The sequence below is a fragment of the Papio anubis genome, chromosome 9, assembly GCF_008728515.1.
Source record: "Papio anubis isolate 15944 chromosome 9, Panubis1.0, whole genome shotgun sequence".
NCBI classification, from domain to species: domain Eukaryota; kingdom Metazoa; phylum Chordata; class Mammalia; order Primates; family Cercopithecidae; genus Papio; species Papio anubis.
In genome coordinates, this window is record NC_044984.1 from 120,491,355 (window position 1) to 120,563,443 (window position 72,089).

At 41.6% G+C, this 72,089-nt stretch overlaps 1 long non-coding RNA gene across 1 annotated transcript; it reads right to left on the reverse strand.

Moving 5' to 3' along the window:
* Positions 1–25,065: 25,065 nt before the first annotated feature.
* Positions 25,066–28,095, reverse strand: LOC108581247. The gene is made up of 2 exons (XR_002515912.1): positions 27,079–28,095; positions 25,066–25,897 (listed from the first exon to the last, which is right to left on the reverse strand). It is a non-coding gene; the product is annotated as an uncharacterized LOC108581247 (long non-coding RNA).
* Positions 28,096–72,089: the final 43,994 nt, after the last annotated feature.

Below are 72,089 nucleotides of genomic sequence, written 5' to 3' on the forward strand. Positions count from 1 at the left end.
ATTTCACTTGGAATCTACTGATAAGCAATGCAAAAAAAAATTATTTTGGGCTTTGCTTTGTGAATTCTTGGGCTTGCTGTGATGTCACTTATTCTATGAGATCCGCCACCTGCCCAGCTCTCCAATTAATCCTGGGTCCTCAGAGCACAGATTGGAAGTAACAGGCAGAGAGGACCTTTAATCTGCTTTAGAAAACTGTCCCTGATATCTCAACCATGTCCTAGTTAAATGGGCTTGAAAATGAGAAGAAACACCTCACTGATGTGGCTGGGTGCACCGAATGAGGTATAGGGGTAATCTCAGAGAGTCGGGGCTCCTCCCAGATATCCTCATCCCATCTGTCCAGATCATATATTTTTCTCACAGCCCCATCACCTTTAGAAGTTGTTGAAATGGGGTTAAGAATGGTGGTAGAGAACGAAGCTGCCACATTCTGCCTTGTGCACGATTACAGGAGATGCTGCAACTTTTCATGTAGGGTTCTACTTGGCTCCTGTTCCGAAGTTACCAGTTCACACTCATGCACCACCTGCTCTCAGATGACAATACTGGGCCATGTCTGTGTCTGTACTTTGTAGTTTAAGCTACAAGAGAGACCTGGAATGCTAATACCTTGATAATTAGATACTACGTTTTTCAAAGTTTAACCACTGAGGGCTCATGATTTGAGTTCTATAAGGGAGCAAATCAAGACTCTCAAATTCTCATCCCAAGATGGGATTTCCTCTGTGTACCACCATACACAGCTCCTTCCTTCCTTCCTTCCTTCCTTCCTTCCTTCCTTCCTTCCTTCCTTCCTTCCTTCCTTCCTTCCTTCCCTCCCTCCTTTCCTTCTCTCTTTTCTTTCTTTCTCTTTCTTTCTTTCTTTCTTTCTTTCTTTCTTTCTTTCTTTCTTTCTTTCTTTCTTTCTTTCTTTCTTTCTTTCTTTCTTCTTTTCTTTTCTTTCTTTCCTCTTTCTTTTCTTTCTTTCTCTTTCTTTCTTCTTTCCTTTTTCTTTCTCTTTCTTCTTTTGTTCTTTCTTTCTCTGTTCTTTCTTTCTTTTTTCTCTCTTTCCTTCTTTCTTTCTTTTTCTCTCTTTCCTTCTTTCTTATCTTTTTTTTCTTTCTTGTTTTTGTTTTTAACTTTTGCTACAAGTCTGTCATTTGCATTTTTCCCTTCCGTCAAGGTACTTATTATTTAGGGGTTTCAGTAGTAGTGACCATTAATTATTTCAATTCTAACCACAAAAAAAGGAATATATTAAAAGGATATGGAGCAACTTCTGTGTGGGGTGTGATAGAGAAGATTCCTCTCACTAAAACACCCTGGACGTTGTAAATTAAGCAAAGAAGGAAAAACTCAGAAATGTGGCGAGAAGAAGGCAGACCAGCTAGGGATGGAGAGATCCAGGAACAGCACGTGGTAGTTTCCTGGGTTTCTCTTTGCCTTACATATTCTACGTTCTCACCAGTGGAATGTGAATTGATGTGACGCATGCCAGTTTAGCAACTTCTTTCAGAAAGGCTTTGCCTTCTCTGTCTTCTCTCCTTCCCTGTGTATGGCAATGTGCAGGCGACAATGAGATCCAAAGTGATTGGAGCCACAAGATGCAGGTAGCCTGGGCTGCAGATTTGCTGCCTGGAGGAAGTCACCTGACAATCAGAAGCATTTGCCTTGGTTACATGGATGAGAAACAAACTTCTGTTTGGTTCAGGCACTGAAATTTGGAGATATATTTATTCTTGCAATAAAGCACTACTTTAAGAATACAAAAATAATAGTGAGGGATGATTGATTTGCTACATATCATAATGTATATTTCCATAAATTTATAGCAATTAAAACAGTATTATGCCAATATGGATCTTGATAGACTGGTCAATATCACAGAATTCAGCAGATTCACATACTCATAAATTTAGCACACAATTAAGACAATATTCAAATCAGTGGGAAATGGGGTGTGAATAGACTGATGACAGTTCAATAAATGATGCTTTGCTATTTCAGGAAAAAATAATTTAGGTTCCTACCCCACGCCTTAGAAAAATAAACTCCTGATGAAATGCAGAGCTAAGCACAAGGCGACTGCAAAAATATTTTTAAGAATTATATAACACTATATATTAGATATGAGGAAGAATATTCCTACTTAGTAATTAATGAGGTATAAAAGTTATTACTAAATATTTTCATAAATTTGAATATTAAAAATTCAAATGAATCAATAAAGTTAAAATAATGGTGGTTAATTAGGAATTATATCTATAATATACTTACCAGATATGATTAACATTCAGATATCTAAAGAACTATTGTATTTCAGAAATAACAATATAGACAACTCAAAGAAAAATGGTCAGAGTATTTGAACATAAAAAAAGAAATGAAAATGTCAAAGAAACATAAAAAACTCTTCTCACTCACAGAAATCCTTAGAGAAACTCATTTTAAAAAATTGAAATATATGGAGCACGATTAGCAAAACAATAAATTTAGTCATATTCAGGTTTGGAGTAGTCATATTGTTGAAAGACTGATTCTATTGTATAATTTTGTTCAATATACTCAGTTCTTCTTTAATAGATCTTCTGTGTGAGCCTTTTGCCCACATATTGATAATTGCTAAACAAGTATGAAGGTAAATTTTATTTTTAAAAAGTTCACAAAAACAATGTTTGCATGATTACAAGTTTCCTGGGAGATCTCACACAGCAATGATGTTTGTTAAACAGTAATTAAATACTATATCATCTATCTGAAATACTACCTTTTAAAAATATTTTTTTGAAAATAAAAATAGGAAACAAAGTAAATTATCATTTACGTATAACAAAAAACATGCAATTCTAGCTCTATTCCCTGACCCAGGGGTTCATGTATTACTCCTTTTATAAAACGTGTTCACAGATTATAAAGAAAACACAAATAACTTAGAAGATAAACTATAAGAACAGCTGCCGCAATAAAAGTCTTGAAATTCTGAAACGCCAGAGGCTAAAGTTTATTACACAATTCACGATTGATTTAGCTGGTGTGAGTTACTGAATACTCCAAGATTTCATTTCAAGGCTCAAGTATTTGCCCAGCCACCTGGGACAGAGTATATGGAAAAGTTTGTAGAAGTTAAAAAACAAAAAAGAGTTCAGAGTTTTTGTCACTCACGCTGTCTCCATCTGTGTCTTTTCCTGCCTGTCTTTTATTCACCTCTCCTAGTTTTTAAGGATATGTTTACATGGTGGCTCCTGCTTCCCACCAAACCACTGCAATAGCAGATTCAGGCTGGGAACCTCCAGCAGAAAGGGACTTCTCAGTGTAACTGCCCCCAGAGAGGCCGCTGGAGTTTCCTCTGAGCCAGTGCCTTACTCCACCTGGAGAGAGAGGGAGAGATGACCAGGAGGCTTTGTTCTCTCAACTGCAGGCTTCATAGGAACCCAGGCTTGTTGCGCTTATAGTAGGGCTTTCGTGCCTTTCTTCCATTCTCTTTTTGGAGGGGCGATCGTACTGGTGAGTGGCGAAGGACGAGGGGAACATCAGCTCATCAGCGAATGAGTTTTTCTGAGCACATTAAAATCGGTTCAGATCTTTTGCTAATACTGTTTGTTCTTTCTCCTAATGTTATACATCGTAATAAATGTTGTGGACAAATCTTTTTGTTTCTTTGTGGTATTTCTAATTTTGGAGCTTGCTTTTGCTGTCTGTAGTATTGTTAATGAGGTGGGCACAATCTAAAGGCTCTAGAAGCTCAGCTTCCCAGGTCCTTCCTTCCTTCCTTCCTTCCTTCCTTCCTTCTTTCCTTCCTTTCTTCCTCCCTTCCTTCCTTCTTTCCTTCCTTCCTTCCTTCTTCCCTCCCTCCCTCTCTCTCTCCCTCCCTCCCTCTTCCCTTCTTCCCTTCTCTCTCTCTCTCTTTCTCTCTTTCTTCTTTCTTCTTTCTTTCTCTCTTGTCCAGGCTGGAGTTCAGTGGCGTGATCTCCACTCACTGCAACCTCCTCCTCCTGGGTTCAAGCGATTTTCCTGCCTCAGCCTCCCTAGTAGCTGGGATTACAGGCTCCTGCCACCACACCCAGCTAATTTTGTATTTTTGGTAGAGACAGGGTTTCCCCATATTGGCCAGGCTGGTCTCGAATTCCTGACTTCAGGTGATCTGCCAGCCTCGGCCTCCCAAAGTGCTGGGATTACAGACGTGAGCCACCGCACGCAGCCCCAGGTGGTGTGTTTCTAAGGGAGACTTGACTGTGTAATCCACAAGGTTGGAAAGGGACCAGGAGAATAGTTTGTTTTTGGGTAGTGGATGTGTCAAACACGTACCCAGGAGGCTCTTCCTGGGCCCCCTCAGCTAGGAAGATCTGCTTTCAGGCATACTTATACAAAGGGTTGTATAGCTTCTAGGCTGGGATCTGTCTTCGAGGAGGCAGTGCCACAAGTCATGATGTGTTTGTGGTATGAAATAAATGGCTAGACTAACATTAAAAGGCAAAAAATGTAGCGGGCATGGTGGCTGACACTTGTAATCCCAGCATTTCAGGAGGCCAAGGCAGGAGGATTTCTTGAGCCCAGGAGTTAGAGATCAGCCTGGGCAACATAGTGAGACCCTGTCTCTACAAAAACCAATTTGAAACATTAGCCAGGCATGGTGGTGTGTCCCTGCAGTCCCAGCTACTTGGGAGGCTAAGGCAGAAGCATCACTTGAGCCCAGCAGATTGAGGCTGCAGTAAGCTATGATTGTGTTACTGTAGTCCAGCATGGGTGACAAAGCAGAACCTTACCCCGCCCCCCAAAAAAAGAATGGGATAGGATGGAATAGAATAACTCAGAGAATTAGAATACCTTACTGCCTTATTACAGGAATGAAGACAAATTTAGATTTTTGAACTGTTACTTGAATTATTTGTGTGTACTTGTATAACATAAGATGCATTTCTTACTCTGAATTCTAGTCAAAAGCACGGTGGCTCACACCTGTAATCCCAGCACTTTGGGAGGCCAAGGCGAGTGGATCACCAGGTCAGGAGTTCGAGACCAGCCTGGCCAACATGGTGAAACCCCATCTCTACTAAAAATACAAAAATTAGCCGGGTGTGGTGGCCAGTGCGTATCTCGGGAGGTTGAGGCAGGGGAATCACTTGAACCCAGGAGGTGGAGGTTGCAGGGAGCCAATATTTCACCTCTGCATTCCAGCCTGGGTGACAGAGCAAGACTCCATCTTGGAAAAAAAAATTCACTTTTCTAAAGCTTATTCCATATATAGGCAATATTTATACTAAAAAAGAGAAAAGCCACTAATTGGGTAATGTTAATTTCTCTTTAGTATAGATCCATGGGGCTTAACATTAATATAATAATAATAGCCAATATTCTAGGGTGACTCACTTCTTTCTCAGGATTTCTAATAGGCCTTACAGGTATACCGGAAACTTCTCTGAGGTCCCATGAGTTTGTGGGTCCCAGGACCAGCTTGTCCTGGACGCAGTGAGCCTGTAGCTTGCACCTGCCATGCTCCATGAGCTTAGGCTTTTTCCCTTTCTTCCACCCCTCTGTGAATCACTAAAGTGAGTGTGTGTGTACTACCCAAGTCTGTGCGCAGACCTCTGTAACTCTCAGCACAGGTCCATTCTAAATACTTTGTTTTATCTATAATAGATAAAATTAGAATCACCAAAAAGCAATAATAAATGTAAAATAATTGTTAAAATTGGTAAGACCTTATATCTAACAAAATATTATGTAGTCACTAGATTTTTTTTCCTTTCCCTTTTTTTTTGTTTGTTTGTTTATTTTTTGAGATGGAGTCTTGCTCTTGTCGGCCAGGCTAGAGTGCAGTGGCACGATCTCGGCTCACTGCAACCTCCGCCTCCCAGGTTCAAGGGATTCTCCTGTCTCAGCCTCCTGAGTAGCTGGGACTACAGGTGCCCGCCATTACACCCAGCTAATTTTTTTTTTTTGTATTTTTAGTAGAGACGGGGTTTTGCCACGTTGGGCAGGCTAGTCTCAAACTTCTGACTTCATGATCTGCCTGCCCCAGCCTCCCAGAGTGCTGGGATTACAGGTGTGAGCCACTGTGCCCGGCCACTAAAATTTTTAATTCACTAATTTACTTGTTCCACAAATATATCTTGAACATGAAATATGTGTCCTCACCTTGGCTAGAATGACTATAGTGAGAAAGGCATATATTCTAACTTCTGATGCTTCTGGTGCAGTGGACGGTCGATAATAAACAGAAGAACAGGTGAAATGAATATGAGAGCCCTTATAGGGCTATAGTGAAAATAATCAGACAGAGAACAGGAAAGACAAGACAAGCCTATTGTTCTCGGGGTGCTCAGAGATGGGCTCGTCTAGAAGGCAGTGAGTGTCTTTCGTCTGAGACTTAAAGGATGAGAAAATCCAGCCAAGAATAGAGCAGTAAAAAGGACAAGGGAATAACGAAAGAGCCCAGAACCTAGAGCCCACTGGAAAGTTCAAGGAACCAGTAGTCAGTGTGGCTTGTATGTGCTGGTGGGAAAAGGCATGAAAGTGTCTGAAGTGGAGGCACAGCTTAGGCCACGCTAGACCTGCTGGGGAGAAAATGCTACAATGTTTACCAGCATAGAAAAAGGTCCTAAAATGCTTTCTATAGATTTAATGCATTTAATCTTCACAACAACCTCATGAAGGAGGCACTGCTATTGTGCCCGGTACAGACGGGGAAATGGAGGTTCTCGGAGTAAGAAACGTGCCTAACCGAGCGATAACCCGGCACTATACGTGGTAGAATCAAAAGCGTGTTCACACAAAACTTGTACACAAATGTTTATAGCAGCACTATTCACAATAGCCAAAAAGTGCAGACAACCACATGGCCTGGGTAATCATCCACACAATGCGATATTATTTAGCCATATAAAGGAATAAGATTCTGATATATGCTAGAATATGAATGATTTGAAAACATCACACTAAGTGAAAAAAGTCAGAATGATATTGTACGATTCCACTTATATGTAAACTTCAGAATAACCACGTCCGTACAGACAGAAAGGAGGTTAGTGCTTGCAGGGGCTCGGGGGACAGCAGACATGAGAGTTACTGCTACTGGGTACGGGGTTTCTTCCGAGAGTTAGGAAAATGATCTGGAATTAGTGGTGATGATTTTATAACTCTGTGCATATAACAAAAACCATTGCATTGTATATTTCAAGGGGGAGAGCTTTATGACACATGAATTATATCTCAATAAAGTCATTACTCAGAAACGGAAGAAATGTGTTCAAAGTCACAGAGGCAGTGACAGTTCTTGGATTTGGAGCTGGCAATCAGGCTGCGGTTTGTGCTCATTTTTTACTGTGCTGTGCACCGTCTGTTCCTTCTGATAACTGGAGAGAGGCATGATTTTTACCCGACGAAGAAAAATAATCCCCTGCTCTGCAGATGAAAACTTCTGTGATGCATGGATGTTTTTAAAATTAATTTTAATCAGTGCAGCGAGTTGGAGATTCGTGGAAGATAGTGTTTGTGCTGTCTTCACGGAGCATTATCATTAATAAGCTGATTTTATGGTTTTTTTTTTTACATGAACACAGGCGTGATAAATTCCTAGTTAGAAATTATGTAAGACTGGATTAAAATGTCCACATATCAAAACTCATATGTGTATGTTATCATATGCCTACACATAATGCATGCTTAGTGGCTGATGGTCTTGGAGACACATCCCATGTATTTGGCATAGAATGTTCAAATATATTTGGCAAAGAAGAGTGGCCCGTAGGTTGCACCTGCATGAATAAGGGCCATCGAGTCAGAGGAACCTGAAACCATTTCCTGGGTCTTCCACTGACAAGTCTTTGATGTTAGACAAATTAACTCTCCAGAGCCTCAGTTTCCTTATGGGTAAAACTGATATATTAGTAGTATCTAGTTTATTCAACTGCTCAAAATGTAATGTCTTAAAATGATCATTTGTTGTCTCCCTTGGTTCTGTGGGCTGTCTGGGCTCAGCCACCCAGATTCTTCAGATACTTCCTATGTGATTGCAGATGTTTCTTTTCTTTTTCTTTTTCTTCTTCTTCTTTTTTTTTTTTTTTTTTTTTGAGATGGAGTCTTGCTCTGTCACCCAGGCTGGAGTACAGTGGCATGATCTCGGCTCACTGCAAACTCCGCCTCCCGGGTTCACGCCTTTCTCCTGTCTCAGCCTCCCGAGTAGCTAGGACTACAGTCACCGCCACCATGCCCAGCTAATTTTTTATATTTTTAGTAGAGACGGGATTTCACTGTGTTAGCTAGGATGTTCTCAATCTCCTGACCTCGTGATCTGCCCGCCTCGGCCTCCCAAAGTGCTGGGATTACAGGCGTGAACCACTGTGCCCAGCAGAGATGGAGTCTTACTCTGTCACCCAAGCTGGAGTGCAGTGGCATGGTCGCAGCTCACTGCAACCTCAGTTGCAGATATTTCTTATCTGATGGTGGCTAAGGCTGCCTTCTTCTGAAGGCTGGGCTGGGTTGATGTCCACTGTGGTTCACAGACATGGCAGTTAATGCTGACCCTTGCTCCTACACATGTTTGTTCCCTAGTTCTAGTTTATAAACGTTTGGGTTTGGGGCAGATTAACTTCTCGTAGCCTCAGTTTCTTCATTAGTAAATGAGTAGTAAAAGTTAATAAATAGAATAGTTAAGAGCAGCCACCTTGCAGGGTTGTTGCAAATGTTAAACACAATGATCCACAGGTTGTACATGCCTGAACATCCTAAGCCCTTAATAAAGTTAGCTGTTGTTATTTTTTATTATGCTGACAACGAGATAATACAATCAAAATACCTCTTGCTGTGCCTTACATGGAGAAGGTGTTTAACAGGTTGTAATTATGAGATAGAGCCTTTTGCATGTGTCATATAAGATTGTCACATGTGGTTTGGTGAAGACGGATCATAGGTCCTAATGTCCTTGCTCCTTTGTTTTCCTAAGGGAAAGTTAACAGAGAAGGCTTACTTAGCTGAGAAGTGACTATGGGCTGGAATTTTACTGAAGATGAAGTAATTCTGTTATTGTACCGAAATTCATCTGTTCAAGATGAAAGGCATGGCAGATTTACCCTTATGTGCACAATCTCTGACCTTGAGATATCTTTCCTAAAAGCTGCAGGTGCTTTTTCTTCTGGAAACATTTAAATGTGTCCCCTTTATATCAATAATAGGTGTGTTAATGGAGGTGGTCAGGTCAGGCAGGGGACAGGCTGGGTGACATGTGTTCTGGCCTTCTCAAATGGCTGCCACTCTATAAAAACACAGTGTAATTTGTTAAATGTCAAGTAGATTAATATGTCAGACCTGGGAACATTTGCCTTGTAGCATTGTAGCATTTAGATAATTGAATACTGTAATAGCTCAGCATCTTGCTTCAAGTTAAAATATCGGGATTTATATGATTCTTAGCCACAAAAGCATTTTTCAACAGCTTAAAAAATCTTCCTAATAACTAGAAGATCTTGTCTTGGTCCTTACTCTGTCCAAGAATTTTTGAAGCAGACCAGCTCCTGGTAACAGAGGTATTTAGCCAGAATAATATGCACATTATCAGGCAAAGATGAATAGCTATTTAATGGAGCTCGAAATGACTTCAATCTATAAAGCTCAGTGTGGGTCAGAAGCTTTACCTGGCTGACCCTGTAGGTGCTGAATCCTGCAGCCTGACTTTGGAGAAGTCTCAGGGGCTGGGACCTGAAACTAGGAAAGATCTCTCCACCCCATGTAGCATGTTCTTTAATTTTTCCTTTGCAATGCGGATTGCTGATATAATTAAATAAATTTATACAATTAATTGTTTTTCAGAAATTGCAATCTAAATATAATATTAGTTGGAAAAGTGAATGAAGTGAAAGAAGCAGTCAGTTAGGGATGGTAGTGAACTGAAAGGCGTGCAGTCCAACTAAAAAGAAAGGCTGGCGCTCACTTGCTCTTAGTTTAGTGTTGCTATAAAGGAATGCCTGAGGCTGGGTAGTTTATAAAGGATAAAAAGGTTTATTTGGCCTACAATTCTGATGACTGGAAAGTTAAAGCTTGGGCATTTGCATCTGGAAAGGGCCTCAGGCTGCTTCTCTTCATGGGTGAAGTTGAAGGGGAGCTGGTGTGTGCAGAGACCACATGACAAAAGAGAGAAACTGAGGAAGGCAGACTCTCCTGGAAAGTAAGAGAGTGAGAACTCACTCACCCCCACCCAGGAAGAACATTCATCTATTCGTGAGGGATATGTCCTGTATTAGTCCGTTCTCACACTGCTGATGAAGACATACCCAAGACTGGGTAATTTATAAAGAAAAAGATGTTTAATGGACTCACAGTTCCACGTGGCTAGGGAGGCCTCACTATCATGGCGGAAGGCAAAAGTCACATCTTACGTGGTGGCAGACAAGACAGAATGAGAGCCAAGTGAAAGGGGTTCCCCTTTGTAAAACCATCAGATGGCGTGAGACTTATTCACTACACAAGAACAGTATGGGAGAAACCACCTCCATGGTTATCTCCCACCAGGCCCCTCCCACAACATGTGGGAATTATGGGAGCTACAATTCAAGATGAGATTTGGGTGGGGACACAGTCAAACCATATCATGCTCCCAGGACCTAAACACCAACAGGCTCCATCTCCAACCCTGGGGATCAAATTTCAACATGAAGTTGGGGGGGGTTGTGGGGGGAACATCTAAACCAGAGCACTTGCAGTCAGCTGTTTTCATGCAGTAATATAGGCCCAATGTGAATTAATCTGTGCTTCAAAAGGAAGAAGGAAACACTATTTTTACATGCAATATTCTGATATTTAAATGTTGATGATGAATTCGATTTTTTAAAAGTACACACTGTTCTAGGGAGACATAGATTTGGCTCTGCACTGCCACTTTGCGGAAAATAAATATCTGACCTAATATTTGTCTCTAAGGTTGACATTGGGTTGAAATGGAAAAGACCCTTCCCTTGTGGCCCACTGTGTCTCCAGACACTAGCCCAATATACATGTATTAAACAAATGAATTTGACTAATTAAACACCACCATGCAAATAGTTGGCATCCTTGGGTAAACAATGATATTTATTCTAGGGAAGAAATGTGAGAGATGCTATTTATTTCTAGCCATGAATTGCTTACATTTATTTCCAAGCTATTTTGGGTTTGTTTATGATTTCTTATTATGAAACAAAAGGAGACAAGTACATATAGGTTGCAGGTGCAGAATCATTACAGGAAGGATAACTCAGCTTTCAAAAACCACACAAGAGGAGAATGCACCATTACAGAGTTCATTGTCAATCTTTGCAACTTCAAGGTTAGAAAAAAAAGGATTGACTTATTTTCTTTTCCATTAACTAAGACATTTACTAAGTAGCCTTTTAGAAAACCTTTAACTTTTGCCCCCAGGATGAGTGCAGCATGAATTGAAATCTGCACAAAAATAATGTTGGACAAACCACAAGAATGTCATTAATATCATTAGTCTCTAACCCTCTGTAAATGTCAGTGCTTTATCTCCATTAGACATCACTTATCCTTTGGAAAATGAGATCAAAGGAAGTGTGAGGAAACACACAAAAGCCCAGAAATAGGGGTGCAAGAATTAATGCATTAATTATGAGTTCCTGAGAGGTTCTGCTGAAAGAAACACTGGGATTTTCTGCTCTCTCTCTCTCTCCTTGGCTACCTGTATTATCTCTCTATTCCCTGCACAAACATGTCTGCACACCTATCAATGCAATGGTATTGCTGTTGCCTAGTGAGTTCCTATAAATGCATTTGTTTGTATCCTTGTGAATCTTGTTCCTGCAGAGACAGTGTGTGGCAGCCTGTTCATTCCAGCACTTTCTGTAACATCTGCTGACACAATTGCCTTTTTCTACATATAACTGGATATTGTGGCATCTCCCCACTCTGTCATTCTTATCACCACACTGCTGTGGTTGAGCTCAGGTTTCCATTCCTGAACTTTGTCTCTGTGGGTTTGATCCTATGTGACTTGAAACTTAAGTGGGTGGTGGCTGACCACAGAGATTAAACCAGGGAACTGGCTTCTCTCTCCTTTCAACCTTCAGGAACACCCAGGTCCTGATGTGGCAGTCTCACCAATGCACCTTAACCTAGCAGTTTCTCGTTGTCTGAACTAGTATCCTGGGTTCTGTGTCCCACATCCAAGAAAATTAAGGAACTCGGACACAAACTTGGGGTTGGAGCAAAAGTTTAATACGTGAAAGAAGAAAGCTCTCTGTAGTGGAGAGGGGAGTGCAAGTGGATTGCCAGGTTGCAGATGAATTCAAAAGCTCTTTTTTTTTTTTTTTTTTTTGAGATGGAGTCTCACTCTGTCACCTAGACTGGAGTGCAATGGCACAATCTCAGCTCACTGCAACTTTCGTCTCCCGAGTTCAAGTGATTTTCTTGCCTCAGCCTCCCAGGTAGCTGGGATTACAGGCACGTGCCACCACGCCCAGCTAATTTTTGTATTTTTAGTAGAGACGGGGTTTCACCATATTGGTCAGGCTGGTCTCGAACTCCTGACCTCAGGTGATCTGTCTGCCTCGGTCTCCCGAAGTGCTGGAATTACAGGCATGAGCCACTGCACCCGGCCTCAAAAGCTTTTTGCAAGAAACTGCTCTCCTCCCTGTAATTGTTTGGGTAACTTTTCTTATCACTAAAGTTGTCTGTGCAAATCCTCTTCTCTTATGCGGCTGTGGGTACGTCTCTAGGCAAGCACAAAGCACAGCTTCTCTTGTTTGTATAACTGTGGGTTTGTTTTAGGTAAGCCTCCTCCTCCCTGTGCAAGTTCCCATCGTGTATATGCCTGAGAAGGGGAGGAACCTTTTTCCTGGGAGCTCACTAATTACACAAAGAACAAAGAGATTATGTGCTAGACCTCGTTTGCTTATCTGTCCGGGTGCAGCCTGAGTTTTTTCCCAGGTTTTATTTCTGCCTGTTGCTGTGATTATTCAGGCAGACTGCTTCCACAGTCTGACTTTTTCCCGAATGATTTTTCTTTTCCTTCTCCCTCACTGATACCTGACTGTGCATTGCTGGCTCTGTAGCCTTGGGCTGGCTTCCCTGAGCTCCCATGTCCTCACAAACAACAGGGATTATCACATCCACCTTGTAACGTGTTTGGGGATGTAAAGACAGACGACCTGGCAGGGTGCTTACATGTGCAATTGTTCAAAAAACATTTGCCAGTTGCCCATGTGTAAGGTAGGGGGAAAGGTGAGATACAATTTTTTTCTAATTTGCTCAATTGAGAAACACCTTCATGATTTTTTTTGTCATTTATGTACTACCTCATCACACTGACTTGCTTTTTTGTTTGTTTCCTCAAAAAACGTATTTTAAGCCCAGTGCGGTGGCTCATGCCTGTAATCCCAGCACTTTGGGAGGCTGAGGCGGGTGGATCATGAGGTCAGGAGATGGAGACCATCCTGGATAACATGGTGACACCCCGTCTCCACTAAAAATACAAAAATTAGCCAGGCGTGGTGAAGTGTGTCTGTATTCCTGCTACTTAAGAGGCTGAGGCAGGAGAATCACTTGAACCCGGGAGATGGAGGTTGCAGTGAGCCAAGATCGGCCACTGCACTCCAACCTGGGCGACAGAGCAAGACTCCATCTCAAAAAAAAGAAGAAGAAGAAAAGAAAAACATATTTTAAAAGGAAGTTTGCTATCATTACTGAACATGGAAAATCACCCCCAATTTCCAAATTTACAAAATGCAGATGTGATTAAAAATAAAATGTGGTTAAATTTAAAATAGAAAAAACAATGCAATACGTTTTTAGAGAAGTGCATATCTGAAAACAATTTCTTCAAGGAAAATGGAACTATTGACAATCCCTGGGAGACACCACCAGAGGCTCCTGGTGAGTGGGGGAGTTCCTGAGTGCCCTGGGTGCGGAGTCTACAGGTCTGAGACAGAACAGCCCTGCTCAGGTCAGAGGACAGCTGTGATGAGTGAGCGAGGTGGCCATCCTGCCTTGCCCTGGACCTCGTGTAATATTTTGCTGCGTTTTGAGGATAAGGACAAGTGGTAGTCTGATGTGGATTAGGACATAGGTTTCCTGTGGCTCCCAGAAAAGGGGACACACAGAATTGTAGTCCCTGCCCAGCTGTAGCCAACACCCAGGTCATCTGTCACCAGGCCCAGGTGAGAGAGCAGGTCTGTGCAGGCCTCACCACCCCTTCCTGTTGACTCCACCTTCAAGGATCCTCTGGGAAGTGTGTTCTTTTTTGTTGTTGTTGTTGAGACGGAGTCTCGCTCTGTCGCCCAGGCTGGAGTGCAGTGGCCGGATCTCAGCTCACTGCAAGCTCCACCTCCCGGGTTTACGCCATTCTCCTGCCTCAGCCTCCGGAGTAGCTGGGACTACAGGCGCCCGCCACCTCGCCCGGCTAGTTTTTTGTATTTTTTAGTAGAGACGGGGTTTCACCGTGTTAGCCAGGATGGTCTCGATCTCCTGACCTCGTGATCCGCCCGTCTCGGCCTCCCAGAGTGCTGGGATTACAGGCTTGAGCCACCGCGCCCGGCCGGGAAGTGTGTTCTTAACCGTCCTCCAATCCTGGTCTCTCCCTGTACCGTGGGGAGGAGGCTGTGAGAACATCAAGGTAACTGGACAACCCTTTGCACACCCCCCGGGGCAGAGTGCCTGGCAACAGGACTTCCCAAAACAGTTAGGAGGCCCCACGAAGCCGCGCTGACACTTTGGGGGCTTCCGCGTAGCGCAGGGTGGGGCCAGTGGGCAGGACCCTCGCCCCACAGGCTCCTCCCAGACAGAGCGCGATGCTCAGGGGAGGGGTGCACTTTCCTGGTGTTTGCCTATTAGCAGGAACCATCAGCGGACAAGACACCCCCGTTTCCCGGACTCCTAGGGGCAGAGCCCAGTGAGAGGGGGAGGCACCACCTCTTCACCTCTTTGCTGGACTTTGCCTCGTTCGGGGCGTGTAGGTCCGGGCCTCTTTGCCCCACAGGGCTCTAAGGAGGAGAACGGGCACACTTCTTTGTGACGTTACTAGACATGGGCGTAGCCAACGGAGAGCCCTCTGCCACGGTGAGAAGGGGAGGGGCCCCACGCCCGCCCCTTGTGACGTTTTTCTGCAAACTGACCAGGGGTGCTCACTAGGCTCTCCGGGGCAAGCGTCGGGAGGGATGAGCACCGTCTCTGTGGGGCATTTGCTCTGCTGGGCGGGGCTGGTTGTCCTCCTGAGACCTCCAGTTCACAGGCTCCAGGCTGCAGCTCCTGTAGGAGGGGTTTGTTGGGGGGACCTTCTCTTTGCAACTTTTGCCCAGGGCTGGGCAGGACTGGCTGTCAGGCTCTGCCCAGGCGGGTCCCCATCACTTTGCTGGCTTTCTCTTGATGCCGCTGGGGTCAGGGGCCAGGGTTGGACCCCACAATCTTGGGCTACAGGAAGTGCTGGTTAGGAAAGGGTGGAGCCTGCCCGCTTTACTGGGGGGCTTAGCGCTGAGCTTGGTGGCTGGACAAGGTCCCACCCCTCAGCCCCCTTGGGATCAGTGTCTGGTGAGGTGGCGGGGGGCACCACCGCCTTCTATTCTTTGCCCAATTCTGGGAAAGGCTGGTTGACTGGGCTCAGCCCCCTAGGCCCCTTGGTGGAGGACTGAGTAGGGGAGGAGACTGAGTAGCCCAGCTGCTCCTGTGAGGAAGTAGCGCTCCTTAACTGTTAGAGGAGTGACTGCAGTTAGAAGAGGTCAGTCTGAAGTGCTTCCCTCCTCGCAGTCGGCTGTCTGCTGAGAACAACCTTTTCTTGGAGCTTTTTGTCTTTGGGCTCTTTGGTGGTCCTAGGCAGGAGGACCAGGGTGTTTAGGATGCAAAAGGAAACAGCATCCTCCTTCTTCCCTGGAATTCTGAGGTCCCCAGCCGCAGCACCTTCTAATCTCCACATTGCAGAGCCTTCTGCGGGTTTCTTTCTGTTTTATGTCCAGAAAGTTTTGTTCTTACTAGTGGAAGAAGAGGAAGAGAGTGAGCTTTTATTTTCTACACCTTAACTGGAAGCCTGGTTGAGATGAGAAGCTTCTTAACGATACCCAGCTGACAGGGGAAAAGAAGGCCGCTCAGCCTGGCTAAGTAACGTGCTCAAAGTCCCTCCAGTGATGATGGACTGGGATTCCATACCACCACTATCCAGTGTGAAAACCCAGCCCTTTAAAATGCATTGTGTTGTTTTGCTGCTTAATGTTTAAGGGAGTGTGTTTTGTCCACATCTAGAATCAAATTAAAATCAAAGTAGAAGGGATGCTTACAATTTGGGGAGGATTAATATTTTGAAGATAACATATCTGTCTTACCTCTAAGTTCTATGGGGAAAGGCAACCTTCATCTCATACGTTTGCAGGGTTTTTATTCAGAAAAACACCTTTGTGTATCTTGGTTGAAAAAGATACAAACTTTTGGGCACAGTCTACATTGAGTAAGTCACTGTGATGAGCTGAATTGCAACCTGCTCCGCCAATGTATATATTGAAGCCCTAATTCCCCAGTACTTTAGAGTGTGAATGTATTTGGAGATAGGGTCTTTAAAGAGGTAATTAAGGTACAATGAGGTTGTTAGGGTGAACCCTTATCCAGTACGACTGGTATCCTTGTAAGAGGAGATGAGGACACAGACATGCAGAGAGGAAAGACCATCGGAAACGCAGGGAGAAGACACCATCTGCAAACCAGGATGAGGGGTCTCAGAAGAAATCAACCCTGCCAACACCTGAGCTTACACTTCCAGCCTCCAGAACTCTGAGACAATAAATTTCTGTTGTTTTACCCAGTCTGTGGTCATTTTTAAATGGCAGCCCTAGCAAACTAAAACAGACATCTTTTTAAATAAGTAGGGAGAAAAGCCAGAGAATGGGACGGTGCTGTCAAGAGGACATGGAGAAGAAAACTCTTCAACCAAGGAGGACCTAGAAACATGGAGGTGGACCTGGATGTGCCGCTATTTATGATGGCACTAGAGCCACTGGCTTCTCTCTTGCTCGCTCTAGCTGTCTTTCCTTAAGCTCTGGGAAAGTGGTATTAAGCTCTCAATTTCCAGGGCCCTCATTCTATATTTTGCCCCAAAGTGGTCACTAAATCCAGTTTGGTCAGCATTAGGTAAGTAGCTCTTTTTGTGACTGAGTGGGGAGGAGTGATGTCCGGTAAACATCAAGGCATAATGGGCAGAGCCACAGGAAACAGGACATGGCATGGAGCGAGCCATGGCTGGTCCAGAGCAGGTGCAGGTGGTGTGGTGGGGAGGTGTGTGTGTGCAGTGCTCAGCTTGCCACTGCGAAAGCTCTTCACTTGAGCTACCATGTGCAGACATTGAAGAAAGGAGAGCTGAAAGACATAGGGAGCATCTGGCTTATACTTATGAACTTATAATTCCATAGAATTTTTATTTTACTTTTAAACCAACACCCCTCCCCTTTCCAAGAACCACTCTTGGTTATCAGTGTGCTGGTTGTTAATATGAACCTTCTTCCAATAACTGCATGTAATTAAAAATAATGATCCATTTCTTCATGGCTACTCTGTGTTAAAATGTTAACAAATTTCCCACCAAAATTTATTCCCCTCCTACTTTTCCTGAAAGAGAGAAATTTCACATATTTTGGAACCTACAAAGGCTTTTCTTTTTTGGCATCTGGAATTTAGTCTTCCGTTGGCAAAATCATCTTAGTTATTCTAGGACTATCGCGTCTTAAATTCTAGCCATGGAGATCAGCTTACACAGTGCTTCCCAGATTGTCGTGGTCCTATCACTAGTGTCGTGTAAAGTCATTTTGTATGGGAAAACTTTGGTGGTGACTCATTTATTTTAAATGTTTTAAAATTATTTTCAATACATCAAAATTATGATTTCATAAATTGCAGTTTAGGATGAAGCTAAGTTTAAGAATCAATAAATTGAATAAAAAAATTAAATAAAAACAGTACAGGTGTAAAGAGCAAATACAATTTTAAAATAAGAGACTTACTTCTCCCTGTTGAAAATAAGAAAAATAAAGAAAGAGATACTTCCTTCCTTTTGTTGGAGCACTTAAGAGATTTCCTAATTGTAATTGTTTTTCTCTATCTCTTTGAAATGTATGTAAATCTCTTTAAAAGTTAAAGAAGTCTTTTCCACCTTTATGACAAAAAATGTCTTTTCTTATGAACCTGGGACTCATCCTTTTGGAATATAGTTTTCAAGGAAGATGGCTACCCTCTTTCCCAGCTTCTGTGAAAAGGTAGGAACCTAACTTGCATAATCTCCTTACTCTAAGTTGCAAAATCATCTCCTGTCATAAAGATAGAAAACGTGTATTTTTTTCTGTATAAAGCCAATTAGGTAACACAGATGGTAACCTCAATTACTCGGTGAATTTAGAATAAACTATGTGTGACAAATGGTGCTGTTAGGTCTTTTACTTCAGAACTAGTTATTATTTATCTTGAGAACATGTGTAACGAGTTGTATTGCTTTGACTATATAAAAGGGTGAGATTTCTTTCTGTCTTTGCAATATCTTAGCAGATTGCCTGTGATATGTATCACATTCTGGTTTAACACGTATTCAGTAATAAAATAATAAAACTGCATTTTCTTTCTTCTACTATCTTTATGGAGAGGTTTTCTGGGTTGACCAGATATTTTGTTTTTAAATGTACTTTCCCAACACTGGTGATACACACCTATCAAAAACTGCATATGCAGGTGAGATGTAGATTATCAATGGCTGGGAAACACTGAGCTAGAGAAAGACAAAATACTCCAGCGAGACTCCTAAGCATTTGGGTGTCTGTTTGTTTTACTGGGTTGCCTCTGGCCTATTGGTCTATTTGTCAAAAAGTGACTGTCAGCATTTCCTCAAATGTTCTGAAACAATTAGATTTTTTTCCGCAATAAGAGCTAAGGAAAGGGGGAAAATATTGGCATTGGTCCATTGTCTCTCTCTCTTTTTTTCTTTTGAGATGGAGTCTCACTCTGTGACCAAGGCTGGAATGCAGTGACGTCATCTTCGCCCACTGCAACCTCTGCCTCCCAGGTTCAAGTGATTCTCCTGCCTCCACCTCCCATGTAGCTGGGATTGCAGTTGTGTACTGCCACGCCTGGCTAATTTTTGTATTTTCAGTAGAGATGGGGTTTCACCATCTTGGCCAGGTTGGCCTTGAACTGGCTGGCCTCAAACTCCTGACCTCAGGTGATCCACCCACCTCAGCCTCCCGAAGTGCTGGGATTACAGGCGTGAGCCACCACACCCGGCTGATTCATTGTTTCTTTTCATAGATTCTGAAATCCGAGGGCGGTTGAGGGTAAACAGGTGTACATCCTTTCATCAACCTTTTTTGGAAAACAGACACTAACATAGAACTAGTGATGGGAGTGTTGTATCTTTGGCTTCCCAGAGATCTCAGAGAAGCGCTAACCACTTTTATGTCAGAAAGATTGATGTGTGCTTACCCAAGGGGCCAGGGAACATTTAGAAGTATCTTACAAAAGGCTTTCCACTGCTCCCAGGCTGCATGATGCATTTACATCACAACCTAATGCCTCTGGGGGAGTTCTAGCAATGAACCTACTGTTTGCCTTATAGTGGTTGCTCTCCTCACAGTTAAGTCCTAGGTGAGGTAACTTTGGATTGAATGGTGAGGAGAGCAACCACTAGGTGATTGATTAGGTACATCTCAGCAGATCTTTTTCATAGGTTTGCCAGGAAACAAGTCCTTTTCATTAGAGCAATCATCTTATTCAAGAAACAGCAATGATGAGTAGTCATCTAGAGGTGATGGAGATGAGAAGGATAATGCTAGTCATCATTAGTTATGAAAGAAACAATGCCTGCAGTCCAATACACAGACTAAATCTAGACCCAATTTTTCTTCCTGTAAAAAGGGATGTCATATCTAAAGGTCAAGATCAATTGTGAGGAAATGTGTGAAGGCACTTAGACAAACTGAATTAAGGTAGGCTATTGATCCATAAACTCAGCTTTTTCTGTGGTTTTTTTTTTTTTTTTCTGAGTAGACATTTACATTTAGATTCGCTTGACAATTGGTATAAAACCTGTTCTCTTTATAAAGTTTACCCTCCTTTTAACCCCACCGATTCTTCAGTAACTTTTAACATTTCAACCTTTAAGAATGAGGCAAAACCCCAAATAAGTCAACACTAGAGCTTATTAGCTGTTTCAATATTTTAATGATGAAAGAGTAATAAATACTGTTAAATAAATGGCTTGGTTATACATAGGTTTCATTTGCATTCTCCATATTGGTACTTTCCTAACAGGCAAAACTGAGTTATGTGTTCTACACTTTGAAAATAGACAACATTGTCCATGACTAGGAACTAAATGTTTAAAGCACAGGAATTGCTGATAATTCAGAAGTTTATATCTTTTCTAAAATGAACTTACACTCATATTTTATAATCAACTTTTCCTGACCTGGCCAAAATAATTTGGCTGTATTTTCAACATCTCAGAGATAACAAAGAAGGGGTTAAAATACTTGTAGATTTATTAATACTAAGTCATTATCATATACAAAAAGGCAACTCCCAGAAGAAATAAAAATCATTAATAAGCCCATGAAAAATCACTTATCATTGACCAAAAAAATCAATGAAACTAAATAAAAGAATAATGAAAAAAGCTTTTTACTTTAAGTCATGGCAGTTTAGGTAATTTTGGGATGATTCTCAGAGAACTCTCCCATTAAGGACAACAAAAAATAACAAATGCAAATAGCAGCCAATGGTTTATTAATAAAGGATTCCCAGGTTAGTATCCAGGGTTGTACAGAGATCCAGGGAAGGAATCCTGGACTTTGAGGCCCCTCTTCCCTGCAGGCCAATTCCAGAGGAATTAGCTGGAATGCTGAGGTCTGAGAGGTACATTGAACATCTGGTGTGACTAGGGAGAAAAGGAATGGTATTTAGGGAGTGGCTGGATGGGGGATTGATGGACTGACACTGTATTTTGGGATTCCCCAGGATAACACCTCAGGGGTAAATGTGAGCCACAAATAGGTAGTCCCTCACAAAGACCTCATCCCAGTTTGAAATCACCCCAACTGCAGAAATACGATAGAGTTCATATTAGCTTGCAGGTGCCCATGGGTGACTTACAGCATTACATACAATTTCTCTCTGGAAGAAAAAAAATTCATCCTAGCATTTCAAACAATTTTGAAGAAACGTCGTCCCCCACAAATAAAAATTAAATAGGTTTGTGAACAAACCAAAACACTATAGATGAAAACCAGCAAACACCAACACATGATAGAAACATATAGATTAAATCCACAAGGCCTCTGCATATCGTAATTGCTACCCACAGGCTTCAAGACAACTATACATTTATGTTACGTAAAATAAAAGATGAGACTGAAAATTACAGCAGAGGAATGGAAACTATTTAAAAAGCACCTAATACTATAAAAGTTTTAGAAGTAAAAACAAACAAACAAAAGGCAAAATGTAACTTAGTGGATTAATTTAAGGACAAATTAATTATTGAAGAGAAAATTAGTGGACAAGAAGATGCATCAGGGAAAAAAGTCTAGAGTAAACACCAAGAGGCAACAGGATTAAAAAGAAAGGAGGTTAAAATAAGAACTACAGAGGATACAGTTAGAAGTTCTAACATTTACAAATTTATATTTTTAAAAGCACAGAAGCAATAAAATGAGTCAGAAGCAATATTTGAGGAGCTAATGGCTGAGGACCTTCCAAAATTGATTAAAGACATCAAGAAAACCAAGGAATTCCTATGAACTCAAGAAAAACTATTTTTATAAAGGATCCACAGCCAAGTCCATTACAGTAAAAGTACTAAAATTCAGAAACAATTAAAAGATTTCAAAAGAAGCCAAAGAAAAAGACAGATTACCTTCATAGGAACAACAAATAGACTGACATCTGACTTTTCAACATAAACAATGGAAGACAGTAAACAGTGAGATGATATCTTTACATGGCTGAAAAAAATGTCAATCAAGAACTCTGTAACCAGTGAAAAATATCCTTAAAAATTTTGAAATAAACATATTTTAGACAAATAACAGATAAAAAATTTATCACAGAACCACAGTAATGAAAAGTCTACTGAAGACAGAAATAAAAATGATCCCAGATTTTAGGTTAGAGGTGCAAGAAACAACAAAGAGTAGAAAGGGTAAAAATGTGGGTCTACATTTCAATGAATAATGACCATGTAAAACAAAAATGAAAATGGCTTGTGGGATTTAAATACATGTAGAATTAAAATACAAGACATAAACAACATTTATGTCAGGAGGTGAGTACATGGAGATAAACTGTTCTAAGACCCTTTTATGGTCCTAGAAGATATGAAAATTATCAAAACATATTCAACTTCCATAAATCAAACATGCTTTTTAATGTCTTGGGTAACAATTAAAAATATAGCAATAGAATGTAGAAGGGAATATTAAAAGTAATGGAGTTAATATGGGAAACAGAATAATAAAAATTTTGCACTATAAAAGAAGGATAAAAAAGAAATGAAACAAAACAGACTAGACAGATACAAAGCACATAATAAAATGGCAGTATAAGTTTATATTGGCAAACATATAACCTGTGAACAGACTAAACTGTTCAATTTAAAGATATTGATTTTCACTGTGAGTTAAAGAGAAAAACAAACTAAATGCTGTTTATAAAAATCCATAAAAATGGGAGTGGCCTTTGGGAGATTTTATGGTGCTACTAATACTCGCCACCATTTTGTTACATAGGTAAACTGTGAATATCACTTTGTGATAATTTAATGGACAACACATTTTTGTTCATACACATTTTTTGCATGTTTATTCTATATCAAAGTATTTTAAGAAAAAATTCTATATAATGTTAAATTCTAAAATTGTCAATGATTTAAAAAATGGAAAAATGTGCTAAAAATGTGCAAATAATTGTGTCTCTTACACTGAACCACTTGTTCTATATATTTTCCCAGTGTTTCTGGAGTATATTTGATCATATATATTTTCAAAATAAACGTTAACATTTATATATCCTTTGAATTAACAATTATTTCTCAGGACTATAATAAAGGATGTGAGTAATGATATTAGGTTGGAAATTATCAAGAACATTGTATATTTTAGAGAATAATTAGAATAAAATACAATAGGAGATTAGTTAAGCACATTGTGACCTTAGCACATATTGGAATATTAGTTATTAAAACTACATTGAAAAGTAATTTTAAAAACGTAAGAATTTTTCAAAATATACCATTAAATGAAAAAATAATCTATAATAATAACAGCAAAAGGAAAGACTAGCACGGTCTTTATGGTGTGTCAAGCAGTGTTCTCAGCATTTAATATTAACATTCTAGTCTCCACAACAGTTACATGAAGCAGGTACTGTCATCCGCACTGAACAGGTGATGACACGTGAAGTATGGAGAGGATGAGCAACCTGCCCAAATTTGCAAAACTTTCAGGTGGCACACTGCTGCCTCTCTGTAAATGAGCATATGCAATAGGGGCCAATCCCAGTTTCATCAACTATTATTTTTTTCTAGATAGATAGTATCAAATAAAAACAGATCTAAACTTAGGTAAAAAGACAGTTTACTGAAAATGATGATTTAAATAAGAACCAGCCGGATGAGGGAGAAATGCATATTGCAATAGGGAGGATCTTCCCATATGAGATTTGCAGGCATCTCAAAGGCCAGGCAGAAAGGGGACTTTTCTTTTAAAGGGAGGAGAAAACAAGGCTAGAAAGAAAAGGCTTGGCAGAAAGAGCGCTTTTCTTTTAGAGCAGCGGTTCCCCAACCTTTTTGGCACCAGGGACTGGTTTTGCAGAAGACAGGTTTTCCACTGACCAGGGTTGGGGAATGTTTTGGGGATGATTTAAGTGCATTACATATGTTATGCACTTTGATTCTATTATTACATTGTAATATAGAATAAACTAATTATACAACTCACCATAATGTAGAATCAGTGGGAGCCCTGCATTTGCTTTCCTGCAACTAGACAGTCCTATCTCGGGGTGATGGAGACAGTGACAGATCATCTGGCATTAGATTCTCATAAGGAGCGCAAAACCCAGATCCCTCGCATGTACACTTCACAGTAGAGTTTGCACTACTGTGAGAATCTAATGCTGCTGATGATCTGATAGAAGGCGGAGCTCAGGTGGCAATGTGAGCGATGGGAAGAGGCTATAAATACAGATGCAGCTTCCCTCACTTACCTGATAGTCACCTCCTGCTTTGCGACCTGGTTCCTAATAGGCCATGGATGGCCAAGAAGTTGGGCACCCTTGTTTTAGAGGGAGGAGTAAACAAGGCTAGAAAGAATTAGGTGTCATGGAGTGGGATGAGTCAGTGGATTGATTGGATGATTGATTAGGAATTACTTTTTTCCTGAGGTCAACTGAGATTCAGGAGGGGTTATTAGAAGCATTCTGAGTTCTAATGCTTAAAGGTGAGCCAAAATTTGTGACCCTGGGGAAGGAGAGAAACCTGACTAAATTTTGATCGAGTCAAATTCATGGAATTTTTATCCAGACTGGTTGGTGGGGTCACCGATTTGGCTAATCATTTACCAGACAATGAATGGGAATTTGGAGGATCTGTGTCTGCCCTTGTCATGGGAATAAAAGAGGGTCATTTGTAAATTATATCTAAGTCATATGGGGAATGGCAGTTCTTTGCAGTAAACTCTAGGAGTCGGGGGCAGGGGGAATGGTTTGACCATTGCTGTTTTCTGAGAACATTTCCAATGTCCATGCAGTAAGACACATATGTACATGAGATTGCAGACCATGATAGGCAAAAAAGAAAATTGTAACATTAATTGCAAGTAGTCATTTGGGGTGATGGAATTACAGATTATTTTTCCGTTTCTTTCTTTTTTGTGCATGTATAGTTCTATCTGTGTGTATCTATCTATCTGTCTGTCTATCTATCTATCTATCTATCTATCTATCCATCCATCCATCCATCCTATCTATCTTCTATTCTCTCTCTTTCTCTCTCTCTGTCTGTCTCTCTCTCTCTCTTTACCATCAGCCTGTTTTAGGCTATTATATTATCAAATGAGAAAACAAATGTAATTAGGAACACAATGATCAGCACATAATAAGTAGGCAAATGTTATTTCTGGCATCATCATGTCCATAAAACTAAAATAATGTGAAAAAGTCTTTTTTTTCCAAAGAAAAAAAGAGGAAAATCAGTATTCTATAGACCCTCCTGCCAGAATTTCCTCTTATGAGAAAAGCAAAGCCCAGACCCTGAGTACTCCCTCTCTATCCTGATGACTGTGAAATCATTTGCAATAAATCTTCTCTTGGACATTAGGCGCATGTCTGGGGAAAGGCAGTGGAAGACAGGAACATATTCCCATGACTATTGTCATGACTTGACTAGGAAAGGTTCTTTACACTGGCAGGTGCAGGCTTGTCTCTGACAGAGCCCTGGTATTTTCTTCCATCCTGAGACCCTCGGGGAAGCCTTGGCTGTGTCATGGCACCACCTGGCCACCTGTGGATCTTTTCATTATGCTTTGGAGATTGGTGCCAGTGATCTTTCTGTTCTGGCTGGCATTCCTGGAAGTATTTCAAGGGCTGGTTTTAGGAGCCCACATTCTGAAATGCCTGTCTCAGGGTTTTGTTTTCTTTCATTTTGTTCTAAATATTAGAAGGAAAATATTTCAAAGGTTGCTTGGATTTGCAGTCCTCACGAGGGAGATGAGTCTGATAACTCAGTACTTTGTTCAGAAGTCCAGGAATGTGAGTTCTAGGGAAAGTCTTGATACATATTAAGGAAGCTAACGAGAATTTTGTTCTTGGTCATATCACTTCAAGCTGATGTTGCGCAGCTGGCCACTTGGGACAGTGTCTCTACTTGGGCTTGAGTGAGTTCATAGCACAACTGGAAATGATGATCCAGGAGCTATCCCTGAAACCAAATGGGAAGTAAGAAAAGAATATGAGCCTGGACTTTGGAGCCAGTCAAATAATCCTGAGTTTATTCAAGTTAAATAATATCTCTGTACCTCAGTTTCCTTATCTGTAAAATTGGTTTATTAATCTGCACCTACCACATGGGGCTCTGGTAAAGATTAAATGAATTATGACATGCTAAACGTTAGGATAGTCTACTGCCTGTAGTAAGTTCTTATTATGTGACGGTCACTACTAAACCTAAGCATGTGAACAAATGGCCCCCAGTCAAGTAATTTTAAACAGTGTTATTTGTTGTACAATATCACATGTATCTCATATGTATACCTGAAAATTCCAGAGTGGTCACTGGTGCCTGTTTTCCTTTAGTATTTTTGTCTGTTTTTAACCCCACCCCAGACTCCTGAGCATTCATGCAGACTAAAGGTCGCTTTTAAAACATAACAAATGTGAGAGATATCTTCCTGTTTTTATTTTTTAAATGGGAGAGTCTTTGGTGGTATAGCAAAGTATTTTATCATTCCTACTAATTTGAAAATGAGGTTGTATAACCCACTCTGATTGTATCTAAATAATTGCTGCTCCTGCCCCATTTCAGTGTCTGGAAAAGAGATAATTGGGTGCTGCACACTAAGAGCATGTTAACGAGGGCAGATTCGATGTAGCAAGAGGGGTTCTTTTACTAGACTAATTGAAAATATCAGTTGGTGATTGGAGGACATTGGCTCGTGACTTTGGGTAAGCACTTCTCACAATTAATAGTGACTAATGAAAACTAAATAGTACAATAAATCCTACCACTGATAGTCTAAGGGGAAAAGTCATTGGCCCGAACAACCCTCATATAAGAACTTGGAAGCAGCACCAATAACAATTTTATAGGTGGGAACAGTAAAGCGTAAGGGTTAAAGCTTTATGGTGTAGCCAGACTGCCTCAGGTCATATATCAACTTTGTCATTTATGAGCTGCGTGACCTTGGGCAGATTACTTAATCTCATTGGGCTTCGTGTCCCTCATGTATACACGATGGTTTATAACAACAGCACCAAGTTCATATGACCAAGCATATGTTGCCTATGAATATTGTTAGGGAAGGTGTATCAGTCAGAAGGGCAGAAAACAAGTAGCACATTCAAAGACAGTAACTGGAATGAGTGAATATAGGGAATACTCACATAGGTGTGGACAAAATGAAGGGAACCAGTGAGAGGGGGCACAACACACGGGACCTTCTCCAGTGAAGCTCTCTTCACATGCAGGCTGGAAGGGCAGAAGTGGGCGAGATTGTCACACCCCGTGAGAGTGGTGGCCGTGAGAGAATGGCTACCCAGTGGTACTGTGCGCCTCCCCAGAACAACAGACATCACCAAACCATGACCAGCAGGGAGGGAGTAAGCAAAATAAATTCCCTGATCTCTCTGTGCTCTTGTCCTCCACAATTCTGCTGGCGTCTCCATTGACTAAACCTCATCAGAAGTCGAGAGAAAGGGAAGCCAGGTGATGCTGTACAAAGAAGTCAGTCTGCAGAGCACAGAGGAGGGCGGGGAAGGGTGAAAAGTGAATCTGGAGGGGGAGGTAGGAACTATCTAACCCAGAGGACAATTGTCTTCATGAATTCAGCTATAATGGGCACGCAATCAACACAAATAAATAGAGGAAATGTTGCCAATATAGTTGCACACTCTTTTCTAAGTGTTTCTCAATGGATGAAAATAGCTTGTACCATCCCTTCCTTGCTTCATAGGGGACCATTTCCTACAGTTCAGCTAAAAGCAGAAACGTTGACAATTCTATCAAGAACAACATGCGCAGAAGCACAAACAGCAGCTAGTATTTCTGTAATGCTTTATCATTTACAAATGCTGTAGTCCATTAAATCACAATTGAACCTCATCATAACAATGTTTTAGTTAGATATTTAGAAACATTTATACATGAAGAAATGGAAGCCTGGAGAGCTTACTTGGCTAACTAGAGGACATTATGTTAAGCAGAATAAGCCAGAAACAGTAAAGCTAAATACAGCATGTTCTCACTCATATGTGGTAGCTAAAATAAAAGTTTATTTCAAAGAGGTAAGAAGTAGAACAGAGAAGAGCAGAGACTGGAAAGACTAGGTGAAGCGAGGGATAGGGAGAGATTCATTAAAGGATACAAAATTACCCAGATAAGATTATTATACATTATATGTATTGAACATCACTATGTATCCCATGAATATGTACAGTTATGATGTGTCAATTAAAAAATAACATAAAAATTTCAAAAAGAAATAAAATAATGTTAGATCCAATTTTAAAAAAGACTACCGTGTATTTTTTTTAAATGAGGTAACATTCATGTAACGTAAAATTAACTATATTAAAGTAAACAATTCAGTGGCATTAAGCAGATTCACAATATAGTACAACCACGTTGTAAATCTACACCCTTCCCAGTCTTAATTCCTGACGGTTTTAAGATACTGTGAGGTATTGTCTCATAACAAATCTTGTCATCACGGTCTTCATATATTCTGTTTACTCCCAAAACATCATAATGAGATATAAGTTTTAAAGTAATCAAGCAACTTGAATATCTTGCTGAAATAAAATTGTTGGCTGAAAAATTCTAGAAGTGTTTATGAGAGAAAAGTGAACATACATTAATTTCTTTTTTTTTTTTTTTTGAGACGGAGTCTTGCTCTGTCACCCAGGCTGGAGTGCAGTGGCATGATCTCAGCTCACTGCAACCTCTGCCACCTGGGTTCAAGCGATTCTCCTGCCTCAGCTTCCCAAGTGGCTGGGATTACAGGCACGTGCCACCATGCCCGGCTAATTTTTGTATTTTTGGTAGAGACGGGGTTTCAGCATCTTGGCCAGGCTGGTCTTGAACTTCTTACCTCGTGATCCACCCGTATTGGCCTCCCAAAGTGTTGGGATTACAGGTATGAGCCACCGTGCCCGGCCTGATTTCTAATTTATACATCCCTACATCCAATTCATTTCCTCAGAATTGCCTTTAACGTGAAACCAAGGTAGGTGAGAAGAAACCTTTGCAGAAGTTCAACGAAAAAAGCCATATGTGTTCTCTCTTATATTCTCATATGCTTCCTCTCCTAAAATTGAGGAAAAGGGTAATCTTTCTCTGTGCCCATGTACTTTGTTTTATATTAGTTTTTGTTGCTAAAAATCACTTCCACTTCTGAGAAAATGGCTTCAGAATTTATACATTTCTCGCCTTTCTTAAAATTGAATATCAATTACTTTCTCTTAAAAGGTTTCAGAATCTATTAATGGGAAGCAGTCATCAACCTTTCATGGAATACTGTCATCCCTTAAATGCAGCTTTCGGTTTTACGAGTTTTAATGAAAATGATCACGTAATCCATAACTTATCTCTACTATAAAATGCTGTAGACCAATAGTAAAATTACATATTAGCATAAAATTGATATTCAGATAAGAGACATTGGATGAATCCTTGGCCAAAATGAAGATTGTGTGACTCCGCTCATTGTTTCCAAATCCACAACCATTTTGGGCTTAATTAACTCCTTACACAAGTTCTTTAGTGAGTGACTGACCTATTGATTAAGCAGTTGAATGAAGAGAATGCCAATAGCCTAATTTATTTATCTTAAGTAACAGGATACATCCATGACTCATAAATGTACAAACAAAGGACTTGCTTGTACAAAAAAAGGACTCAGAAGATGTAGTTCTGGGGTTAATGATTTATTTTCATCTATATCAACATTGTTGATAATGTAAGATGTTCTTAACAATGGGTCATGGACAAATGAACAAATAAAAGAGGACCTTTTATACTGGAAGGATGTGTATAACTTATGTAATTAGATAAGTTAGCCAAAAATGGTTGCAGATTTGGATACAGACAACTTATCAGGATAATAATGAAAAGAGCAAGAAATATGCACTGGCTACAGTTTAAAATTTTTAATCAGATGTGGTATCTTTCACTTCACTCTAAAATAGGGCTCAGAATTGTGGTTCAAAGACCACAAACCTGAATGTCTGAAGACGATAAAACAATGCTGACTTTACCCTCACAAATTGTTTTCATAAGACATTGATGGTGTTCACTCAGTGAATAGTTACTGAATACCCGTAGTGTGTCAGGAACTATAAAACAGGTTATTTAGGATGCGATGATGAACCACTCACTGAGAGTGATCTCGGAAACACAAAATGAAAATTAAGCAAAGGAAATCCAAGTTAGAGAACGATGCAGGTTACAGAGCTGAAGATGATGTAAACTTGGCAAAGCAATGCTCAGGGTTATTGTGTCTCAGGTCTGGGGTCAGACAAACCTGGTCTTGAATCCCAGAGCACCTGTCTGGTAATAACTCCTTAGTTATTTCATCAAAAAAATGGGTGCTCAAGTTTCTCTCTATGTATTCGCAATTGTCTATATCTCTTTTTAGTTCTCAGTATTGCTTCATATATATTTCAGGCTACATCATTAGATGCTTTCACATTTAGAATTGGCAAGCTCCTACTCCACATTTTTTGCCTTCTTAGCACCTTGAGAGTGCTTTGAACTTTGATCTGCTTTTTAGCAGCTTTCTGTTCAGATGCACAGCACTCTCTCCTGTGCGGTTGAAGAACCTGGCAATGTTTTGAGAACAAAGTTGGAGGGTAGTGTTTACTTCTCAGTACCTCCTTGCTCTTCAGGATTATGGCCCCTCAAGTGTTGGCTTCCTTGGCAGCTGTGAACCCAATATTTGTCTTTCCATCCATGCGGAATTCCTAAAAGCCCTGCTGGATTCTTATGATATTTAATTCAAAACACTCTGGAAACACATGCCTCATAAACCCAAAAGCAACTTGGCAGATGCGTCGCCAAGCGGGGATGCCAGAAGAACAAGTGTGATCGCTAATTTCGGGCAACCTGAAACAGCATCAGAATTCTAGATCTATCTCATTGCATCAATCTAATAGGTTTTGTTAAAAAGCCATCTCTTTCTCTCATTCTTGAGCCTTCATGCCATGTTCTACCATAAATTGAGAAGATGGGAAATATGTTATCTAGATAGTAAAAACCCAGGTCAGATAGACAGTGTTCTAGTGTGTGACTGAAAATTTTCCATTTAGTACCGTAAATGATGAAGTTTAGGTGAACAAAGGGGCTTGGGAATGTTTACCCTGCACAGAATTAGGGGAGAGAGTAAAAAACAGAAATAGGAAAGAATTTACTCCAATCATTCCCTATTATCTGCTTTTAAATAATTTCAAATTACCAACGCACTGCTCTCCACTGCTGAATTATGATTTCTCTGTATGCACCCGCCTCTTTCTGTCACTAAATTATCTTTTTATTAATTGTCAGGGAAGTGTTGACTTTTGTTTAACTCACCTCTTCCAGAATGCCCATGCTGCACAGAAACTCACCAAGAGAGGGGCATTTGCAAGACAAGGACCACCATCACGTCTCCCGGTATCATGTATTGTTCTGAGATATTTGGGGAGATAAATGGTTTTTAAAATACCGTTTGTCATGTGTAAGGGTGCGAATGACTCTGGGATATTAGACAAAAAAACCTGACTACGTTTGAGAAAGGACTCAAGTGCTTCTTCCAGTGGGAATGGCTTTATTTATTTATTTTCAGACACAGTCTCCCTCAAAATTAGTAGATTTCTGTGACTCATTCACTGTGCCTCAGGTTCCTATCTACACGACGAAGATAATAGTAATACCTATTGCCTAGGATTGTTGGAAGTATTTAATGAGATAGTGCATGCAAAGCTCAGTGCTTGGCACACTCCTGACTGGCCTTTCTCTTTCGTGATCGTGTCAAGGTAAGAACAGCTTCAGAAATTTTGCACTTCTCATTCCCTCTGCTTGGAATTCTCCTCTTTTAGTCTTTGCACAGCTATTTCCAAGTTTTATGATTGTAACAGCACTTACAAGCATCTAAACTATTGTTTATGTATTAGTTTTCTTGTCTTCTCTCACTAGAATGCACCTGCCTGAGGGTGGGGACCGTATCTGTTTTGTTCACCTCAACAATCCCAGTATCTGCAAGAGTGCTGACACATAGGAGCTTCTCAAAAACAATTTGTGAATGAGTGAGTGAGCAAGTAAATGAATAATTATTTTTATGAGGGTGGAGAATCTTTGTAGTCATGACGGTTCCAACAAGAGTGAAAATGAGAAAATTATATCAAATAGCATTTTTCAGAGTAATTTGTCTTCCTCTCCCACACACCTCTTGAGAGAGTCTCCTTCTAGTCTACATTCTTTGACTGTTTTTTAGATAGGGTCTCACTCTGAAGCCCAGGCTGAGTGTGTGATGTGATCACAACTCACTGCAGCCTTGATCTCCTGGACTCAAGCAATCCTCCCACTTCAGCCCCCTGAGTAGCTAGGACTACTGGTGTGTGCCACTATGCCAGGCTAATTTTTTAAAATTTGTTTTGTAAAGACACAGTCTTTCTATGTTGCCCAGGCCAGCCTTGAACTCCTAGACTTAAGCAATCCTCCCTCCTCGGCCTCCCAAGCTGTTGGGATTAGAGGCATGAGGCACTGGACCCAGCCTCTCCTACATTTGTGAAGTTTTGGCTAGTCTCCACTTTTTATATTAGTCCATATGACATTGTCAAATCTTTTTATTAGATTAATAAACTATATTTTTAGCGCACTTTTAAGTTCACAGAAAAAAATAAATGGGAAGTACAGAGAATTCTCATCTACCCCCTGTACCCACACATATGCAACCACCACAATTTCAACATCCCTCACCAGAGTGGGACATTTGATACAATCAGTTAACCTACATCAACACATCATTATCAGCCAAAGTCCAAGGTTTTGTTTTGTTTTTTCCACTAAGTGTTCACCCTGGCTCCCTAAGGGGGAGTTCATCAATTAAATTATCTTTACCTGGTTCTGGACTTATATGATCAACTGTGAGAAGGGATAGGAGAGAACGCCTCAGTGGAAAACTAAGAAGGGGCTCTCATTCATGTGACTGGACTTCATGAAGACTTGGAAAAGGGCTATTAGACACTGCAGTTTTGTGCTTCCATTCCAAATTCTGGTTCCTAGAATTCAAAAACAAAGGCATTCTCTGAGTAGTAAGTTAGCTGCCTGGAAGAGGCACGTTGTTCAATGAAAGAAAAGAAATTGCCCAAAATCCAAGGTGAGGTTTCAAGATAATGCTATTTACAAATGGCACACGAAACCCGCAGAGATCATCAATTTAGGGCACCAAGTTTTATACTTTAATTATCAGTGATTTATCTTACTGGTATGTGAGTAATATGCTTCTGCTTATTTTAATCTTCATCTCACATTGAAATCTACCCAGTGATTCTAACAGGACTTCTCAGTAAATGAAGGGAAATAAGAAAAAGCTCTTCTGTCACCCCAAGTTTCCTTTGATCACTGTCTCACTTTCATCATATTGTTTGGCTCTACTCCCAGATTCATACCAGATTTGTGACAAATTGCTCAATACAAGGAGTCCCTCATTAATATCTAGGAACAGTGTGGAGTGTTGATGGTAGTTTCTAAACTTTCATGATCTGGGGGAATCCTGAACTCAGTCAGTCATTATAACTGAGGGAGAAAAATCACTGAGGTCTATTCAAAGGGAATCTTACAAATAGTGTCTATATTTTATTAAATACTCTAATTGAATATTGCTTTTCTGTCAGAGACTTAGGTATGGAGAGTGCAGTGATTGTACATTAATATTATGAAAAGGCAATCATGGCGGGGTGGGTGAAACCATCCACTGTGATACTGTCTAATTAGGAGGATGAGAAACCCTGTGATGCAGTTTGGATTTACCCTCCAAATCTCATGGTGAGACGTAATCCGCAGTGTTGGAGGTGGGGTCTTGTGGGAGGTGTTTCCCTCTGGAGGGCGAATTCCTCATGAATGACTTGGACCATCTCCTTGGTGATAAGTGAGCTCTCACTCCGAGTTCATGAGAGATCTGGTCATTTAAAAATGTGTGGCACCACCCCCCGCATCTTCTCATGTTCCTGCTTTCACCAGGTTTAGGGCCTGCTCCCACTTTACCTTCTGCCACGAGTAAAAGCTTGCTGAGGCTTCCCCAGAAGTAGATGCTGGTACTATGCTTCCTGTACAGTCTGTAGAACCATGAGCCAATTAAACCTCTTTTCTTGATAAATTACCCAGTCTCAGGTATTTATTTACAGCAATGCAAGAACAGCCTAATACAGAAAATTGCCACTGAAAAGTGGGGCATTGCTATAAAGATACCTAAAAATGTGGAAGTGACTTTGGAACTGGGTAATGGGCAGAGGTTGGAAGATTTTGGAGGTCTCAGAAGACAGGAAGATGGGAGAAAGTTTGGAATTTCTTAAAGACTGGTTAAATTGCTGTGACCAAAATGCTGATAGTGATATAGACCATGAAGTCCAGGCTGAACAGGTTTCAGATGGAAATAAGGAACCTATTGGGAACTGGCACAGAGGTCACACGTGTTATGCTTTGGCAAAGAACGTGGCTGTATTGTGTCCATACTGTAGCAATCTGTGGAATTTTGCACTAAAGATGCAGGGTATCTGGTGGAATAAATTTTTAAGCAGCAAAGCATTCAAGGTGTGGCCTGGCTGCTTCTAACAACCTACACTCAGATGCAAGAGCAAATCAATGACTTAAAGTTGGAACATATATTTACAGAAGAAGCAGAGTGTAAGAGTTTGGAAAATGTGCAGTGTAGCCTTATGGCAGAGAAACAAAAAGCTTTTTCAGGAAAGGAATTCAAGCAGGTTATGGAGCAACCACTTGCTAGAGAAATGTGTATAACTAAAAGAGACCCAAGTGCTAATAGTTAAGACCATCAGGAAAAGGACTCCAAGGCATTTCAGAGAATTTTGTGGCAGCCTCTCCCATCTCAGGTCCAAAATCTTGGGAGGGAAGAATGGTTTCATGGGTCAGGCTCAGGGCTCTGCTACCCTGTGTAGCAGACAGTTTTCCCCAACATCCCTGCCACTCCAGCTCCAGCCTCAGTTCAATGGGGCTCAGCTACAGCTGGGGCTGCAGCTCCAGAGTGTGCAAACCATGAGGTTTGGCAGCTTCCACATGGTGCTAGTCCTGTGGGTGCACAGAGTGCAGGAGTTGAGGATTGGCAGCCTTCACCTAGATTTCAGAGGATGTATGGAAAAGCCTGGATGGCAAGACCCAAGTCTTCTGCAGGAGCAGAGACCTCACAGAGAACTTCTACTAAAGCAGTGAGGAGAGGAAATGTGGGGTTGGAGCCTCCACACTGAGTCCCTAATGGAACCACTGCCTAGTGGAGCTGTGAGAAGGGGGCCACCATCCTCTATACCCTGAAATCTAGATTCACTGGCAACTTGTAGCCTCACTATGAAAAAGGCACAGGGTTTTCATGGCTTTTTCACAGGGAAAAACTTCACAGAGGTGGAGGTTCCCAAGGCCGTGGAAGACCACCTCTTGCATCAGTGTTCCCTAGATGTGGGACATGGAGTCAAAGGAGATTATTTCAGAGATTTAAGACTTAATCGCTGCCCTACTGGGTTTTAAATGTGCATGGGGCCTGTAGCCCTTTCTTTTGGCCAATTTCTCCCTTTTGGAATGGAAACGTTAACCAATGCCTATAACCTCAGGATATCTTGGAAATAACTAACTTCTTTTTGATGTTACAGGCTCAGAGGTGAAAGGGATTTGGCTTGTCTCAGATGAGACTTTGGACTTTGGACTTTTAAGTTAATGCTGAAATGTGTTAAGACTTTGGGGGACTGTTGGTAAGGCATAATTGTATTTTGCAATTTGAGAAGAACATGAGATTTCGGAGGGGCCAGGGGTGATAGAGTTTAGATATTTGTCCCTGCCCAAATCTCATGTTGAATTGTAATCCCCAATACTGGAGGTGGGGTCTGATGGGAGATATCTGGATCACGGGACTGGATCCTTCATGGCTTGGTGCTATGTTCACATAGTGAGTGAGTGCTCATGAGATCTGCTTATTTAAAAGTGTGTGGCAACCCCGTTCTCCAATCTTCTCTCTCTTGCTCTTGCTTTTGCCATGTAAAGTGCTTACTCCCGCTTCACCGTCTACCATGACTAAAAGCTTCCTGAGGCCTCCCCAGAAGCATATGTTGGCACTATGTATCCTGTATAGCCTGCAGAACCATGAGTCAAGTTAGTATCTTTTCTTTATAAATTACTCAATCTGAGGTATTTTTTTAGTGCAGTGCAAGAATAGCCTCATGCCCCCTGCATCAGTCTCCTCTCCTCCACTCCTTGTGTAATTGACTATATTTATATTAGGGATGCTGTAGTGTAAGGCCTATTATTTCATGGTTGTCTTGACATCTTTGGGCCTTGGAGGGCCTCCAGGACTAACTGGGTGCACCCTACTCTCATCAGATATGCCTCCTACTCAGCTGAAAAGATACACCCCCAACCAGCTACTTCATCTATGGGCTGAGCTGCTTGCACTCCACCATGTCCTTAACCTAACCAATTTTACTTCCTGCTATTCCACAGAATCATTGAATCAAGTCAGTCACATCCTCCTGTCAGAACCGGGGGCACCACATTCTCACATTCTTTTGTTACTACAAAGCCTGCCTCCTACAGCCCCTGATGGTTCACTTTGTTCTTTTATTTTAGTTTCAAAGGGTACATGTGGAGGTTTATTACATGGATAAATTGCATGTCTCAGGGGTTTGGTGTACAGATAATGTTGTCACCTAGGTAATCTGCATAATACCTAATAGGTAGTTTTTCATTTCTCACCCTTTCCCTATCCTATACCCTCCCATAGGTCCCAGTATCTACTGTTCCTGTCTTTGTGTCCATGTGTACGCAATGTTTAGCTTCCACTTATAAATGATAAAGTGGCATTTCGTTTTCTGTTCCTACCTTAGTTCACTTAGGATAACGGCCTCCAGATGTATCCATGTTGCTGAAAAGGCCATGATCTCATAGCCACATAGATACACAGTATTCCATGGTGTATCTATACCACATTTTCTTTATTCAGTCCTTCATCGATGGGCATCCAGGCTGATTCCATGTCTCTGCTCTTGTGAGTGGTGCTGCAGTGTTCTTGATTGCAGTCTCTGTGTTCCCCTGAGGGGTCTCTGGTGTTCACTGACCTCTCCCATTCTGTGAGTATATGTGGCTCATAAGCTACAGTCTACCTCATCTGTGCAGTGTCCAGTGCTATGTGTTCACCCGTCTTCTATTTAGGGGGAGGATTCCCTCCATCACCAGCAGGATGGATAGAAAGTGCTCAGAACAGGTCCTCTCGAGTCCCCTTTGCCAGTATTCTGTGCTCTTTGAATGCCTCAGAGTAGTGGCACTCTGAGGACAGCCTTGAGCTACTAGGGCAGCCTCACCTTGGGACAGGACAAGCACCTGGGCATTTACATACCCCTGGAGCAACCCATAGCCAGTGGCTGAATTGTCTGGGGAGACAGAAGCCCAGGACCCTTTGTTTCTAGGCAGTATAAACTGAGGTGTGGTTTCACACATCCTGTAGGATCAGACAGGGGTGAGACTTTACCTTGAATCACATCGTTGCTTTTCTTTTCCCTCTGGCTTCTTGTTGTCCTGGGATTAACTCTTTCATAAATCGCAGGCATTGCAATCCTTCACATAGGGCCTGCTTCCTGAAGAACTCAAACCAAAAGAAAAGCTCATCAGCAACCGTAAAGGGCTGGTACTGAGATGGGATAATTCCCTTGATCCCTTTGCAGGACTTGTGACAGGGGTGTGGCTCATTTACTCGGCTGTCACACGCTCAAACCCCTTTTGAGAGGGAGTGTGTGAGGGAGCAAGTGTGGAAACTGGAGCGAATGAATACTGGAACCAGCCGGTCACTCCTCTCTGGGGGGAGTGGGCTCTGTCCAGCCCCGCAGCAGTGTCCAAGTGTATTACAACCAATGCCCTTTCAGCTCTGTCACCCAGTGTTGGCCAAGTGCCCGCCAGCTCAGTGGAGGGTCAGGGTGACTGCCCCTGCCCTTTTGGCACCTGGGTTCTTGTCCAGCATTCAGGAAGAATCGGGTCACATAAATGGATTGATGGGTAGCATATGTGGAGGATTTTACTGGATGATGGAAGTGGCTCTCAGCAGGATGGGGAGTTGGAAAGGGGATGGTGCAGGAAGGTGATCATTCCCTGAAGTCCAGCCATCTCTGGCTGGGGCCCTCTCCAAAGCCGCACCATCTGAAGTTAGCTGTGTCTATCCACAGTCTCTGACACTAAGTTGCTTCTCTGCTTACTGCTCAGCCACTTGTATCCTCAATGCTCAGCCACTTGTATCCCTGACATTCAGCCACTTGTGTTTCTGTGTCAGCTGAAGTCTTTTTATGGACTCAGGATAGGGGCATGGCAGGCCAAAAAGGCAACATTTGGGTGGAAAAACAGGGTCAGCTGTTTTCACTTAGGGCTGTGGTTCCAGGCTTAAGGGTGGGGTTCAGTCAGGAGCCTTTCTGTATCAGTCCTATATTTAGAAACACAGGAGGTACAGATCTCAACATTGCAGGCTAAGGAGTCAGATTGGCCTGGTTTGATGCTCTAATTATGCCTCAATTCCTCTATCAGTAAAATGGGTGAATAGTTTTTACTTCACAGGGTTGTTGTGATAATTCAATGAAATGGTACATGTAGCTGGCATGGTACACATAAAGCACTCAGTGAAATGATACATGTAGTTGGCATGGTACCCATAAAGCATAATGAATGGTACCCATAAACCCATAAATGAATGTTAACCTCTTCTCACTTATCTCTGTTATTGTCAGAATGAGGACACAGAAGTTTCAACTGCCTTGTGGCTAGTAATGATCTGACTTTGGAGTCACTTGAAATTACTTTTTAAATACTTCATTTTAAATTTAGGAAACAGAGTAATCATGTGCTATGTTTCACTGTGAGATTTTTTTTTTTTTTCATTAGACATTGTATTACTCTATGGCCCAGGATGGAGTGCAGTGGCATGATCAAAGCTCACTGCAACCTCTGCCTCCCAGACTCAAGCAATCCTCCCACCTCAGCCCCCAGAGTAGCTGGAACTACAGGTACGTACATATTTGGCTAATTTTTGTATTTTTTTTGTACAGATAAGGTTTTGCTATCTTGCCCTGGCTGGCTTTGAACTCCTGGGCTCAAGGGATCCACTTGCCTCGGCTTCCCAAAATGTTGGGATCCCAAAGTGTGAGTCACAGCTCCTGGCCATATACCTATATATGTATATCTATGTGTGTGTGTATATATGTATATGGCATATATATACACACACACTATATATGGTGCATATACATATACACACACACACATATAGTAGCTAGGACCATGTCAGCTACATGTATCATTTCATGTATATATATATATACACACACACATATATACACACATTAGACACATACATACTTACATTGTGTGTATATATAGGTGTGTATATATGTGTGTATATGTGTGTGTGTATATATACATACATACATACACACACACACACATTTTATATATAAATAAATATACACTTTTTTTGAGATAGGGTCTTGCTCTGTTGCCCAGGCTGGAGTGCAGTGGCACCATCATGGCTCACTGCAGCCTCGACCACCTGGGCTCAAGCTGTCCTCTCACCTCAGCTTGCCAAGTAGCTGGGACTATAGACATGTGCCATTATGCCTGGCTATTTTTATTTTATTTTAATTTTTAGAAGAGACAGGGTCTCACTATGTTTCTCAGGCTGGTCTTGAACTCCTGGGCTCAAGCGATCCCCCCACCTTGGCCTCCGAAAGTGCTGGGATTACAGGTGTGAGCCACCACCACACCTGGTGAGATCTTTTACAAAAGTCTTTAAAGCTACAAACCTGTGTTTACAGGAATATATTTATTGTAAGACTGCATTTTCCATCTTCCCTACCATCACAGTACTTCTTTTTTTAAAAAATTGAGCAGTAAGTAGTGTTTGCAGTGAGCTTGGAGATTTGCTGGTTATGAATTACTTGATTGAGAGGATGTCAGGGGAAAGGCCTTCTAATCACCATGTGGCTGATGTTATTAGTTCCTAAAGAGTCTATGACTAGGCTCCACTTAGACATTCTCCAGACCTTTCTGTGCCCTGTGTCTCTCAGTCTGCACCTACTGTAACAATTGCTGATTTCTCTAAAGGATCCAGAGAGACCTAATTGAAATGGACAGTTCGGGAAAATAGTCATACAAGCCACTTCCCTGCCCCCACCAGCCCAGGTGTTCAAAAGCAAACCTCATGCTGACTGTGCCTGCGTGAATTTATATGAGTAAAGAAACCTTGGCGTTAGGGATTTGACTAGTACTATCTGGTTCTAGAGATTGGAATATATTGGAATATGGCATCTAAGCATGTATCAGAAAAATAGCAGAATGATTTTGGCCAGGGTGTTAATTCAGGCTGCTAGTAAGAAAAGCTTTTGGACTGGCCCTGTTTAATTCTAAGATACTTCATTTTCAAGCCAGAAACCCCAGACCCCAACAGCAATGCAAGTGGGAGCTGAAGGGGGAGGGCCTGGTTCACATACGCATTAAGTTTGCATACTATTTTAGGAAAAACGTAACTGGTAGCAACCACAATGTTTGCCTGGCTTTGTACTTTCTTCCCTGGCAAACCTTCACAGAGATGGCCCGTTCTGTCAGTTGAACATTTAGGCTACAAAAGTTGGAATCCAGGCACCTGGGGAAGAGCCTGGAGACCCAGCACCTGGAATTGTGTATTTTTCTGAATCACTTTTTGAATCTGAGAGAATGTCACTTTATCTTATTAGTCCCTGATCCAAATCACAACTAATCGTTGGCATCACCTGTCTTCTATATCTCAAAATGTCCCTGGGTAAAACCTGAATAAAATCTTTCTATTTGGAAATTCAAGAAACAGGAAGGATGGCCAGGTGTGGCAGCTCATACCTGTAATCTCAACAATTTGGGAGGCAGAGGTGGGTGGATCACCTTAGGTCAGGAGTTGGAGACCAGCCTGGCCAACATGGTGAAACCCTGTCTCTACTAAAAATACAAAAGTAGCTGGGCGTGGTGGTGTGTGCACCTGTAATCCCAGTTACTCGGGAGGCTGAGGCTGGAGAATCGCTTGAACCTGGGAGGTGGAGACTGCAGTGAGCCGAGTTTGCAGCACTGCACTCTAGCCTGGGTGACACAGAGCAAGATTCCATCGAAAAAATAAAAAACAAAAAGAAAAGAAAAAGGGAAAAAGAAAAAAGAAACAGGGAGGAGAAGGCAGAATATGACCAGATCAATAGTATCATCTCTCCATGAAGCCATGTGTAGAAGGCCTGGGCCCTTCTTCTGAGCACAGCCAAGTGCTCTGTCCCAGAGACACAGGATGTTTGCTGAAAAACAAACTGTCCAATGGCTGAAATGAAGATATCATGTCCTCTTACCCGGGACACCTGAACTTCCCCCATCCGCTACCTGCATAGGGAAATTCAGCCGTAGTAGAAAGAATTCCGAATTGTAATTCAGAGGCAGAGGCTGTGAGGTTGGGCCCCCCATGTCTCCTCTTTGAATCTGAATGAGAGGCTATTGCATGACATCCAGGGTCCTTCCCAATATTAAAACCAGACACTCACAAGTCTTGGTTTCTGCTTGCACCCTCGGGTTCCACCCATCTGCCTGAGGACCTCACAGCTGCTAAGTGCAAAAGAGGTGCCTGGTATTGGGTTCAGAATGGAGAAGCTATGGAAGCATTTAAGCTGCTGGCTTCCTAGAAAACTGCAGTCTTTGCAAGGTTTTAGGATGGAGAGGCAAGCACAGGGGACAGAGCAGCACGCTGAGGTCTAGGTCAGATGGCTGATGGAGGAATCCGTTTACTGGAGTGTTTTTAATGAGGTCAGGTCAGGGCCAGCTGTGAGTCTGGTGTTGTGGGGATTCCAGGTGGCAAATTGCAGGTTCCTTCAATACCTCTGTGCCAGGGAGGTGAATTTAGAGCATTTTGGTGTGTGTGGTAGAGGCAGGTCACTTGGTTATGTGACTCTAGGGGCATCGTCACATTATGTTTTATGTAAATGGAGCCCCTTAGACATTGGATTATTAGGGATGAAGAAACACTTTGGAGACCGCAAACCTTAGAGGGAAGGAGCAAGCTTGGTGGTTTTTTCTGGGAGAACTGATACTGCTGGGATAGTGTCTAATTTCTATTTTCTCCCTACGTAACAGCTAAATGACTCCTCATCCTTCCTTTCAATTCTGTGTGCTCAAGCACTTTCAGCTTCAAGAATCCTAAATATTTATAGCTTCCTCCTTAAACTGAATCTTCAATAACTTGATCTCAATCGATAATCAACTCATCCATCAAAGCAAATACATTTAAAAAATCATTTTTATTTATCCCTATTGAAATGCATTTCTCAAATTGTCAGCACTTCTAGGAACATGCCTTGCACATAGTAGGGATGCAGCAAATAGCTGTGGTTTGATAAAGTGGCATCCATGTTCTAAATTGTGCATATGGAAGAAAGGACAGTCAGCATGACTCTTTTCCTTATGTTTAAATTTTCAAATGCCAACTTGTCTAGTACACAGTAAATTCTCAATACACACTGGGTAATTGAACTGCTTAATTGAATTTTTTAGAATAGTCTTCACACTCTTCCAGAAGCAGACAGGATTATGTTGAAATAATCTTTAGTTTCCGTTTGAAAAGGCTTTTTCTTCTTAAAAACTGATACTTCTTCCGTTTCTTTATTATATTAAAAAACACACTGAGGGCTGGGCGCAGTGGCTCATGCCTGTAATCCCAGCACTTTGGGAGGCCAAGGTGGGCAGATCACTTGAGGTCAAGAGTTCGAGACCAGCCTGGCCACCATGGTGAAACCTAGTCTCTACTAAAACTACAAAAATTAGCTGGGTGTGGTGGCCCGCACCTGTAATCCCAGCTACTTGGGAGGCTGAGGCAAGAGAATCACTTGAACCTGGAAGGCGGAGGTTGCAGTGAGCTGAGATCACGCCACTGCACTCCAGCTTGGGTAACAAAGTAAGACTCCATCTCCAAAAGAGGAAAAAAAAAAAGAAAAAAGAGACACAGAAAAATGAGGAGTCAGCATAGAAATTTCCAAAACACTAAAAAATAGGTATAAGCAAATGACAGCTTTGTAACTTTTGAGGTGACTCACTATAACTCATTCCCTAATGTTTTGTAATTTAAACAAACTAACTATTAAATGTAAATGTGCTATTTTGGTTTGTTTGTTTGTTTTGAGACAGAATCTTGCTCTATTACCCAGGCTGGAATGCAGTAGCATGATCTCAGCTCACTGCAAACTCGGCCTCCTGGATTCAAGCAATTCTCCTGCCTCAGCCTCCCAAGTAGCTGGGATTACAGGCGACCACCATCACTCCCAGCTAATTTTTGTATCTTTAGTAGAGATGGGGTTTCACCATGTTGGTCAAGCTGGTCTAGAACTCCTGGCCTCAAGTCATCCACCCACCTTAGCCTCCCAAAGTGCTGGGATTACAGCTGTGAGCCACCACACCCGGTCTGTAAGTATTCCATTAAATGTTTGTAATTTAAACAAACTACCCAACTACCAAATGCTGAATCTCCACAGAACTTCATGTCCATAGTGGAAAGTGTGAGTTGCCTTCCCACCACCTATTACCCTTGTCTTTCTTCCCAACTGAAGGCAACCCCCCTCTTTCTGACCACATCCATGTGCCTCTGGGGACCTGACCCCTCAATCTGGCACCAGCATGAGTTTGATTTGTACCAAGGTAATCCCATTTCCTCACCCAGCTCCCAACTTTGATTAATAAGGTGGGAGGGGAATTCTGCTATGGAGTTCTAGGAAAATGTTCCTTTCTCCCGAGGGACAGCCAGAGAAAGAAGGAAACAGTTCTGTGCATATTGCCATATCTCTATGGAGCTCCTGGAACTTCTGCCACCCTCTGGCTACCAACCTGTAGAGGAAACCATCACGAACTTCAACAGAGAAACTGAGGACCTCAGCCCCTGTTGTCGTGGTTTAGCCACTGAGTCAACACACTTGGGGACCCACTTGGTTTTTAGTCTTCCTAACGGACATAATGAACCTCTTTTGAATAAGCCTGTTGAGACGGCATTTGCTATAGCTGAAAGCAGTTAATGACAAACACCTTTGTCAATGGTGTGTTACTGCTATATTTTACATACCCTTATTGCAGCACTTATCACCTTGTATTTGAGAAGTTGTTTTTTCTCTCCAGGACACTGTGAATTTTTTTAGGGTAGGAGCAGTACTTTATTCCCCTGTTAAGTCCAGAATCAGGAACAATGATTGGCACACAGCAAGGGTTTATAAATTCTTATTGAATTAGATTCCTAGGATAATTTTCAGTATTCTTGTAGATAACTCAATCAACGTGAATATTTCTCACCATTGACTCAAGAAAGCAGAGCAGATACTGTGCCAGGGACTTTGAGCAATGCAGAGGAATGTAGAATGCCCCCCAAGAACTTACACTCAAATAGAAGAGATGGACATTTCCATTATTCTCTGTAATGACTGTACACTGTGGTGAGTGTTGTACTGTGCTATTGGATATCAATCACAATTGCAATAGGATAACCTTAATAGCATACATAGAGAATTGTTTTCCTTATATCAATAAATGTAGAGATTTTTTGGTTTACTTTAGTATCTCCTCAGTATAATCTAGGTGAATGTCTTTTCAATTTTATGGACATTTTCCTCATAGTTGCAAATGGCTGCTGAAGCTCCAGCAATCACATTCCCATCCAAAAAAAAAGAAGAAGAAGAATGTAAAAGGAGTAATGACAGTCATGTCTTGCACTTTATTAGGACAGCAAAACCATTTCCAGAACTACCACCCTTCCATAAACTTATGACAGTGTCTCATGGGCCAGAATGGGATCAGCTGGCCACCCGAGGTGCAAGGAAGAATGGGGTGATGGAAAAAAATTAAGCTAGGCATATAATGTTCAGAATAAAATAAGGATTCTGTAAAGCCAACAAAAAAGTAGAGGAGGAATGTTAGAGAGGCAGTTTAGAGAATCTGCTATATTAGGTGTACAATGTGCTGTAAAGCCTTTGTAAAGGAAGAAAGAATTAATTTCATTTGGGCACAATCGCTTGACAGGGAAACCTTAATCTGACCTACAGAGTAGATTTCATGACTTTGCTGTGTGAGTTGTTGGTGTAGACCTTGCACAGACCAACCTTGGAGATATTGTGGGCTTGGTTCCAGATCACCACAATCAACTGAATATTGCAATAAAGCAAGTTACACAAATTTATTTGGTTTCTCAGTGCATTTAAAAGTTGTCTTCACACTATATCCTAGTCTATGAAGGGTGCAATAGCATTATGTCTAAAAAAAACAATAAATACACCTTAATTTTAAAAATCCCTTTATTGCTAAAAGAATGCTAATGCTCATCTGAGCCTTCAGCCAATCATAGTCTTTTTGCTGATGGAGGGGCTTGCCTAGACGTTGATGGTGGTTGACTGATCAGGATAGTGGCTGTGGCAATTTTGTGGAATAAGACCACAGAGAAGTTTGCCACATAGACCAACTCTTCTTTACACAAAAAATTTCTCTGTAGCATGCACTGGTGTTTGATAGCATTTTACCCACAGTAGGACTTATTTCAGAATTGGAGTCAATCCTGGAAAATCCTGCAGCTACTTTATCAATTCACTTTATATAACATTGTAAATTATCTGTTGTCACTTCAACAATGTTCATAGCATCTTCCCCAGGAATAGATTCCATCTCAGAAACCATTTTCTTTGTTCACCCATAAGAAGCAATTTTTCTCATCTGTTACAGTTTTATCATGAAATTTAAGCAATTCAGTCATATCTTCAGGCTCCACTCTTAATTCTAGCTCTCTTGCTATCTCTACCATGTCTGCAGTCACTTCCTTTGCTGAAGCATTGAATCCCTCAAAGTCAGGCATGAGGGTTGGAATCATCTTCTTCCAAATTCTTCTTAGTGTTGATATTTGGACCTCCTCCTATGAATCATAGATGTTATTAATGACATCTTGAAAGGTGCATGCTTTCCAGAGGCTTTCAATTTACTTTACCCAGATCCATCAAAAGAATCACCATCTAAGCCACCTATATCCTTACAAAATGTATTTCTTGAATAATAAAACTTTAAAGCCAAAATTACTCTTTGATCCATGGGGTGTGGAATGGATGTTGTATTAGCAGGCATGAAAACTACATTAATTTCCTTTTATATCTCCATCAGAGCTCTTGGGTGACCAGGTGCATTGTCAATGAACAGTAATATGAAAGGAATCTTTTTTCCTGAGCAGTAGGTCTCAACAACAGGCCTAAAACACTCAGTAAGCATGCTGTAAACACATGTCCTGTCACCTAGCCTTTGTTGTTTCATTTATAGAATTTATAGAATACAGGTAGAGTCTATTCAACGTAATTCTTAAGGGCCCTAGGATTTTCAGAATGGAGTATTGGCTTCAACTTAAAGTCACCAGCTGCATTAGCTCCTAACAAGAGCATCAGCCTGTACTTTGAAGCTTCGAAGCCAGGCATTGACTTCTCTCTAGCTGTGAAGGTCCTAGATGACATCTTCTTACAATAGCAGGCTGTTTTGTCTACATTGAAAATCTGTTGTTTAATGTAGCCTTCATCAATGGTCTTAGCTAGATCTTCTGGATAACTTGCTTCAGCTTCTCCATCAGCACTTGCTGCTTCACCTTGCACCTTTAAGTTCTAGAGATGGCTTCTTTCCTTAAACCTCATGAATTAACCTCTGCTAGCTTCCAACCTTTCTTCTGTAACTTCCTCTTTTCTCTCAGCCTTCATAGAATTAAAGAGAGTCAGGGCCTTGCCCTGTGCTAGGCTTCAGTTTAAGGGAGTGTTGTAGCTGGTTTGTTCTTCTATCCAGACCACTAAAACTTTCCCCATATCACCAAGGAGGCTGTTTTGCTTTCTTATCATTCGTGTGTTCACTGGAGTAGCACTTCTAATGTCCTTCAAACACTTTTTGTTTGTATTTACAACTTGGGTGTTTGGTATAAGAGGCCTAGATTTAAGCCTATCTTGGCTTTCAACATGCCTTCCTCACTAAGCTTAATCTTTTCTGGCTTCTGATTAAAAGTGAGAGACATCCAACTCTTCTCTCACTTGAATGCAGGCAGGCTGTTGTCGGGTTATTAACCAGCCTAATTTCAGGATTGTTTTTTCCTCAGGGAATAGAGAGACCTGAGGAGAGGAAGAGAGACAGGGACATGTCGGCTTGGTGAGGCAGTCAGAACACATACATTTATCAATTAAATTGATCATCTTGTGTGGGTGCCATTTGTGGCATACCAAAACAATTTCAATAGTACCATCACCGATCCCAGATCACCGTAACAGAGATAATAATAATGAAAACGTTTGAAATATTGTGAGAGGTATCAAAAGGTGACACAGAGTTTGAAGTGAGCAAACACTGTTGGAAAAAAAATGACACTTGTAGAATTGCTTGAGGCAGGGTTGCCACAACCTTCAATTTGTAAAAAATGCATATTTGGGAAGCACAATAAAGTGAGATGCAGTAACATGTGGTGCACCTGGATTATTTTACTATTGCTGCTGTAAGAAATTTCTGCCAACTTAGTGACTTAAAACTTAACTTTATTAACTTAGAATTCTGAAATGCAGAAGTGTTGCACAGAGCTCATTGGGCTAAAGCTCAGGTGTCTGCAGGACTGTGTTTCTTTCTGGACATTATAGGGGATGATCCATTTTCTTGGGGTTTCCAGCTTGTGAGAGAGGCAGGAGGCAGCCAAATGCCTAGGCAGATAGGGGCAGGTCCTTTGTGAAACCCCATCTCCAAGCCGAAGACAGTGTAAGGCCTAAAAACCAAGCCACAAGTTAAATCCTCAGACCAGATTGAGAACTCATCTTCTCATCTGGTGAACTTTCCCCTGATTGATCCCCACCCTTTACCTATTTTACATATATCTACCCTTTTCTAACTGGTTTTCTGCACTGTTCTGCCCACTTTTGAGTGGTGTCTTTGCCTTAACCTTTTTTGCACACTCACAAACCAATCAGCACGAACTCTCCATTCTGAGTCCTTAAAAGGCCCCAGATGCAGCCACATGGGGACCTTCCTGCCTTTGGGTGGGGGAACCACCCCTCTCATTCCATCTCCACTGAAAATTTTCCTTTTGCTTAATAAATTCTACTCCACTCACTCTCTGGTGTCCATGAGCCTAAATTTTCCTGGCCGTGAGACAAGAACTTGGACCTAGCTGAGCTAAGGAGAAAAAGACTGCTACACCAGCAGCTGCCTGTATTCCTTGGCTCCTGGCCCCTTCCATCCACAAAACCAGCAACTCCTAGCTAAGTTTGTCTCATGCTGCCATCTCTCTGTCCTCCCTCTTCTGCCTCCCTTTCCACTTTTAAGGACCCTTGTGATTACATTGGGACCACCTGAATAATCAGGATAATCATTTTGTTTTTGTTTTGAGATGGAGTCTTGCTCTGTCACCCAGGCTGGAGTGCAGTGGCAAGATCTTGGCTCTGCAGCGTCCACCTCCCAGGTTCAAGCGATTCTCCTGCCTCAGCCTCCTGAGTAGATGGGATTACAGGTGCCTGCCACCACGTCCAGCTAATTGTTTTGTATTTTTAGTAGAGATGGGGTTTTACCATGCTGGCTAGCCCGGTTTTGAACTCCTGACCTCAAGTGATCCAACCACCTTGGCCTCCGAAAGTGCTGGATTACAGATGTGAGCCACAGCACCTGGCCTTAATCAGGATAATCCTAGGATAATCTCCCCATCTAACCTTAATTCCATCCAAAACCTTAATCCCATTTTGCCACTGAAAGTAATATAATCACAGCTTCCAGGGATTAGGACATGAAGACTTTTGGGGGACCATTGTCATTTCAATTATAGATCTCTAGGCTTTGGGGTACATGGGGTAAGGAGGGAAAGAGAAAAAAAAAATCACTTCACCAGGATCATTCTTCAAGAAGACTGTCACGTAGAATAAGATTGCTCTCTTCAGGGCAAACACAGAACCAAATTACTTCGTTTAAAACTGCTAGTGGCACATGAAATGTGGAGCTATTTTTAAGGTGAGAAATCCCAACTAAACTAGAATTAGTTCATTTATTTCCCAAAAGACTAGCATTGGGGACATAATTCACTGCTAGTAACTTGCTATGTGAAAATGAAACTAACATTACAAATAAATCAGGGGCAGCGATTTGCATTACAAAGAGCTTCACTTTAGGATTTAAATGAGTTCAACTGATTTAATTAAATGCAAGTCAGCCCCTGTCAGTTGTTCCTTTGGTCCCATGTTTACTGGGCCCCAGCTCTGTGCTGGGTCCTGAGGACACAAGAGTGTGTGAAACTTGACTTGGCCTCTGCCCCAGCATAATGAAGGAAAAATAAACAAATAATCTCAGAGCCAAACATGAAACTTATCTTTTTATCAGTGATAAGAGCTGCTAGGGAGCAGCACATGGCCCCCTAATAGCAGAAGAGGGAAGATTGCATCCCTTTGGGATGTCAAAGAGGCTTCTGTGGGAACGTGTCTACCAACGTTAGTGACAGGAGGCAGCAAAATGCCTAGACAGACAGGGATGGATCTCAGGTGAAACCACCTTCAAGCCAAAAACAGAATGAAGGCCAAAAGCCCAGACTGCTGATCCCAAATGAAACCCATGACCCAGAGTGGTGAGAACTTCTGTTCCTGTTTGCCTGCCCTTTCCCGATTGATTCTTTCTGAATAATGCCTTTTAATCAATCGAATGTTGCCTTTTCCAATACCACTTAGGGCCATAAAAACCCCAGATGCAGCTACACGAGGAGGCAAGAATCACCCAACTGCTGGGGTCAGGGACCATCCCCCACATGCCCTCTCCATTGAAAGCTGTTCTGTCACTCAATAAAATTCTTCTCTGCCCTCTTCCCTTCAATGTCCCACATATCCTCATTCTTCTTGGGTGTGGAACAAGAGCTTGGGAACCACTGAACGCGGGTACAAGCTATAACACAGGTGAGCAGGGGTACGCCAGCATGGCTAAGTGGGGCCTGGTGGGACATTGCCAGCTGGAGGTCCCCAGCTTGCAAAGGGACTGAGAAGAAATATCTTACATCACTGAGCTGTCAAGAGAAGAACAAGTAGATGTTTAGGAGGTGCAGAGGGGAGAGGAGAGCACCCACAAAAGGAGTGCCGCCTGAGCAAAAGGCCTGGAGCACAGAGTCTGTGTGGATACCAGCAACCCAAAGAAGGTTCCCGCGGATGGAAACACAAAGGGAGCTGGGGCAGGGAGGAGCTGAGGCTGGAGAGGGACAGGCACCAGACCACACTGGGCATCATGGACTTCACTGGGTTGCACTGTCTTCATTAAAAGAGCAAAAGAAAGACCGTAAAGCTGCTGAAGTATCTAGACAACATGATCTTATTTGTGGTGAAATCACTTCAGCTAGAGTCTGTAAAGCAGTTTAGAGTGTGATTCGGTGCCCAGCAGAGTGCAGGCGAAAGTCAGTCATGGGAAAGAAGAATTGAGAACAGCAGTCACTTGCAGGAGGTCATTTGTGATAAGGTAATAGTGGTTATAACGGTAGTAACTGCTAACCTGTATCACGAGGTTCTGTTCTTCCAAGCTGTGCCCTATGCACTTCATACAAATTATCCCATGAATCCCTCGCAGTAACTCTACAAAGTATATATTAATACTATCCCCATTTCCCCACAGGTGAGGAAACTGATACAGAGAGAAGCAGCTGGGCTTGCTGGCTTCCATACAGGTGTGCAAGCATCAAGGCCAGGTTTTACACCAGAAAGGTTGACCCCAGAATGCTTGCTGCCAACATGGGGAGTAACTGCCAAGTGGCTGTGAGCATCCCCAAATGATGTTTGCTTATTTGTTTGTTTTTGAAAGAAGGCATTGTAAATAATATTACTGAAAAGTAAATGGGCCCTGATTAGATATGTAAGTGTGTTAGTCTGTTCCCGTGCTGCTAACAGAGACATATCTGAGGCTGAGTAATTTATAAAGAAAAAGAGGTTTGAGTCCATTAAAGGCATGTCTTACATGGTGGCAGGCAAGAGAGCTTGTGCAGGGGAACTCCCGTTTATAAAACCATCAGATTTCATGAGACTTATTCACTCTCATGAGAACAGTTTGGGGGAAACTGTCTCCATGATTCAATTATTTCCACCTGGCCCCACCCTTGACATGTGGGGATCATTACAATTCCAGGTAAGATTTGAGTGGGGACACAGCCAAACCACATCGGGAAGTATGAATGTTTTGCACGTGTACAACTTTAGAATCAGGCATATGAAAATGTCTGTGAGCTTCAGGTAAAGGAGGGGACAGTGGCCAGATGTCAAAGGCAAAAGGAGAGTGACCTTGTCATCATTAAGACAGGAGGTCCTTGTATTAACAGGTACTCTGATTTTTTCAAGAGATGCCAGAAATCTTACATTTGATTTGAAATCTCTTTATTTTTATGTTAGCAACTATTTCAATTGAGTTTTTAACATTGCATAAATCAACACTGAAAGAAGCAAAGAGGCTCAGAAACAGAACTTTGAGAACCAATGTAACCTACAGACATCAGGCTAAAACCTCCAGATTTGACCTGGGATTTGAGCTGCACTGGCATGTTCCAGAGGAGTGGTCTGCACGCCGTGCCTTTGGCCTGGTGGGCCAGTAGCTGCTGGTTCTTAGTGTTTTTAGCAAACCTTTTAACTTAAGACCACAGGGACCAGCTCTCACTACTTACGACATGGACTTCACGTCTGAGCCTAGAGGTGTGGAAGAACGAACTTGCATAATTGATCATAAGCCACAGCTCACAAAGCCCCCGGCATATTAAGGGCATTCTCAGCCTAAGACGGATGGATGTCTTTCCACCCACCACTAATGTCTCAGCTCTGCAAGGAATTAAAACTGCAGATTTGAATTACAATTTTAGGAAGGAAACCAGTGATAGGGAAAAAGTAAGTATAATTTTTTTCTCCCAAGAAAGGCTGGAGGCCATGATCCAGTAATGGTGCGTGGACAGCATTCACAGTAAGCTAATCAGTGTTATATATGCAAACAAAGTCCATGAATATACAAGTTGCCTTTGTATCAGACTAAGAGGTCAGGATCATTTTAATGTTTTATGTGATGACTTCCAATCCTAAATACAATCATAAAGTCTATTTGGAAATATAAGGAAAAAAAAATCAAGTTTTACTTGAAGACACAACGATTTTCTATAGGCAGAAATGAAGCAAGTCTTTCTTCACCTCCAGGTTCTACCATGATCTGCCAGTTCCAAATGCTAACCTGTTCAGAGAAAGAAAGGATTCTGTTTAACAGTGGAGAAACTGAGGCGAAGGTACAGGATCATTTTAGTGAATGAAAATCGTGAATCAACACCCACAAGAAGCATTTGCATCCAGGCAATGGACTTTATTACATTTGGAGTGAGCAACATGCTTTCTCTATATCAGATAATTGAGTTCTTAGTTTTGCATGTATTTATTGGTGATGGTGCTAAGAAAAGAACAATGAACAAACAAAAAACAAAACCCCCCCAAAGCTGGGTCTTTGAGTGTACACTTTGCAGGGACAGACATTAGGTCTGTTTATATATCAGTGTCTGTCTTTACCCCAGCACAGTACTGAGCATTTAAGTTGGCTCAAACATATTTTATTGTTTTCCACCAAGAGATTGCAAGCTCTTGCTGTAAGGGAGCAGCCAGGAAATACTTGTCTTTGAGGGTCATTCAGTCCCTGTTGCAATTATTTAATTCTGCCATTACAGTGAAAAAGCAAGCATATACAATAGAAAATAATGGGTGTGGCTGTGTTTCAATAAAACTTCATTTACAAAATCTGATAGCCAATCAGATGTTGGCTTTGAGCCTTCTTTGCTATCCCCTGTTTTATACCATGTAGTTAACGGTGGTAGGTTATTCAGTGACAGGAAAAAAAAAAATAACGTTAGTGAGAGTGACTTGTGTTCAAAAGCTCTAAAAGGTAGGTTTCAAAATTTTCCTCTGGATTACAAATAAGGCTCAGGAATCAACAGCTTTCAGTTAGCGCTTCTGAAATTACAAATCAATGTTTTGGAATGACCTATTTTTGCTATCAGGTTGTAAACTTCACAAGTACCATTTCTGTGCTTCTTCTTGTTGTTGTTGTTGTTGTTTTTGATGGAGTTTCACTCTTGTTGCCCAGGCTGGAGTGCAATGGCACAATCTTGGTTCATTGCAACCTCCACTTCCTGAGTTCAAGCCATTTTCCTGCCTCAGCCTCCCACGTAGTTGGGATTGCAGGGGCCCACCACCACACCCAGCTAATTTTTTATTTTTTTGTATTTTTGGTAGAGACAGGGTTTTATCATGTTGGCCAGGCTGGTCCTGAGCTCCTGACCTCAGGTGATCCACCTGCCTTGGCCTCCCAAAGTGCTGGGATTATAGGCATGAGTCACCGCACCAACCCATTTCTTTTCCAGAAACTGATGTCTCTCCACATTGCTGGGCGTAGAATGCTCAGGTACATGGATTGTTCTAGCGCACATCCATGTAATTTGTATTGTAATCTCAAGATTTCAGAATTTATTTATTTTTCTTTTTTTAAAAATTATACTTTTAAATTCTGGGATACATGTGCAGAACATGCAGTTTTGTTAGATAGGTATACTTGTGCCATGGTAGTTGGCTGCACCCATTGATCCGTCATCTACATTAGATATTTCTCTTAATGCTCTCCCTCCCCTAGCTCCCACCCTCTGACAGGCCTCGGTGTGTGATGTTCCCCTCCCTGTGTCCATGTGTTCTCATTGTTCAGCTTCACTTATGAATGAGAACATGTGGTGTTTATTTCTGTTCACTGTGTGTTAGTTTGCTGAGAATGATGGTTTCCAGCTTCATCCATGTCCTGCAGAAAGGACCGCGAACTCATTTTTATGGCTGCATAGTATTCCATGGTATATATGTGCCACATTTCTGCTCTCAGATATCCATTGATGGGCATTTGGGTTGGTTCCAAGTCTTTGCTATTGTGAATAGTGCTGCAATAAACATACGTGTGCATGTGTCTTTATAGTAGAATGATTTATAATCCTTTGGGTATTTACCCAGTAATGGGATTGCTGGGTCAAATGGTATTTCTGGTTCTAGATCCTTGAGGAATTGCCAAACTCTCTTCAACAATGGTTGAACTAATTTCCACTCCCACCAACAGTGTAAAAGCATTCCTATTTCCCCACATCCCCTCCGGCATCTGTTGTTTCCTGATTTTTTAATGATCACCATTCTAACTGGTGCGAGATGGTATCTCATTGTGGTTTTGATTTGCATTTCTCTAATGACCAGTGATTATGAGCTTTTTTTCATGTTTGTTGGCTGCATAAATGTCTTCTTTTGAGAAGTGTCTGTTCATATCCTTCTTGGTATTTTTAGAAATTGATGAGGTATAGCTAAATGATTGTGAACTTAAACACTGAAGACTTGTATTCTGGTGCTTCTTTTGCCAAAGACCTTGAATAAATCACATCCTCTGTGCTAAAATCTCATCAGTAAAATGAAGCTGTTAGACCACATCAGTGTTTCCCAGGGCAGAAGCCACACACGCCTGCATCAATGCTGGGCGACTTTAGGTTTTAGGTGGCACCAGATGCCTCCTTAAATAACATTAAATCACATATTTCCATTTCAATTGTCCTTCAGACCTTTTGATTACATAAAAGAGAGAGACTATTTGGTGTCAGTGAATTTGTAATATGTTTTAGAGAGAGAGCCAAACCCAGACTCAGAAGCCTCTGCAGAAAAGAACAGCTGTGATTTTGTAACATTTTATCACATTAATTTGCACATTACTTATTTCCTGTAGTTACTTCCTATGACGGTAGGTACTACTGGATTTCTATTAACAGTGTAATGCAGTGTTCCTGTTTTAAGAAATAAATTAGGCTCACATCTTTAATCCCAGCACTTTGGGAGGCCGAAGCAGGAAGAACACTTGAGCCCAAGAGTTTAAAGCAGCCTAGGCAAAATAGCGACACCCCATCTTTACAAATTGCCTGCCCCCAACACACACAAAAATTAGCTGGGCATGGTGATTCCTGCCTGTGGTCCCAGCTACCCTGGAGGTCAAGGCTGGGGGATCTCTTGAGGCCAGGAGATTGAAACAAGCCTGGTCAACATAGCGAGACCCTATCTCTACAAAAGAAAAATTAGGCCGGACACGGTGGCTCATGCCTGTAATCCCAGCACTTTGAGAGGCCAAGGCAGGTGGATTACCAGAGGTTAGGAGTTCAGGACCAGCCTGGCCAATGTGATGAAATCCCGTCTCTACTAAAAAATACAAAAATTAGCTGAGTGCGGTGGCGGGTGGCTGTAATCCCAGCTACTTGGGAGACTGAGACAGGAGAATCGCTTGAACCCCAGAGGCAGAGGTTGCAGTGAGCTGAGATCACACCATTGCACTCTAGCCTGGGTGACAAGAGTGAAACTCTGTCCCCCCCAAAAAAAGAAAAATTAAAAAATTAGCCAGGCGGGGTGGTGCACACCTGTAGTCCCAGCTACTGCAGAGACTAAAGCAGGAAGATCACTTGAGTCCAGGAGGTCAAGGCTGTAGTGAGCCAAGATCGCACCACTGCACTCCAGCCTGGGTGACAGGGCAAGACCTTGTCTCAAAAATAAGTAAATAAATAAATAAAAATAAGAGAAAAGAACTAGAGTAAAAGCATAAATTTCTAGACGTAAGACATTTTAAATTCCAACCCCATTATTCTATACTTGGGCTTTCACTCCATAGTCTTTGAAGTTAGTAATAACTTAGGGTGAATTTTATTTTTCTCATCTCTCTTCTCGAGTTCAGGTAGCTACATTCTTTGTATATAGACAAGCATTGAAAGAATCCCTATCTCAACCTCAGGGGACTTGTTGGGTTGTGGAGGTTGGCCCTCCCATGCCCCTAATCAGCCTCCCCATGTGAAGTTTCCATGCAGACCATTTTACCTGCTGTCAGTTATCAAGGAAAACCTGTCAGGGCCATCATGTGTCACTGAGTGTCAAGCAAAAGTGGAAAACGGGTTAAAGGAATTTTCACTTGAGACAAGTTTGACCGTATTAGAACTGAAGAGCAGAAACTTGTAATTTAGGGAAGACACTTTTAAGGTCGTGTGCTTATGAATTGTAAACTCTGCTTTAAGTCAAGTCATGGGGCCATACCCGGAAGACACAGACTAAGTTACTACTCATCATCAGAAGGAAATTTAGATTACTCCTATGCATACTTAATTCCCAACATCTCACTGGCAGTAGAAGTTAGTGGGAGTGACTTGTGTTCAAAAGTTCTAAAAATTAGGTTTCAAGATTCTCCTCTGGGTTACAAATAGGGCTCAGTAATCAACAGCTTTCAGTTCAAGCTCCTGAAATTGCAAATCAATGTTCTCTACTTGCTGCTTCCATGAATCAATGTATTCTTAAAATGAACTAAATTGTTTGTAGCATGAATATAAGATAGTTTCAGGAAATTAAAGACTAAAAATGATTAAGAATCAAAAGATAACTTTTTATTTTGCTCAAATATTAGTATTTCTTCAGAAATGAGATATATTTTATGGAAAACATGTCAATTCACAAATAGGATAGGAAAATGTTAATCAACTCTCCCCGCCCACTGTCATCTCATGTATGTAGGATCTTTCCGAATTTTCCATTACAGGGAGAAAAATGAAAGAATCGTCTAGCTTAATTCTCTATTACAATTTGAATTTGCCACTCACAAATATATGAGCATTTATAATCAGGAATTCACTATCTTGGCTATCTGGTGACTGGATTCTTTTTTTTTTTTTTTTTTGAGACAGTTTCACTCCTGTTGCTGAGGCTGGAGTACACTGGCGCGATCTCAGCTCACTGCAACCTCTACTGCCTGGGTTCAAGCAATTCTCCTGCCTCAGCCTCCCAAGTAGCTGGGATTACAGGCCTGTGCCATCACACCCAGCTAATTTTGTATTTTTAGTAGAGATGGGGTTTCACCATGTTGGTCAGGCTGTTCTCAAACTCCTGGCCTCAGGTGATTCACCTGTCTTGGCCTCCCAAAGCACTGGGATTACAGGCATGAGCCACAGTGCCTGGCCTGAAAATTTCTAAAATTAGGAAAAGAGAACTTAAACTGTGATTTCAGATGACATCTACAAACAGTGAACTCAAATGGCAACAGGACCCAGGGAAGCCAATGAGGACAGTGGGCCATTTAGAAGACTCTAAAGAGTAATGGCATGAACAAGGGAACTGACATTCTGTCTATGAAGGAACATCAGAGCTAAATCAGAGGCAATTGTTTCCAAGTAAAAGTGAGATCTTAATGTTGCCAGAAACCAAGTGGGGGTTATATAAGTCACATTCTTGAAACTTAGTTAACCGCAGTCCCTAAAACCCAGCAAATAATCAGAGATACCAAGGAGAAGAAGGACACAGTGAGAGTTAAATTTTAAAAAAATGTTAGAATTCCGTTTTTCAATTTGCCTCTTTTCTGAAAATTCAATCTAACAACTGGAATGAGAGCCTGACTGAAGGCTAAGAAAAAAGATAAGATAAAGGATTAGATGTTATCCATTGCTCTAAAAAAAATTCTACCAGCACATAGTGCAATTTTGTTTCAGTCATTCACCCCCGTTTTATTTAAAGATTTTACTTCTGATATTCCTCCCCTCCGTCCTCCAATAATCTTGAAGCCAGAAAAACTAAGTTCTATCACTAGCTTGATCACTTAGAAATTATGTTGGGTCAGATAAGTAACTCAGATTATTTTTTAGAAATGAGAATGTTACCAAAATTTGTATTATTGAATAATTTCAAATAAAGAAATATAATCTCAACTCAAATCACCTTAAAAAGGAAGTTTATCTTGCGTCGTAACAGAGTTCAGCCTACAATAGGCCACCGAGTTGATTGATTTGGAAGTTCAGTGATGTTAAGGCTCTTTCCTTTTCTCTAGTCTACCATCCTGGGCATTTCCTTCATCCTCAAGTAGGTAGCAGGACTGTTGTGGTGGTATCAGGTATCACATCGAGACATGGAACAAGAGAAGTTATTTCTTTCCTATAACTTCCTATGGAACTAAATTTTTTTTCACTAAGGACTTCCCAACAGAAACACTTCCTTTTTTCTGGAAAATACTAAGTCATCTATCCACATGTGAACCAATCAATGCCAATGAGATGGATTACCATCACACCCATCCAGGAAGATGACCCCAAGGCTCATGGTTCTGTGCAAAAGGAGTAGACATCTGAACAAGATTTTGACTCTATTGGGAGCAAAAGATGATGATGGTTGCTGGGAAGGTTACCAACAAAGATCACTACACTTGCCTAACTTACTGTTGACACAGTAAAGTGTCCTGCACTTGTATGCTAGGATTATTATCACAGGTTTGCAAATATTTCCATAAGAAATGCATAGTTAATCTTATGAGACCATTCAATCTACTGCATCAGTTAAGTCTGTATACCTGGTTTGATTAAAACTGTTGTAAGCTAAAGACCTTGGAAAATTCTTTCTTCAAACTCTGAACTACAAAGGTGCACAGCTTCAGAAGAGAAAACAGGTTGGGTGAGAGGACAACACTTTTCTAAACAATCTTAATTCATGTAAGTCTATTGCAAAATCTACATTAGTCATTGAGAGCTTTCCCCATATGTATCGCCGGGAAACATCATAGGAATGTCCCTTATCTCTAGGTTTATAGTTTGGCTTTCTGATCAAGATTGAAGTGTGAAAATAAAAGGCATTTGTGTTGGTATGACATTTAAAAATATTAACTGATATTTCCTCTAAATATTTCATTTCATCTCATGATCATTCTTATATTTGAAGATTTGGATTCTGACACACTCATTGCTTTGGAGAGGACTGTTAAGTCAGAAAAAAGACTTTTGAGACTCAAAATTCTGGACCCCAATTCCGCTTGGAAACAAGATAAAGTGAGAGAAGTGATGTTTACCCTCTCCCTTGAAACAGCTGGAAAGTCACACAAAATATATGAAATGATGGTTTTTAAGCTATTGAACATAAAGCAATGAACAACGATCTCTGAGATAAGGAATGTGAGATGAACCCTGTGATTGCTCTAGCTTAGTGTTTGCAGAGAGATTCCAGACCATGGTGCAGAGGAGAACCCAGGTAGAACTTGGGAGTCTTGAGGACATTGCAGTGAACAGTACCAGAGTGTAGAGAGTTACACTGAGATAGAACACTGGAGATTTGTGGAGAAGAGACTTAGAGTAAACAGATAAGTACTAATGACTGCCTGTGTGTGAGGAGAGAATACTTATTAATTTATTCATAAGTCCAATATTTACCCTGATAAGAGAATATTATAAGAAAAAAATTACAAAACAAATGTCATTCACAGATTCAAAAATATAGAGACAGATGAAAAAAATGTATCAAATAGAATGCTAACAATATATACCAAGGAAAAATGCATCATGACAAAGTGAAGTTCTGGGAATGCAAGGTTGGTTTAAAGTAAGAAAATCAGTCAATGTGATGCAACAAATCAACAAGCTGTTTTAGTTTGTTTTAACATTGCTATAAAGAACTACCTGAGACTGAGTAATTTATAAAGAAAAGAGGTTTAATTGGCTTATGGCTTTTCAGGCTGTACAGGAAGCATGAGCTGTGGGAGGCCTCAGGAAACTTACAATCACAGTGGAAAGTGAAGGGGAAGCTGACATGTCCTACATGGCTGGAGCAGGAGGAAGAGAGTAGTGGGAGGTGCTGCACGCTTTTAAACAAAGATCTTGTGAGAACTCTATCATGAGACAGCACTAGGGGCATGGAGCTAAACCATTAGAAACCAACCCCATCATCCAATCACCTCCACCAGGCCCCACCTCCAACACTGGGAATTATAATTCAACATGAGAGTTGGGTAGGGACACAGAGCCAAACCATATCACAAACTAAAAGAGAAAAGACACACGATTATCTCAATGGATGGACATAAAGTATTTGACAAAATCCAACATCTATTACTAATCAAAACCATCAACAAACTAGTAACTTCATCAACTTAATAAATAGCATCTATGACAAGCTACAGCTAATGTCATAATAAATGATGAGACTCTGGATGGTTTCCCCCTGGGAACAGGGATGAGAAAAGGATGTCCAATTTCACTACTTCTCTTCAATATTGTGCTAGGAGTTCTAGCCAGTACAGTAGAGTAAGAAAAAAAAAAGATATCCAAATTGAAAACTGTCTTTACAGATAATATGATTATTTATTTAAAAATGGAACCAACAGAAAAGCTACTAGAACTAATAAGCAAGTTGAATATGATTGCAGGATATAAGATCAATATAAAATTCAAGTGGATTTCTATATAATGGTTTCCCTTTGGAGGCTCCTTGGCTCTTATACAAATTTTTTCTAAATTATCTTCTGAAAAATTCTAAATGCAGGCATTGGGAAAAAAAAGGTGTTTCCTTCTCCTTCATTTAAAAAGTAATTGAAGATATTCAAATAGTTCCTCCTATGACAAAGGAAGTTCTAGATGAAAATTTAAAGTTTTATTTGAATTGAAATGAAAAAAGTGTGTCCTATCTCTTATGTAGTGATATGGCTATATCAGCATAAGTAGGCACCTTATCCAAAAACAAAACAAAACAAAACAAAACAAAACAAAAACACCATCTGGCCATTACCTCTCACAAACTGAGACAGCTTTTATGGATCTTGTCCATAGAGTCCCATGAGGACAGGAGCAATGACTTGTCCCTCTCTCCACCCTCTGACCAATGCAGGGTTATGGGGAGAGCAGACACTCAGCTGAAGTTTAGTGAAAGTGTATGTGAATGAAATAAGGGACTTCTGGAAAGGGAGAGCTCAATGTGCTGAAAGAACTACTTAACCTTCTGGCGTGATAATTTGTAGTGACATTAATTGCTTGCTATTGAGAGTTTCCCAACCATTTGTGTGGGGGATTGGTCAAAGTGGTGGGAAAAACTATAGGGAAAGGACACAAACCTTCTGAAAGATTGGAGGGTTCTGCAGAGCCCTGAGGGACAATAGCTGCAGGCAGCTGTTCTATAACCCTGAGGCAGAGGGCAAGGAGTAGGTACAAAGGAATGTGGGGGGATTTTTCTTAAACAAGCTTGTTTACTTATGTCGATCAGGAACTGACCTTTGATTATCTGTGTGACGTTCCCTGAAAGGGAAACAATGAATGTTAATTACCTACAGGTTGTGTTTGCTCCAGGTTTTCCGCATTGTGCCTGCACTGAATAAAAGCAAGCAGCTCCAGCTTCTCAGGGCTGCTCTCTGGCCACTAGAGCCAGGCAGTCACCCAGCTGCTCTTACATTGCATACCTGTGTCTGAGTACTCACTTCATCTGTCTGCCAGGGTCTGCGGGACAGACCCAGCAGGTGGTGCCCCCATGTGAGGAACACTGCGATGGATTGTGAGGGAACCCTCAAAAACAAATGTGAAGTGACTGCGCAGTAAGTAATTGGTGCCTGCTGGGGCTTTCCAAGTTTGAGGGGATTTTCAAGCTAGAGTTTTGTCACGGGACAAACAATTATCAGCTCAACAGCAACAATATATAAAAGTATTAAAACAGCTGCTTAAACCTAGCAGAGCCTCAGTCTCAGAGGCCCAATTAAGGCACCTAATCAAAACTGTTGTTTTCCATAACCCATGGTTCCTAGAAAAAGGCACGTTAGACCTAGAGCTCTGGGAACAAGTGGGAATAAGTTTTAAACAACATCATGTACAAGGGCAACGGGTCCCAGTAACATCTTTAATGTTATAAGCCTTACATTACTCATGGGAATATGAGTAAGGACCCTGCAACACTATTGGTTAGGGCTGCTTTGGCCCCACTCTACAGAGAAGAGCCTAAAAAGGGAGGGGAGGAAGAACTATCATCTACCTTATCGCCTCCTCCTCCTCCCCCAGCCCCTCCATTACCGGCTAAAGGTGCCACAGAGGAGAGAGAGGCTTTCCCTGAACCTCCTCCTCCAATAAATTGGAAAAAAAAGGCAAGGGATACACTACAGTTATGGGACCCTGTCTTAGGCAAGTGGCATTAGAAGGGGAACATTTGTCCTGCCCAGTGATGCAAGATCAACAAGGCAATCAGGTACATGAACCCATTACTTTCAACACTTACAAAGAGAAGAGAAAAAGCATTAGAGAAAACAGAGCCGCTAGCCCATTTATGGAAGGATTAATTGAGGCCACAGCAGATAATCTCCATATGACCCCATGGCACTGGTCAGTGCTAGCTAAAACAACTTTAGAGGCCAGTCAGTACCTCCTCTGGAGGGCAGAATATGATGAGTTGTGCGAACAACAAGCCAACCAAAATCAACTGGCTGGGCAAAACGTAACGGCTGCTGAGATCCAGGAGAGGGGTCCCTGTGTCAATGTACAACAACAATTAAATTTTGTCCCCCAAGCCTGTGCACAAGTGTCCTTATGTGACTGCAGGACTTGGGACCAAATTCCTGAAGGTGGAGTTCAACAGGGACCTTTTGTGGCGATTAAGAGACAGATTAGTCATGCCTAGGCTGCTGATATCTTATTGTTGCAATTGGCTTATGAAAATGCTAATATAGACTGTTAGTAGGCAATGCAGGCAATCAGAAGAAAAGCAGCTATCTGGTGGGAACCACATAACTCCCTCACTTGATCAGAGAGCTGAGGTTGAAGGAGTAGTTACAAGGGAGTGTGGGGGAATTTATCTCAAACAAGCTTGTTTACTTCTGTTGACCAGGAACTGACCTTTGATCATCCACGCGTATGACTCTCCCTGAAAGGGGAAACCATAAATATTAATTACCTACAGGTTGTGTGGGCCCCAGGTTTTCAGCATTGTGCCTACACTGAATAAAAGCAAGCAGCTCCAGCTTCTTGGGGCTGCTCCCTGGCCACTAGAGCCAGGCAGTCACCTAGCTGCTCTTATACTGCATGCTTGTATCTGAGTACTCATTTCATCTGTTGGCCAGGGTTTGTGGGACAGACCTGGCAAATTTGAGTCCATTTAAGAATGAAAAATAACACTGGTAGCAATCATTTGAAAATGTGTCAGAATACCAGTGACACATATACGCCAAAAGTCCATGTAAGATGCCAATAAGTAAGTCAGGTCACTCACAAGATAGTGACGTTTCAGAATCAAGTCACTAAATTCACAAATAGTAGGTTAATTATCACATTTATCAACCTTTTATGATGATCTAAGGGTAAGTGAACTGATTTGTGAAAGTCACTCATTTGGTAAGACCTGGGGCCAAAACGTGAACAACCATTATTCTTATAGCAGATTTAATGGTTTCTCTGCTATATTAGATGAAATGTATCTCCTGTCTGCCTCTACACCATGTTGAATGAGGAATGCCACCTGCCGCTTTCTCTCAGTCACATTGAATAAGAGACACCATCTGCCTCTCTCTTTCCATCATTTTGAATGTGGAGGGGCACCTTCCTGCTTCAGGCCTGTTGGGCGTTCCTTAGGGCATGGTACTCCTTCAATTTCTCTCTAGATGGGATCTGTCCGAGCTCTCAGATGTGACAATGTTTCTCACTCCGTACTCTACTGAATTCATTACTATTATCAACTTGAGCAATGTACCTAACATATGCTCCATTTTTCTTGAGAAACCAAGAAATTGGCCGGGTGCAGTGGCTCACACCTGTAATCCCAGCACTTTGGGAGGCCGAGGCGGTGGATCACCTGAGGTCAGGAATTCGAGACCAGCCTGGCCAACATGGTGAAACCCCGTCTCTACTAAAATACAAAAATTAGCTGGGCATGGTGGTGTGTGCCTGTAATCCCAACTACTCGGGAGGCTGAGGCAGGAGAATTGCTTGAACCTGGGAGGCGGAGGTTGCAGCGAGCAGAGTTTGTGCCACTTCACGCCAGCCTGGGTGATACAGCAAGACTCTGTCTCAAAACACAAACAAAAAAGAAACCAAGAAATTCCATCAGGCATTTTCTCAATGGAACCCCTGAGAATAATTAAGAACAGTCAAATAAAAGGGTGATTTTTGAAATTCTATTAGCAAATATTTAATATACTTTTGTTGTCAACTAATGGGGTCTTTATCTCTTGTTTTTAATACCTGGGCTTAGGAAGCCTGCCTGCAGTGAACACAGACCTTTTAGGTCACTCTGATAACTAAACCTGGACCAGAGGCTGTATGCTCGGAAGATGACAAGTAATAATAATAATGATAGCAACAACACAACAATAACTTCTTGTGAGTGCTATCTAGTGTCAGGCAGCGAGCTAAGTCCTTCACATCCTGGTCTAATTTATTGTTAGGATCCAAGGTCACATGGTAGGAAGGGAAGCCAGGACCTGAATGACACATGTATGCCCCTGACCCTGATACCACACATGAAGACAAAGCCTCTTGTATCAGCAAGTACCAGAGCATTTTGCAAATGTGGGGATAACGGTTGCCCAGATGTGAGCTGGATTTTGTTTTTCACTAACTTAGAAAATATTTCGTGGGAAACTGAAAACTACAATTCCCCTTCTCCTGCATCCTTTATATTAATCTTGGCTATTAATTTTAACTAAAAACAGAAGTTAATAGCTCCCGTTGGCAGTTTAATAAGGAGCCTTGGTAGGGTGGGAGGTGGGGAGAGGGACTGTGGTTTCCAAAGGCCACCCCAGGCTTCATAATTCCATAGGAGGACTCACAGGACTCGGCATATAATGTTATGCCGATAAGTTACCTTAACAACATAAAATCAAGTTGTTCTCTCAGGCTGTTTACTAAGAAGTGCAAATACATTCTCTAAATATTGAAAAAAGTTTATTTTAGTAGTGCCGAGACCTGCTGGTTTATAATTATGGCTAAATTTTACTACCACAAAAAGATATGAAGGACAGTCAGCCATCGTAAAAGGTGGATGGGGTGAAGTCTGGGGGGTCAGCCTCAACCTCTCCCAATGGAGTCACACAGGACACACTTAATTCACCAGCAAATACCTGTGACAATGTGTGTGAAATCTGCCAAATATACCAGGGAAGCCCATTAGAGACTCAATGCCCAGGATTTTTACTAGGGGCTGATTCCATAGGCACCCTCTTCCTGGCAGGTACTAAAATTCCAGAAGAAAAGCAGGTGTATGGCAGGGATTGTATTATTTGTACAAAACGACTGGGTATAGTGAGCCACCTTTACCAGGTGCCACCCAGGGTCTCCTGACAAATGCAGTCCCAGGCCTGTTAGGTTAAATCCTTAAGAAAGGAGAAAATATAGGGCTGGGCTATACACTGTCTTAGAGAGAGAATGACAATGTTGGTGAATATTTACATACCAGCTACCATAAAACTTAGGTCACAGCTATACGTGTTCTGTATCTTATCAACATAAAATTGAGTTGCTCTCTCCAGCTATTTACTAAGAAGGACAAATAAATTCTCTGAATATTAAAAGTGTTTATTTTAGTAGTGCCAAGATCTGCTGGTCTGTAACATTGTGATTATGTGCAAGTGTCTGTGAGAGAAAAGTATGTTAAGAGGATTCTTGTAATCCCAGCATTTTGGGAGGCCGAGACGGGCGGATCACGAGGTCAGGAGATCGAGACCATCCTAGCTAACCCGGTGAAACCCCATCTCTACTAAGAAATACAAAAAACTAGCCAGGCGAGGTGGCTGGCGCCTGTAGTCCCAGCTACTCGGGAGGCTGAGGCAGGAGAATGGTGTGAACCTGGGAGGCGGAGCTTGCAGTGAGCTGAGATCCGGCCACTGCACTCCAGCCTGGGTGACAGAGCGAGACTCCGTCTCAAAAGAGGATTCTGCAGAATAATGTGTTTGATATAAGCTAGATGGTTGACAGTTATCCTACTGTGTATCTTGCTGACTTGATCCTGGAATTTCGCTGCTGTGTAAATGACCTGACTTTAGCCAGAAACAGAAGTCTCCTTTGTCCTGGAGGTTCTCTTTTTAGGCCTGCGTGTAAATCAGATGCATTTCTAAAAGGCAGTGCCAGCTGGTGCTTTCCACCACTCTCTACAAAAAGAGAGAGAGAGAGAGAGAAAATGCTATCCTCCATCGGCAAGTGTCCAGCATACTTTCTGCTCAGGAGGGTCTTGTAGGCACAGGAATGGGAAAAATTAGGTAGAAACTTTCCAGGCCAGGCACAGTGGCTCACACCTGTAATCCCAGCACTTTGGGAGGCTGAGGCAGGTGGATCACGAGGTCATGAGTTCGAGACCAGCCTGGCATAGTGAAACCCTATCTATGTTAAAATACAAAAATTAGCCAGGCGTGAGGGTGTGCACCTGTAGTCCCAGCTACTTGGGAGGCTGAGGCAGGAGAATCACTTGAACACAGGTGGCGGAGGTTATGGTGAGCCAAGATCTCACCATTGCACTCCAGCCTGGGCAAACACAGTGAGACTCTATCTCAACAAAACAAAACAAAACAAAAAGAAACTTTCAGATGAGACCCCTGAGGCCCCTAGAGAGATGGGCTCTAAGGAGGAAGCCCCTTGGTGATCTCCTTGCACAATATTGTACTTTGGAAAGAATAAAGTCAAACTGGAGGAATTAATAGCAAATGATTTTTTAAACTAGAGAATGTAGCAGAGAAAGACGTGGTTACATTTCATCCTTGTAAGTTCTTTAGCTGGGCTACGAATTAAACTGATGTAAGACAGACTAACAGGAGAAAAACCATATTGAACTATGCATGTACACACGGGAGTCCCACAACATCAGAGTAGAAGAGACAGGTGATTGAAGCTTATGTAGCATCCTGAGCTACAGAAAGGAATAGGGGCTTGGGGCTTCTAGAGGGAGGTGATGACACAAGTTCTGGGAGGGTGAGAGGAAGAAGTGTAGGGTCGTCTTGTTATGCAGTGTATTCGTGCATTTTCATACTGCTGTGAAGAAATGCCTGAGACTGGCTAATTTATAAAGAAAAAGAAGTTTAATGGACTTGCAGTTTCACATGACTGGGGAGGCCTCGCAATCATGGCGGAAAGTGAAGGAGGAGCAAAGGCACATCTTATATGACAGCAGGCAAGAGAGTGTGTGCAGGGGAACTGCCCTTTATAAAACCATCAGATCTCATGAGACTTATTCACTATCATCGGAACAGCACAGGAAAAACCCTCCCTCGTGATTCAGTTACCTCCTACCTAGTCCCTCCCATGACACATGGGGATTATGGGAGCTACAGTTCAAGATGAGATTTGGGTGGGGACATAACCAAAGCATATCATGCAGATAAAAAGTCTCTCAGGTAATAATAAAAGCATCCAGACTGGTGCTGACCTCCAGTGTTCTCTCCTGTAATCCAAGTTAATCTTCCCTGGTTGTTAAGATTCCTTCCTAGGGAGGGAATTCAAGACAATTGAGTTCCTTTTGGAGGATCCCTTTTGAAGCAGATAAGATAAGCTCAAAGAAAGCCTCTGCCTGCACCTGCTGTTGACCAGATTCCCTTGGTTCAAAGTAATCAATCATCCCAAAGTGTCATATTTTGGGTGGCATTTTCTGCGCTCCATCCAGGGAAATTGAATATGTCACAGTTCCCTCCCTCTGCTTAAGTATACACCACAAGCATTGTAAGATGCCACAGGTAAACCATGTTTCTCCACAAGGGTTTTTATGCATCATAAACAAGTTTTGTACAACTCTCACAGCCCTCTTCACAAGTGCTTCCTCCCACTGAGTTCAGGAGAGGAACTGGTGCAGGTGAGTGTTTGCAAACACTGCACCTGGCCAAATGACTGCGGTGTCAAAAAGAAATCCCACAAGCATTCTTCAAAAGCCATCTTCTTTCACCCAAGCTATTTCTGTAAGGTGGATGTTTTCATTACTTTTTCTCATACAAATCAGAGAGTGAAAAAAGCCAAAACCAAGGTCTGGGTAGATTCCATTGTGAAGCGTTTGTGTGTTCATCGTCGTCCTGACCTCCTTCCCTCATTTCTTTGGAAACAAGTAATTTTTTCCGGCAACATTGGCTGATAATATGTAAAGAAGCATTTTAAAAGTACCTGGTGTATGTGTGGCTTTATTCTGTTGTCACAGTTAAATTCATCAGGTGAAACTTGGTGCAAAATTCATTTGAATGAAATGCTTTGCAAGTCATAACTGAAGAGATGTGATTGGCATTGCTGTTCAACAAACAGTTATGAATTTACTAAACAATAAGTACATTTATATAAAAATGCTGAATAAAAAGGAATAAATATAATTAGTATTTGGAAGGGCAAGAACTTCTGAATAAAAATATTCATCTTTTATTAATCACATACATTTTGCATAAGGAGATTATATTTTTCCCAGTTTGGACTAACAACACAGAATTCTCGTATGCAATTGTGAGAACAGTTGGCCTGTGACAATTTAATGGTATTTTGCAAAACCCTCATTTTGTAAGCTGCTCATATTGGTCTACTTCTGCCAATTGTTTTCTGAATCACAAATCATTTTTGAGAAACGCTGACACAGGATGGCAGTTCACATGCAGCTAAATGTTACTAGCTCCTACATAACAACCTCCCTGTATCCAGTTTCCTCTGATATACTGCAAGGGACAGGAGAACAAAGACTTACAGTAATTGACAGTGGTCACTGGATTTACTGTTAGCATTTCAACCCTGGGAATTTATTCATCTCACAGCCAGGTTTGTGTCTGATTATTAGTTTGCTAGGGATCTTTTAACAATGCACCACAAACTGGGTGGCTTAAAGCAACAGAAATTTATTATCTCAAAGTTCTGGAGGCTAAAAGTAGAAGATCATGGTGTCGACAGGGTTAGTTCTTTCTCGAGAGAGAATCTTGTAGCTTCTGGTGGTTCACTGGCAATCTTTGAAATACCTTGTCTTGTAGAGAAGCACAGCCCCAGTCTCTGTCCTTCATCTTTACACAGTGTTCTCTCTCTCTTTCTATGTGTATGTGTCTCCAACATTCCCCAACTCCCTCTTTTTTTTGAGACAGGGTCTTGCTCTGTTGCCCAGTCTTGAGTGCAGTGGCAGGATCACAGCTTACTGCAGGCTTGACCTCTCAGGCTTAAACAATCTTCCCTCCTCAGCCTCCTGAGTAGCCAGGACTATACACATGCACCACCATGCCTGGCTAATTTTTTTTATTTTTATTTTTGTAGAGAAGGTGTCTCACTATATTGCCCAGGCTGGTCTCAGGACCACTACATTGCTGGTCCTGGGCTCAGGAAATCCTGCCTTGGCCTCCCAAAGTGCCGGGATTACAGGTGTGAGCCCCCGTGCCCGGTCTCCCTTCTTACAAGGACACCAGTCATATTAGATTAGGGTCCACCCTAACAACCTCACCCTAACTAATTACCTCTGCAATGAAACTATTTCCAAACATGGCCACTTTCTGAGTTACTTGAATTTAAGACTTAAAGATAAGAATTTTTGGGGAAAACAATTCAGTCCCTAACAGCTGATCACCTATGAAAGTCTTGTACTCAGATAGATGCCAGCAGACTTGAAGCACAGAACTCCATGCTTTGAGCACAGATCTTTTTGGTAGTGCTTGGGGATCCACACTGGAAATGACTTCACAGGCAAACCTGCAGCCCATACAGGATGACAGACAGACATTGCTGCAAGGAAACCGGGGGAAAGAAACTCTGCTTGAGCCAAAAGTGACTTGCACAGCAGAAAGGTGGCCTGTTTTCCAACAACCCAGCAACAATCCCAAAGCTGGGATCCATATGTCCGTCCTGAACCCATCACTGTGGCCCTAGAGGACCTAGTGCCAGACTGATTTGGGTCCTATGCCTGGTTCCCCTGACCAAGACCACAAAACCACAGAGGAGCAGAGAGGGGAATCCTCAGAGAAAAACCTCAACGGTGTTCTTACCAAAGGAGAAGAGGATGAGAAATAGGATTCCAAGCAGGTCAAAGAATATCAGTGTCTAAACTCTTCAGACCTAAAGAGGCATGGAGAAAAGGAAACTTTATTGAAGGAAAGTTTCGTTCAAATTGTTAAAAGAAATGTGCACCTGCAATCATGAGCATCTTTAGAGACAAAACAGTTCAACCATTTGCCATGCAATGGAAACTCTAGATGTGTCAGTGTTTAAATGCAAATCTTTTTTTTTTTTTTTTTTGGAAAGAAGTTGCCATCAGAATCTGCCATTCATTCTGACAGAAGTAGGTACTTTTCACTCCCATCTTCAGATTGACTTCCACTCCAACTCAGTTCGAAGGATGTATGCCTCGTAGAATAATCACAGGTGGCACTTTTAAACTGTTAATGAAAATTGGGAGTGGAAGTCAAAATGAATATGGGGGTGAAAAGTGACATCGAACATGAGTTTGCTATCCAATGATAAAGATCAGGAATAAAAATCTGTCAGCATCCCTAAGAACTTAGCACTTCAGCTTCATTCAACAATATACGAAGAACTCACAGGTGCCAATGACAGCTGATACCAACCAGTTCAACCATTAGCCATGCAATGGAAACTCTAGATGTATCAGTGTTTAAATGCAAATCTTTTTTTTTTTTTTTTTTTTTAAAGAAGCTGCCATTGGAAGCTGCCATTCATTCTGACGTAAGTAGGTGCTTCGTCTGATAAACGCGGCTTGTGTAATTTATCAATGATGGAGAAGGTAGATAGCAGCATGCACACTTGGGGCTGCATTTGAAGGAGAGCAACATCCCTTTGTTTTCACAGAGGTATGACTGTGTTTGTAGATCTCTACCTTAGACGAAAGTTATGATAGGCTGTGTAGTAGGCGGAAAAGTGGTGTGATACTACAGAAGTGTCCCTGACACTGTCATATCTTGTAAACCAGTTCCTTTACTAGGTTGCCAGTAAATCAAAGTCACCATGAGGAAAGTCATATGTGTGCATGATTTGAATGTTGACGTATCAAACTTTCCTGGAGGACTTACTTTAGACTGTCCTGCGAACGAAGGTTACTTTAAGATTTTTACAGTTAAGAAGAGAATGGAAGATTGAAAGGAAAATGCAACCCTGAAACATTTAAGATTCAGAGAATGGATGCTCCTCGAGTGCAATAGAAATGAAAGAAATTGTAACATCTTCCCACATCTTCCATGAAATCTTGACTTGTTTTGGTGAAGAGAAATGCCTTACTTTAGGGATGAGAGGACTAAAAATATGATTTCATTTCTATGATGTCTAAAGACATGCAAAGTTAATCTAAGGTAGTAGATGTTAAAAAGTGGTTGCATTTGAGGAGTTGGCTATTTCTGGAAAAGGGAAGGAACAGTTTCCTGGGTGATAGAAATGTTGTGTGTACTGACTTTGTGATGTTTATGCTGGTGCATATGCAGGCTGAAGGGGCAGTTGTCACCAAGAATTAATTCTTCTATTAATCACAGGAGAATAAGCACGAGTTGAGATTGTGGTGCTTCTTGAAGTCTCATCCAGATCGGAAACCTGCTGCTCTGTCCACATTCCATCCACCAAAGCAACCCGTATGGCCATGTCCGACATCAGATGGGGAGAGGCAATTCTCTAGCCTGAGGAGCTGCAAAGCCACATGGCAAAGGATAAGTGTGTACAAAAAAAAATGCAGGGAGGGCAGTGATCCAATCTACTGCAGTGTGTTATTCTCTCCAGCTTGGCTTGTGTTCCCCATATGCAGCATCCTACAGTGACAGAAGCTCACTCCCTTAATATGGGCCAGGCACTGTGCTAAGCACAGCACATGGTCTATCTTGGTGTAGCCTCACAGCAACTTTGGAGCAAAGCACAATGTATAGCACCATTTATCCATGAGAAATTAGAGCTTCATAGCATTTAAAGCAAATTCCCAGAGTTGCACAGTCCTAGTTAGTGAAAAAGCTGAAAATTGGACCCAATCATCTTCTGACTCCAGAACCATACATGTCTTGCTCTCCTAAAATATCCTTACCTAGGGTAATGTACATCCTAGGGTCATGTGCATTTGCCTTCTTGCCCATTTTGACAAGCATTTTATACAGATATCTTCTGTACCACACCTTGTTCCAGGTGACAAGGGCAATAGTAAACATGGGATACAAGATCCCTGCACACAAGTAGCTCATCTTCCAATACAGAGAATGTATAGACAATACACAAACACATAAATAAAATGATTTTAATGAATGATGTGTTATTCCAAACAGGATATCAGGATGGTGGAATAGAAGAGACCGTCTCCAAGATATTTAGGATAAGTTGAGGATATTTGACTCTAGTTAGATAGGAAGTCAGGCAGGGTCTCCACGAGGAGATGGAATTTGATTT